This window comes from Medicago truncatula, chromosome 4, assembly GCF_003473485.1.
Source record: "Medicago truncatula cultivar Jemalong A17 chromosome 4, MtrunA17r5.0-ANR, whole genome shotgun sequence".
Classification (NCBI taxonomy): domain Eukaryota; kingdom Viridiplantae; phylum Streptophyta; class Magnoliopsida; order Fabales; family Fabaceae; genus Medicago; species Medicago truncatula.
In genome coordinates this window covers 7670294-7742382 of record NC_053045.1, presented here as the reverse complement: position 1 = coordinate 7742382, position 72089 = coordinate 7670294, and the positions used below count along the sequence as shown (strand labels likewise).

Here is a 72089-nt window from a genome sequence, read left to right as displayed (position 1 = left end):
GAGCTACCAAAACCTTGATCAAGACTACATTAACAGATTCCTACTATTGCTTAACCTATCAAGCTAAAAGGGAAACATTCCACCGCAGGTTAACAACAAAAACAAAATGTCACTTTTTTCTAAGCTTCTATAACAAGAAACTCCAACTTCCAAAAACTCACCACATAACAAATCACACATAAATAATCAATAAAAACTAAAATAAAAAACAAAAAAAAATTCATAACCAAAAAACAATGAAATTAGTTCATGAGGTGTCAGCTAAGTGGTAAGTAGAAAAACAAAAAGTGACTTTTAACTAAAACACGTCGGAATTATTGAATATCGGTCAATCAATCATAACCAATGGATCATTAAAGTATTATCATTAATCATATCTTCTTTAAAAGTTAAGTTATGCAACAGATAATTTGTTGACAATGTAAAATTTTACACGGACAGTGCATCAAACTTATTGTAAAAAAGAGTTTAATTTACATTATTACATAATAATGTCAGTGTAACAATGTTTTACACGTGCATCTCATGACGTGTTGCCACCTATGAAGCACGGATACGGACACCGGACACAACACAGAAACGCCGACACAGCTAATAATTTGAAAAAAATGAGTAGTGTAATTACAAGTGTCCGTGCTTGCTTCATGGAAAGCCACATAACACATGATTTGTCATCCCTCATTAATTGATATGGTCACACATTATGCTTGTATAAATTAAACTAATTTTCTAAACCCCAATTTAAATAAGAAAAATCCAAATTAAAACAAAAAAGACAATAAGAAGACAAAATAACAAAATTGTCAAAAACCCAATATTTATAACAAATGCAAAATTTTCAATTTTTATAACAGAATTGTATCATTGTTATTACCTTGCGTTTGATTTCATGAATAGGTATTGTATTATCTTCAACATCAGGTGTATATGTAGAAGGAACCCGACCCGGATCGGTGAAAATAGCTAAACGGTAACAAAAAACACACATGAAAGCGATGACGGTGAAAACGACGGCGTTTATGATCCCAGGAGAAGAGAAAAGACCAAACCATCTATCAATGAAGACGAAGACGGTGGAGATGTAAATGTAAGCGATTGATGAAATGACGACGGTTACCGGAAACGAGAACGCGAAGCCACCGCCGCCGCCGCGTTGCTGCTTCGCTTTCTCGGTCATGGTGGCGTCGCCGGTGACGACGGTGGTTTGGGAAATGGATGGAAAGGGAAGGTTGTTGGGTTTGGTGTGACTTATGTTTTTTAACAAATGATGAATTAAATTTAAGACGAAAGTTTTCTTTGATTTTACTCTTATTCAAATTCTTGATTATTGATTGATTCTTAGATTGATACAATGTAAGAGGAAGGTGATTATTTTATTTTATGTTTGGGTTTATCTTTTGAATTCTTTTTTGTTGTTGTTTATATATTTATAGTAAGTAATAAATAAATCCTTCAAAAAAAAAAAAAAAACTAAGTCACACACAAAAAAAGTAAATTAAAATAAGGAAATAAATAAATACTCTTTTAATAAAGTTTGACTATTTTTATTTTTTTGGATAGAAAGTAGGGATGGCAATGGGTAGGGTACTACAATGCTCATCCACATACCCGCATTTGTAAAAATTACTCATATCCATGTCCGTACCCTCATTGACAACAACTTTAGTGCCCTTCCCCATATTCTATGGGTACCTAAGTGCCCATACCTGCACTTTAACTATGAAAAGACAATAAAAACATCACAATTGAAAACATCCAAAATATCTCTAAAAAATTGTACACCAGCATGATGGAGTTATTATTGTATTAAACATATTTTTGGTTTAAGTTTTAGTTTAGGCTTAAATAGCTAAATAAATTATTTAATCATACAATAAAAAAAAATTACTTATAATATTAAATAAATATATATATGCGGGGTTGCGAGGCTGGGCAGTATAGTACCTTTACCCGTGCCCATACCCATTTAAATTTGTGGATATTACCCGGACCCTTCCCCAGACCCATTATAGCGGGATTTTACCCTACCCATTGTAGATATTTTATGTAAGTATCCATTAGGCCTGGGTCCAATTGTCATCACTAATAGAAAGTGAATTTTGACTTTAAATAAGAATGATTTGGATTATTTGCGGTTGACTTTTTAGTAATAAAAAGAAAAAAATATATTCTCTTAGAAGGGTGTATTGGATCATGATTCTAAGGAATTTTAAAAGACTTTTTTATCATGAAAAAATCTTGTGGTATTCAATCAAGACTCTTTTCAATTTAAAAAAAAGTCTTGTGTTATTCAATCAAGATTCTTAGTCATTTAAAAAATATCTTGTGGTATTCGATCAAGACTCTTGATAACTTAAAAAAAAAAAAAAGTCTAGTGGTATTCAAAATCATTCAAATTTCGAAGAATTGTTTAATAAATCAGATTTTGATGGATTTTGTGGGATTTTCTAGTGAAATTTTAGCATGAAAAACTCTCTCTCTCTCTCTCTCTCTCTCTCTCTCTCTCTCTCTCTCTCTCTCTCTCTCTCTCTCTCTCTCTCTCTCTCTCTCTCTCTCTCTCTCTCTCTCTCTCTCTCAAAATAAAGTAAAATAAATAAACGAGTCTTTATTGAGATTTTGTGAAAGAGAATGTGTAATGATTTTTTTTTCAATTATTTCTTAAAATTCATAAAATCCGTTGAAATCCATAAAATCATTTCAAATCCTTTAAAATCTTATGAATTAAATCCATTGAAATCCATAATAATCTTTTAAAGTCATCATAAAATCATCCTTCCAAGGACGTACCCGGGGAATACTGGGTTCGATTCCTAGTGGGAACAACGCTTGGCCAGTGCGCATGCCTCTACGCATGAGCCGGATTAGTCGCCCACCTTTGGTGGGTCGGAAACCGGTGCGAAAGGAAAAAAATAAAGTCATCAAAATTCTCCAAAGTCTTTTAAAATCCTCAAGACTTTTTTAAACAAAAATTATCCTTTAAAATCATAATCCAATACACCCTCCTTAAACTCGTTTTATTGGATAAAATAAAAGTAAACAAAATTTAAATTTAGCAGTTTAAAATATAAAATAATAAGAAAAAGAGTTTGATTTCTATTTGTTATGTTCATTTTTATTTGTTATGATTTTTTAAACTTTTTTAAAAGTTAAATAATCTTATTTTAAAGGTTAAATTACATTTGAGATCCTTTAAGTTTGAGGTTTGTAACATATTGGTCTTTTAAGTTATTTTGGTCATACATAAGTCCTTTAAGTTTGAGATTTGGAATAGATTGGTTCTTTAGTTTATTTTTATCACACATAAGTACTTTAAGTTTGTAAAAGTTTTCAATTTAGTCCTTATACGACATCATCATTTTGGTTAACATAAAGATTAAATTGAAAAACCAAAATTACTTAAAGGATCAATCTGTTACAAATATAAAACTTAAAGGACTTATGTGTAACCAAAATAACTTAAACGACCAATTTGTTACAAATATCAAACTTAAAGGACTTATGTCTGACCAAAATAACTTAAAGGATCAACCTGTTACAAACGTCAAACTTAAAGGACCCCAGGTGTAATTTATCCTATTTTAAAATATCTAAAAAAGTTAAATAATCTTATTTGGTATATCTAGTTAACATTTTTAAAAGTTAAATTTTTTCAAATATCTAAAAAATATAAATTTTTTGAATCTAAAAAATATATCTTTTTTGACGAAAAGTAAAATAATTAAAATATGAAGAAATATAGTAATGTTCATTTTTATTTGTTATGATTTTCTTAATACATTTTAATATATTTTAAATATATTTTAAAACCGTAAAAACCGGTCATCATTAAACGATAGTAAGAGAAAAGGCAACTCAACACTTGTCTAATATTGAAGTCCGTCATGAACCCAACTCACTTAAACTATTTATAAGAAAAAAGGGCAAATTGGGAGCCATGTAAACTTCCCCTTTGATCAAGCATCAACACCTATAATCCTCTGTCAATTTTAAGAATATACAAAAATGAAATAATATTGGTACTTACATCTACTTTCGCAGTTTCGAATGAAATTATTCTCCTCGCCAGTCCACACTCCTACTCAGCACTTACTACTCCCAAACAATTAATCTCAAGAATTTCTGACAAACCAATGCTCCTTTCTTAAGCCCGATATAGTCTAAATATTTCTGCAAAGTGATAACTTTACTTAATTGAGTGCAACAAAGGAAGTGATTTCCCCAGACGGTTTTCGTAAGAATCACATTAATGAATATTTTCAAAATCTATTGGACTGTGTGATGTGGTATTGTTAGGCTATGGGGTGATAAAAAATTGTTATTAAATCATCATTAATTAATTAGGCTTGTCTGCATAAAAAAGTCACCACTTTAATATTGATATATAACAACGTTTTCTGTAATATCTTTATGAAATCTGATGAACAGAATCACTCAACCATCAATTAAGTACACTATGTAGAATGGAAAAAATCATTATAGAATTGCAACCAAAATAAAGTTTTCATTGATTCACCAACAAGAGTACATTAAGGCAAGGTAAAACTAATCATAAAAATAAAAAACTAAGAATTCTTTAATTAAACGGCATCTAGGCCATAAGATTGTGAAGGTAGGATCCCGCCCCACAGTCAATCCATTTAGCTAGAAAGTCATCGTTCCGATTTTGATCAATCCATTCAGCTTGAGAGCTATCACTCCACTTTGTTTTTTTCTTCCCAGGTTTTGTTTCATCAGCTGATCTCTTCAAATGAATCCTATATTTCTGCAAACGACATTGCAATCACAATTTTATCAATAGTAAGTTTCAATTTAAAATCAATCAAAATACATGCAGTATATTATTAATAATTTAATTAGAATCTTTCGGAAAACAAACCTGTAAATGACTAGCAACATGTCCTACACTCAAACCAGGAACATCCATAATTTTGAGAATCATTTTGGGTCTTGATTCTGAAAAATAAGTGAGATAAAAATGCACATAAGTTGAGTTGCTAAATAATACAAACAAAGCAAAGAAAAGAATTAGGAAAGAATCATACTATCAAGGCCTAGTTGATTGACAGCCCATAGAAATCGTTGATGCAGTTCTGGCGACCAAGACAAACGGGCCTTCTTTGCGTTTGTTTCTTTTGAGACTTTATCATCTTCTCTACCCCGTTTTCTACATTCTTGAACCACCAAGCTTTCAACAATTTCACATTCTTTATTTTCAGTCACACCTTTTCTTACAACATGTTGCCACATTATCTTGACCTCTTCTTCAACTAGAGGCTTAGTCAAATATGTAGAAGCCCCACATTGAATAGACTTCATAATAGAACTTGTTGTGAAATCAACAGCCATCACTACAAAAAAGAAATAATAATGTCAGTCCACACTTCTGAGTAACAATATATATATGAATGAATCATATGAAATGTGTAACTAATGAATTTTAGTGTAAAGTTGAATAAATTCTTACTAATGACAGGAATGTTGAGTTGTAGGGTAACATGTTGGACAAAGTCATAAGCATCCATGTTTGGCATATGAGGATCAATCAACATTACATCGAAACAGTCCTTTCTTTCCAACAAGTTCAAGGCATCAGAAGCTGTGTTACATTTGGTAACTGAAATAAAGAAACATATAAAAATATGCATAAGAATGAAGAAATAAACAAACATAAAAATACATAAAAGTAAGAACATATATAGAATCTTCAGAATTGAATAAGGTGCAATTAACAAAGTGACTAACCTTGATAATGGAATCGATTACACATATCCTCAATAGTGTTAAGAACAGTGATGTCATGATCAATAGCAATAACCTTGAGACCAGCAGGGAATGATGGGTTGTCAATGAAAAAAGCCATTGCAATTTGCAGTCAGAAGAGAGGAAACGTACAAACGAAAACCAGTTCTTGAGAGTGTGTTGTTGATCGAAGAAGCAACCAACAAAGCTAAGAGTAGTTCTTCGACAAGAAAGTGAGAAACACATATATGTAGGGTTAGGGTTTCTAGGGTTTTGACTGCAATTCTTGGACAGTGAGTGAGTGAATAGATAAATTTATAGGTTTAGGGTTTTGTGATTCCAACGGTCATAAAAGAAACCGACCTTGTGAGTGAATGAATGAGACAGCGGGAACATTAATTGTCTCATTGCTTCCTTAATTTCTACAGCTGTACTATGTTTAGGAACTTAACATTATTGGGTGTCAATTTTTTTTTCACACTTCATTTTATTTTACTTTTTACACAAAAAATTTGATAATTTAATTCCATTATTAATTTTTAGAGTTATTAATTAATAATTTTTTTTGGTGCTGAGTTATTAATGATTTAATTAGATAGTTCAATCACTAATTTTATGTATAAATTTAATCAGCTTATTTATATGTTATCAGTTATCAACTAGTTTATCTATTGTCCGTTATAAGTTCATTCACACTATGTTATTCACTACTTTTTTTTTTCAAAGAAGTCTAAGTTGTTACTACATTCGTTTCTTTTTAATTGTTAACATTTTGACATTTTACACAAACCAAAACAATCAATATATGCCAAAAAATCAAGTAGGGGCAATGAGACCAACTTCTTTTTTCTTTTCCCTTTCTCTCTCTTGTGAGCCATCACCAAAACCCTAGTTTCTTCTTTATCCACCAAAAAGGGGCGATTTAGGGTCAATTTTTGACCCAAAATCACCTTTCTAACTTGTTTTTCTCTTTTTATTTTATTGAAATAAGCGATTTTCACATCTATTTCATTTTTTATTCTGTGATATTGTCGTCTTAGTGCGACGTCGATTTGTTCGTCGTCTTTGTGCGAAGTTGTTTGTCTTTCTTATTTCGTTCAAGTATTTGTTCGGTTCAGATTGTCAGACCAACTTTGATCTAGGCCAGATCCAATAAATGACTTTGGCGTCGTCCACGTTGCAGATCCGGAGACTTGAATATAGTCAGATGTGTAGGCTTTTGTATTTTGTCGTTTTATACTATTAACATGGATGTTGTAAGTTTATTCACAGATTCATCTTTTTTGTTTTTAGCGAATTTGCATTGTATCGATGTACTCTATCAATTTAAATAAATGAATATCATTTATTTTTGTCAAAAAAGACAATCAATATATGTTGTTACTTTTGATAACAATTTACACTTTTACTATGATAGCCTTATTAATTTAATATCTCATTTCACATATATTTCTCTCATTAATAAATAACTAAAGATAATATTGATAAAACAATATTTAATGTTGTATTAAACTTTGAAAGCGACAGTTACATAGAAGAAACATTTCTCCAAAAGAGACAGTTAAAAAAGAACAGAAGGAGTACTAGCCACACACAAAAGTATGGAAATTAACTAGCCCAAAACATGTTAAACAAAAATCACATAACTTTACTCAACACTTGATCAGCTGACAATTCTTAACTCACTGAAAGATCCAGATCAACTGTGCTCGCATAATGTAATATCTCAATTTTTAACATTGTATGTGTATTTTAAAAGTTATATACTTTTCATAAATAAATTAGAGTTAAGTGTGCAACTTTTCTCTCTTTTATTTGGTGGCGACCGGAGTTTGAACTTTGGAACTTGCATATATTATGCATTTGTTCCTAACAACTGAGCTAAACTCACGAATACTTTTAAGTGTCATTGTGTTCCAAGACATAAAGTACGGTTAATAATATAACTTTTAAGTGTTAATAAGGAAAAAGAACTCATGTTTCAAGTGGAAATAAATTTGTTTTCTTGGAGGTCAATCTGAATTCCGAATCCTTGTGAATTAGCACTCACTCAAATTTGAAATCAATGTTGATTAATTTTTTTTTTTGTCTATAATAAACATCAACTAAAACTCACACAAGATCACAAGTTCAATCCAATTTTCTCCATTTCAAATTGAATATAAGAAAATTTTAATTTATATTCGATGATCTAAATTATAATCAAATTTGAACTAACTTCAATTTTAACTAATTTTAATATCATTCTCAAAATATAATCTCTTGTGATATTATCCACATGCAGTGTGTAAAGTGTGCTTAGTTTAGAGGGAAAACAATTTTGGTGCCTTCATAATTTGTTGACGATTATGGATACTAATTAAAAAAGGTAGAAAGCATCATGAATTATGTAGATCATAAATTATGATCTATAACAAGTTTCATAAAATTGAAGTTTTTCATCAAGAATTTATAAGTTTCTTGAAGAGAAGTTTTGAGAACAATATTCATTTTTACATGAGATTAAGAAAATTACGAGTTTGGCCAACATTTTTAATCAGAGAATATTTTATTTTTCGTTTAGACAATATAAATAATGAATTAGGTTGCACTTTTTAAATCGTAAAGTATTTTCTTATCCCTCTCTTGTACCAAAAGAAAAAAATATTTACTTATAAAAAAATGTCATAAAACAATTATTACAAGTCTTGGACAAATAGATAACAATGTCTGTAGAAAAATGTTTTTGTGTCTCCATGAGCTTATCTTATTTGATAGGGACATTGCATAATAGTAGTAGGCACAATTCTAGTGCTCCGCGTTAGCACAACCTTTATTTCCAATATGGAAGAAGTAACTAAGCTTTCAGATGGATTCTTGCAACACAAGGAATGATGCAAAGAAGTAAAGAAAAAGCAAGACTCATGCTGCAAGAGAGAAAAAATTTGCACTAAAGTGAGCAACATGATTGTTATGTATTTACCTCAGCCATTGACGAACCATTTCGCTCTATCATCTTCAAATCTCTATTTACAACAAGATTCCAATCAACTATACTAGGAATGTTATGGCTGCTTAATAACAATGTTGGAGGAGCTTGCTTTGGAAACTTCACAATGGAAGAAGAAACCTGCAGAAAAAATATGCATGGTTAATGCCTCAACTAATTCTATTAACAATGTTTTATCATCCATTTAAAACACTCTTTTTCCTAATTAATTCCTAAATTGGTCATTCAAAGAATATTAAGTAAAGAAGGCATAAGGCCACTAGAGGTTGAATTATTAAAATTCTGGATTTGGTCATGCAGGAATCTTAATCCTAATTATCATACATCTCTATCAATTTTTTAGAACAACAAATGTGGTTCAAAAGTAAACAGATATGACTAATACAAAGAGAAAACATACCATATTTGATTACGGGGTTCACCTAATCCTGTCTCTGTCTTCAACTGCAGAGCGACCGCGGTTCCTTTTGTAATAATCAAGCTTATGGTATAGTTTACAAGATTACCCCTAAGAGCGACTTGCCCACTTATTAGTAAACTATGAGTGTCGTTTGTCGCTTATTAATTGATTAAAGAAATGTGATAATTTATAAAACTTGAATAGAGAAATAGTAAAGAGCCTCCCATTATTTCAACAAATCTTCCACCTGATAATCGAAAAGATAAAATCTATTCAAACTTAAGTGTTTCTTGAAATGCCATGTTCTTTAAAAAAATGTGTTTGGTTCATATTTATCATATTTCTGAAAATATTTGTAAAATTAATATATATGCAAAGTTATTAGAGCATCTCCAATGGGAGGTGTTTTGTCTAATATCATGTAGAGCTTATTAGCTCTACCCTCATTGAAGAAGAAATAAGAAGCAATGCTATTTAGAAGCAAGGATTGTGCAAGCATTGCCTCTCTCTCCCTCTTGCATAAATATGATCCCTTTGCATACTCTAATTACATGCTTTCCTCATATTTAATAAAAAATGTTGCGCAAACATATTAACAGTTTTTGAAATGTACTAATGTAAAATTATAAGTGAGACCCACTTAATAAATTTTTTGGAGTTGTTGGATTGGAGTGAATGAATGTTTATTAGACATTATTTTTAAAAATTGATTGAATAGTGATATGTACACATGAGACTATTTAACTTTAGCTAAATAATAGAAGCATTGGAGATTCTCTTAGGTGATTGATTACTTAGATTTCCTTCCCACCTTTATGAGAATGTTTTATCCCCACTCATTTTCTTTGGAATAAATGTATAGAAAAATGAAAGTTATTTTATTCCTTGAAATGTTATACACCTAAGAATTAATTTAAGTTATTTTCTTGTTTTTTATAATCTCCATGTCTTTAAAACCAACTCTACTACTATGAAACCATTCAAACAAAAAACCCATAGATGTTTGAAAATTGCTCTTTTCTCTTTTAAAATTGCTCTTTTCTTCAACTACCACAGACTCAACGAACGTTAGTAAAATAAGAAATTTCAAAAGTGAAAAGTGCAATTGTCTAAGAGCTCGTTTGTTATAGTTTTTTATAAGAAAAAAAACATTTTTTTTAAAATAATCATTTTTAAGAGTATTGCATCCAGAATCTAAAAAAATAAATAAAAACAGCTTCAAATTAGAAGCAGTTAAGAGGAGTTTTTCAAAAAATAGATTTTTTTAGTGAAGAGAGAAAATATATTAAAAGAATCAACTAAGGGCCCGTTTGTTACGGATTAAAATAAAAGTGATTTTGACATAAAATAATTTAGAGATTATATTTTAGAGATTTTATGAAAAATCATAATCTATTTTGCATTTGTTTACCGTAATAAAAATCATTTTTTTTAAACAAATAATCTAGTTTGTTTGGATACAACTATATAAAAGGGAATTTTTGTTACAAAATTAGTTCAATCTTTTAAACAATATTTTCTCTCTCCTCTAAAAAAATTTATTTTTTGAGAAGCTGCTCTTAGCAGTTTCTCATTTGAAGCTGTTTTTAGATTTTTTTTAGATTCTGATTTTTTTAAAAAGCTGTAACAAACGGATTCAAACTCTTAAAAGTGATTACTTTTTTAAAATAAGTGATTTTTTTCTTGAAAAAACTATACCAAACGGGCTCTAATTTTGTAACAAAAAATCACTTTTATATAGTTTTTTTTTTTTTTTGTGGTGGCATCCAAACAAACTAAATTATTTAAAAATAAAAAGTGATTTTTATTAGGTAAACAACCACATAATCAATTTTATTTTAATCTGTAACAAAGGGGGCTAAAATCTTGTTAACCCTTCTATAATCTATAATATAACAAACCTAAAATCTCTCTCTAACCTTGTATCCCCTGAGCAACACAACGCTGTGTAGCTATTCTTCTTTACCCTTTAGAGTGTTCTCACCCTCTCTGTTCTTAATCTTCTTTCTGCTCAATTATTTTTTCCAGTTGGTTTGATGGGTTTTTCTGGTTCAGTCTTTTCTGGTTTAATGACATTATCACTGGTTTTTTAAATTAGGGTTTGCTTGAATAAGAAGGTTGTAAAATTAGGGTTTGATCAAAGTAGAGTGAAGAAGAAGAAGAAGAAGGTAGTAAAGCATGGAGACAAAGACACTGTTGTATCTGCCTCATGAACTAATCATCCAAATTCTGATGAGGTTGCCAGTGAAGTCTCTTATCTGTTTCAAATGTGTTTGTAAGTCTTGGTTTTCTCTTATCTCTGACCCTCACTTTGCAAATTCACATTTCCAACATACCTCTGCAACGCATACTCGTAGGTTTTTATGCATATCACCTTTATCTCATGAAATTCGATCAATCGATCCTGAAGCATTTCTTAACGATGATCCTGGTTCACAGAACCGTAATTTTTTGTTTTCGGAATCTTATTTTCCTGTTGAAATCAGAGGTTCATGTAGAGGGTTTATACTTTTGTACCAACCTCCAAACATCTACGTATGGAATCCATCCACTGGATTTAAAAAACAAATACCCGTGTCTCCTTTTGATTCCAAATTATTAGCAAGTTGTCATGGTTTTGGTTATGACCAGTCAAGAGATGATTACTTGGTGGTTGTATTTTCCCATGTTTCATCACATTTGGAGGTTTTCTCTTTTAGAGATAATATGTGGAAAGAAATTGATTGTATTCATTTCCCTTACGTTCTCATTGTCGTTCCTTCCCAGGGAAAAGGGTTTCTATTTAATGGGGTTATTCATTGGCTTGCTTATCGCCGTGATTTAGATTTGGATGTCATAGTTGCGCTTGATTTAATGGAAAAGAAAACGTTTGAGATGCCTGTTCCAAGTGATTTTGACCATAGATTTCTTTATAATATGTGGGTATTTGGAGAATTTCTCAGTCTATGGGCTCAGGATTATGATAATGATACAATTGTAATATGGGTGATGAAAGAATACAAAATGCATTCGTTTTGGACTAAAACTCTTGTGCTTCCTCTTCATCGCATTCCTGGTCACTACTTTCACCCTATACACTCTACAAAAAATGGTGATATTATTGGAAGAAGTCATGATACTAGATTGGTGAAGTATAATGATAAAGGACAACTATTAGCGGACCGCCCCTTCTGTTCCAGTCAATCTGAAGTTGTCATGTATACAGAGTCTCTGCTTTCACTCCTTGGTGACAATGAGCATGCTTAAAAGATGACACAAACAAGAACAATGATGTTGTGAAATATTCTCCTTCATTGTTTTCTTTATATTTATAATTATATTGTTTTATGTACTCTTGGTTGGTTGCATTTGTAACAAGAGCTGAACCCATATGTCTGTTTTCTTTGCTTGCAATTGATTTATATGGTTAGTTAATCCTATAAGTTTATGCAAGTTGAAGGAAAAACAAGGTTTTGCCCTTGCCATTTCTGTTTCACACCCGGAAAGAAAGCTAATTTCAAATTAACGAGCTTGTAACTGAATTTATATGAATCATTTTTTGTAGGCCTAATTTTATTTCTTCTGTTCATATTATCCTTCCGATGATAAATTATTCATCCATTGTTTGTAAATAGTGAAATGGAATAGACACAGATAAGGATAACTTACAATTTTAGCTTTTTTGTGTTATCATCATATCATTAAAATGTAAAAGCTAATGATAATCACTTAACAGAAAAACAAAGCTAATGCATATTAATAAACCACATCCAAGTATATGATGAATAAGAAATGAGTACAAGTACATTCAGCCACAATAACAAAACTAACCTAGAAGAAGATACATCTAAGCAAGAGACAACTAGCTTCACTATGTATCCTGCAAAATGTATCACGTAGTTCGATCAGTTGTGTCTATCTCTCTGACCGCACATTTACATAGTCAAAGACCAAAATCAAATAAAGGAAAAAATACATCTAAGCAACAGATACCAAAAAGACAGATAAAGAAAAACACAAGATTTGATCACGCAAGGGTGATTATCATATACCATATTTGATCATGGGGTTCACCCAATCCTCTCTTTGTTTTCAACTGCAAAGCAGCCGCAGTACCTTTTTAATAATCAAGCTTATGGTATAGTTTAAAAGATTACCCTAAGAGCGATCTGCACACTTATTGGTAAACTATTAGTGTCGTTTGTCGCTTATTAATTGTTTAAAGAAATGTGATAATTTATAAAACTTGAATAGAGATATAGTGAAGAGCCTCCCATTATTTCAATAAATCTTCCACCTAATAACCTTAAAAGACAAAATCTATTCACGCACACATAAGTGTTTCTTGAAGTGCCATGATGACCTTTTACCACGACGAAGAAAAATTATGCCATACAATAGTAGGGATAAGCACTGATTCTCCTTCCTGCCAGTGCTATAAATATAATAACACAATAACACATGAATATAGAAAATTACTTTTTTGGAAAGAACACAATGTGATCACATGAGGAATTATATGAAGTAGAAACAAACAAAAGCCAGCAATTTTGATTACTCATTTGCTTTTGCATAAGAACAGATAGCTCCATATATGCACAAATCAAAGGGCATCTCTCAGAAAGAAACACTCGAAGTGCAGAAAATTTTAACAGTTTAGTATGATTTTCAACAAAAAAATTTCAAATAGTAGTTGTGGCATATAAGGCGGTGTGGATATTATTTTAACAATATAGTGTAATTTTCAACAAAAGATTTTAAATAGTAGTTGTGGCATATTAGACAGGATACATAGCCTTTTCTGGTGTTGCGTTTCTATGGCTCAACTGGTTCTCTTGTTCTTATGTTTTTTTCCTCTTTCCCTACAACCATTCATTGAAAGATAGCATCCCTAACATATTGGTATTGTGAGCAAACCAAAACATACCAAAATTGAATAGAGTAATAGACTTTAAGTAGAAACAAGTGTAATGATTGAACTGGAAAAATGCAAGTACAACATGCTTAGATGTTGTTATAAAATCAAAGGGATTCGATTAAAGTTATTACAATAAGCAAGCTCGAAATTCGCATGTTATATAGAAGTAATTGAAAAGACTACATAATGGTTGATGTGGAAACTAAAATACTAAGAAAGAGTATTTATCACCTTGAACTTCCACACTGACAAAATAAGGTTGATGTGGTCCCTGTTCAACAATAGGAAGAACACGAGCAATTGGCAGTACAATGCTTAATTGAGGATTAGGATGATTATGTTGACTGGTGTAAGTGAAATATTCGATGGTCCAATCATCCGACCAATGAAATTTCTTTTTCGCTTGACAATCTAAATGTGTACATTTGTAATATCCCCTTTTATGTTCATTCTTAATTTTTTTCTCGCCATATTTTTTCCACTTATAGCCATCTTTTTTTAACCTTTTTCATGTATGAAAGAGTGAGTGTACTCACTAGAATGCATCCGAGATAATTAATGTGAAGGAGTATTAGGGATCTGCAAGTGTTTCCTGAGTGGTGAAGAGTGTGACGATACATATCATCGGTCTCTCATGACAATTTGATCTTCCTCTGAGGACTCACTCGATGTTGTACTTTAGAAGGAGAATCATTGTGATCAACATTTTCTCATAACGAAACCATGTTAACTTCTATGTTATCTTATATTTAAAAAGGAAACATTTATTTTATTGACAACTTTTTAAATATAAGATAGAAGTTTACATGGTTTTGTCACAAGAAAATGTTGATCACAATGATTATCTTTCTGAACTACAAAATCGAGTGAGCCATCAAAGGAAGATCACATTGTCACAAGAGACTGGCGGTGTATCGTCACACTCCACCACTCAAGCAATACTTGCAGAGCCCTAATACTCCTTCACATAAATTATCTCTGATGCAATCTAGTAAGTACGCTCTCTCTATCCTACGTGAAAAGGTAAGAAAAGATGGCTATAAGTGGAAAAAATATGGCGAGGAAAAAGTTAAGAATGAACATAAAAGGGGCTATTACAAATGTACACATTCAGATTGTCAAACAAAAAAGAAGTTTTATTGGTCCGATGATGGGACCAACGAATATTTCAATTACACCAATCAACATAATCATCCTAATCCTCAATTAAGATTTGTACCGTTAGTTGCTCATGTTTTTCCCATTGTTGAACAAGGGCCACATCAACCCTATTTGGCCGGTGTCGAAGTTCAAGGAGATAAGTACTGTTTGTTAGCATTTTAGCTTCCATGTTTCATGAAAACTCACTAAGTGTTTTAGAATTTATCTTAACCAAAGTTCAAGTTTTTCATATGTTATAACTTCTAGTTAACTTCTTGCCTAAACTTATTCAATTTGATTATCTCAACAATATTCAAGCTATTGTGTAAAATTGAAAAGACTACAAGTTGTTGAACAATAAATGTATTTACTAAGATAGAAAGGTTAATATATATGCAAATATCACAAACAACAATTGGTATCTGATATAAACATCATAGACTCATGTAATTAGATTTGCTTTTGAAATTTTGATTCCCAAAATGAACTTTTGGTACTTCATTGATTCAATTTTAAGATTTATGATTCACGAACAATAATTTCATCATCACCGTCGTCATTATCTTCTTTTTTTGTCAAATTTTAAAAAAATAATAAAAAAAGTAAAATATTGGTCTGTCAGATTCGGTAGACCAACAATTAAATATATAGTAGATCTGATCAACTTACTAAAATATTAGATTGTTTAAAATAAAGTTTTGATACCGTAAATTGACTTTTAATTAATGGGATCTAACTAGTAGAATTTACTAAGTTCTAATAACTTGATCAGATCTATTATGTATTCGATTTTCATCTAACTAATATAGCATGCCAATACCGTAACTTGAAGAAGATGTGATGATGATGATTTAGATTATACCTCTCATATACTAGAAATCTGTTCCCTTTGTTGATCGTTGAGTATGACGCCAAACCAATGAAACTCCTCTTGTAACTTCAAACTATGCAATTTATATGTCGCTACCATCAATAACTTGTTGCAACAAGTTGAGATGGTGAGAGGCTGAAAATTATGGCACTCCCTTAGAAAGTGAGCCTTAGTAGACAATGTGAAGTTTATCGCTTCCATGATCACTATTAGTGGCATCACACAACAAAAAAATTATTAATGCTAATTCTAAAGGCACATAATAATAAACAACATTATACATGACTATTATTCATATTTATAAAATGGAAGATACATAGCTCAAACCCAACCATTGTACTTATAGATAGAAGAAAGATAATTTAATGGAAATCGTTTCCATAGATTATAAAATGGTTTGATTTCTATTTTACAATTAAATTGAATAAAAATAATATTTTTAATATTAACGTTATCATACAGTGGTCAAAGATGATTTAATGTATTCATACGGTGGTCAAAGATGATTTAATGTATTTCTAAACTCTAATATATTAAAAAAAAAAATATATTACAATTGCTAAAAAGCTATATAACATTTGCTTTAAAAAATATTTTTGAATAATTATTAATACAGTCGTACTAAAAAAAGCATTAATGTTATTTTTGACCACTGTATGAATACATTAAATCATCTTTGACCACTGTATGAATATACTTTCTTTTCAATGACACAAACAATATAGAAAATATAATATATTTTTTTCGAAAGGATAAGATAAATTATTATCTTTTTGAGTGACATCAACAATATAACATTCTTATATATATATATATATATATATATATATATATATATATATATATATAAAGATGTGTGTTCGTTTCTCTGCTTTTTTATTGCGGTAATGCGTATAAATTATGAACGGTAGTTTTTGTGAAATTTAGATTTAGATTAAAATTATTTTAATTTTGAATAAAATATAAGTATATATATTTTGCACTTTCATATTGTAACAAAATATACTTTCTTTTCAATGACACAAACAATATAGAAAATATAATATAATTTTTTTCGAAAGGATAAGATATATATTTAAAGAAAACGAGCACTCATCTATACTTTTTTGTTTATTTATAAATTGGTGTGCCTATAAGGATCACATCATAATCATAATATCATTAAAAGAAAAGTGGAGTACAAAAAAAAGGGGGAGAGGGACAAAACCAACCCCTCAATATGTAAGGAAAACTATAATATGGAAGACCTAGCCTATTCTTAACTAAATCATCTCTAATCTGCATAGCTGGAAAGGACCATCATTGAAAGGCATTTGCAACTAACATATATGTACAGTGATTGCCCTCTCTGAAGATGTGAGATAACAAAAAGTTCATAGATTTCACTAAAGTAAGACAATTAAAGCCATCTGTTTTTGATATGCCAATGAACAATTTGTGGAGACTTGACTGCCAAGGTAACTAGTTTAGAGTCACTTTTTATCCATAAGTTCAGCCAATTTGTTTGATATGCACATTCCACTGCTAGAAATTACTGCCATAAACTCAGCAAACAAGGCATTACAAACACCAAGCTCCTAAACCAGGATTTTCCAAAGTTGTGCCATCAGTACATTTCACCAAGTTATGGATTGGAGGCTTCCAAAATACTTCAACAATTATAGGTGCTCTTGGATGATGAGTTTCCATTTTGAAAGGTTTCAAAACAAGAAGGTCAAAAATAGCAGGTTCAGTAGCAAGTTTGGTTTGGTTACATGATAAAGAAACTTGAGCTGTTTTCATAGCTATGACTACATTTCTGGTGATTCTTAAGTTCTTAAGCCTATAGGCATCTACTGTTTTCATAGTTAGGATTTATAATAACATTAAAAGCCTTCAGAAGCACAAAATCAGAAATAGAGGGAGATGAAACTCTACTAGTGTAATTGGCAGAAAGATTAACATCAGCAATAATTCTAGCAATTGTAGACCTCCAATGGATCTCACTGTTGTTGAATCTGATTTGGTTTCTTGCAAACCAAATAGCATTCACTGAGTGAATAACTGCTGAGATCAGGACCACCTTGCATTGGGGAGAGTATTGCTTGTTCAACAAGGTAATCAAGTCCTCAATTGTTTCAATGATTGAAACCAAGATAAGTAACAAATAAAATTATTGATCCAAGCTTAAGAAAGTGAATTCTTATAGCAACGTTGATAAAATTATTGATTCAAACGACACTATAAATGACCATTTAAAATTCACTGTTATACCTCGACATAAACTAAACCAATTCTAGGCAGTAACCTGTAAAACACTTTCCTCCCTAGATTCTACCAAGTTTTCTTTAAGAACTGTTGGAGATTGATATTTTTCTGTCAGAATAATTACTATCATAATTAGATTGTTTTTCTGTCATAATTAGATTGTTGCTTGTTTAAGTTAGTGTCATAATTAGATTGCTGCTTATTTAGTAAGTAAAGTAGTCCGTAGGTAATGATGTCTATGGTTCCTAGGTAATGATGACTAGTGTTTAGAGCAGATTTAGTGCAGATTTTATGTTCAATCTTCCAAGAAAGTTTATGGCTTGGCTCTATATTTTGTTATGTATGCTTTAACTTAATGTGTCAAAGTATCTTAGCTTTTTTACGTTGTTCTCAAAACTTTATTGTCTTCTCTAGTTTTCTTGATTTTCTTCTTTCTTCTCCACCATTTCCACCTTTAGGTCCTTTTTTCTACAATAACATCTTTAATTGTTACATTCGACGAGGTCTACAAGTAAATGTATTTCTCGTATGAAATTTAAAAATAGCCATAACCAGAAAATTCCTAGTTGCTACCTCTAATCAGAAAGTAGTTTTAAATCTCACACTCTTCAGCTAAAATGCTATCACCTACAAAGACTAGATTGCATGAATAAGATGATACCAATAAAAGAGTAGCATAGTTCTCTTTGAACATTTTATCAGTCAATACTAGGGCGATGTTATACATCGCGAATTGTAAGCTCATGAATTTTCATGAAGGATGTTATTATGAGTTGACTGTGCATTATGTTCTGGAAATAGTAGAAAACATGCTCGGTAGTGGTATCAAACAGCCAATCACTTTATGTCGCAATGCATTCATGAGTAATTCTATCGTTATGTTTAGCATTTCTCTTATCATTTTTTTTGTGGTGGCCGAGGTTTGAACCCCGGACCTTGCATATATTATGCATTGTCCTTACCAACTGAGCTAAGCTCACGAGGACAACATTTCTCTGATCATTATATACACTATAAAGGTAATAAATAAATAATCAATGAGCACTAAATTACCTACCACTGGAAAAATCATATTGTACTGCTCCTCACTTGAAACCTTCACCTATCACTGTGTCAGATGTTTAGAAAATTGGAGTCTTCTTTTAGCTCTGATATGGCCATTTCGAGACGATACATTGCCATTGCAGTGGATGCTACTGGTGAAAAATCTTCTTCTTTCGTTATTTCGTCCTTCTCTGCAACCATCACTAGTATAAATTCTCGATTTTCATGTGGAATTACCTACAATTTTGGTGAAACTTATGTAGGTTATCCATTTCCTGCGGATGTTCCTGCAGTTCAAGTATCGGCAAGAAATGTCATCTGAGAAACGAAAAGTGCAGCAAAATGTGGTAATGCATCATATTATTGTAAGACATCCATTGTTCATTACATACATGGTGGTAATTCTTACTGATATCTTAACAAGTTTGTTCTGTTATAAGTAGCTAAACATAAGAAACATGAGTGCACTCCTGATGGTCATTAGCTTTTGCATGGATACTCCATCCATTTCTGATTTGATGATCTAATCTTTCTGCAATTCAGTCATAGATTGAAGTGTGAACCTGTATGTATTTTGTCCTGAAAACATTCAAAGGTGGAACTCGTCAACAATTTCTGCAACCAAAAGTTTCTTTCATCTTCTTAGGCAATAATGGCAAGGCATATGCTTGAAGCAGCTAAGCTAGAACTTCAACAAACACATGAAATTATCAATTTGAAGAGTTGAGACAGAGTGGCTTTGATTTATAAACACATTCATGAAGAGAAAATAATGTGTTATGAATGGGAATTTTTGAGAAGGGGTTGAAGCACATAGAAAAAGATCATTCTTAGATTCTCCTTATCACCAATCACCTGAAATGCATTCAAAATTAGAAAGAAATAAAAAACAACATTCAACAATAGAATGAGATTAAAACATTATAAATATGGATTGAAATGATGCACCGCTTTAATTTGAAAAAAAATTATTTATGATACCTTCGTCGTAAAAAAAAAGACCTGATACGCTGTAGGGGCCCTCAAGTGGGTTCGTAAACGCAATCATGATATGATGATTATGATCACATCATGACCTGTTAACAGTTGTCCCTGAAGGTATGCATATGCACAATTAGGGGATTCCCTCCATATTTATGATGGAAAAGATGTGTCTGCCTTTTCCTCTGTTAGCATTTTTTCTCTCTATTGAAGTGCTTAAAGAGCCACTTCGGAAGCCAATTCATTATGGTCTATGCAGGCTTGCCCTATCAATTTCTCCTTCAAATGAGGGTGCATACCACTTATAGTGGTGGAGAACAAGATAGAGATGTTTCTTCCACTTTTTCCTTCGAGAACAAATATACTTTAGGAAAGTAACCTTGTGGCATTTCCTGAGAACAAGATTGCATTTTCACGTGATTGTGAGCATGGTTGGAAGAGTCAAGCATGAAAATAGAGTTAGGTAGTTGAGAGTTTCTGCCATTATGGTTTAGTGACAGCATCATTTCATTTTTCCTCTCAACACTGTCACGGTGATGATAACGATAGCATACACACATGCAAATGATGTGAAGACTGTCATATTGCACCTTGTACCAATGAGCATTGAGCCAAATTTCACCAACAACTGAGAGTGTAAGGTCTCTCTCCACTCACACACGGGAAAATCTTCCATGCTCCATCTTTAATGTATTGTCATCGACTCTCATTATGGTAAACCAGGAAATCAAATCCAATCGACTGTACATTTCACGTTTGCTTACGGTTAGGTACATTTCACGTTTGCTTCCGGTTTGGTTAAAAATCCTCATAATTAACTTTCTATTTATCAACCATTTGACCAAAGTTAACCATGTAGAATCATTATCATTATCTATGATATCAAATCTTCCTTTTTGTTTTCAAACTTTCGTTAGACGATCCTTTTATTATGTTGTATCCTTGATTTCTCCCCAAAAGTTTACCACTAAAGAATCTTTCCATGAGGTGCACATACCTTAAAAAACATTCGTTTCAAGATTTTTTTTTGCCAAGATTACCGTTTTCATGTTCAATTCGAACATTATTATTGGCAATCAATTAAGGACATGGTTTCTTTGCAGTAGTTGTTGATTGTCGTCTTGCGCAAAGAAGACAAAATCAGAGCTCATGGTGATACCATGATATTTTTCAACGCTTTGAAAGTATGATAAATCCCTTTCCTTTGTTAATCAGACCGGTGGCCAACTAGAAAACTGAAGTTGAACACAAAAGCTTACATACATATAGCTTATCCAACATCATTTCCTATTAAAGTTTGAAAAAAATTTCAACCAAAAAAAAAATTGAAGAATTCAAACACAATTTTGGCCCGATGGAAACAACATTATTCATCCTAGAACTTTTTATATGTGGCGCACTATGGGAAAAATCATTTAATTTCATTAATTTTGTTTGACGAAAGTTGTATTACCCTATTTTTAACACAAGCGGTTGTTTCCTGAATTTGAACTCATGACTTTTCAGTCACATGACAACAACTTTATTTTGCGCTTAACGGTCCCCTCTCTTTGTAACTAGACACTAACTCCTAATAACCTTAAGGGCCCCCTCTCTTTGTAACAAGAGATTTAAAAAAGATAAGGTTAGCCAAGCATTATTGAAACTAGACATTATAAAGGGTAGAAACTAGAAAGTTTATTTCAAAACAAAAGTGAACTAAAATAAACTTTATTTCCTTCTTCTATTTAACTTCTTATACATTGTTAACAGTATTGCTCTCGAATAGATAATAAATCCAAACATAATGTATCTCAATGTGCATTCATGACTTATATTGTTGATAGTTGAGATCGGTAAGAGGAAATTGCAGAATAAAGGGGGGAAAATAACACAAATAAGGCTTTTGAATTAAAATGGATAGCTCAGTATGAGCGAATCATAGCGCATCTCTCAAAAAGAAACTGTCAAAGTAATCATTGGACAAACTAATCAATAAATTTAAAAACTAACCAAACACATAATGGTAATCCAAGATTAATCAGATCTAAAAACTTATTGATTCAAATGTATGTGAATTAGTATGTTCCCCCTAAACATAGAGCTTTCTCATAAATTTTAGTAAGCTCCACGAGTTTTCCTGAACTCTCGAGTTTGACAACCTTGATAATAATGAAATGAAACTTTCAGTCACAAATCTTGTATCCCAACTGCAGCCTTCCTCTCTGCAAACCCTGACAAAGATGACAACATCAATTACCGACATGTAACAATATCAATTACCAATTTTTACATATGTTTGGATTCATTAGCTCTATGCAAATCTAAATAAATAATCACTTCCTACTTGAGTCCTATAGAGATGATAATGAGAAATCTTCAAAAACTAAAAGTGAATGATAAAAAGAGGAATAATTGGTATTACTATGCAAGAACTTGCAACACAGCTAACCCAGTGATTTGACCAAATACAGAGAGATTTTTAGAGTAAAGGAACAATTCTTTAGCATAAATTATATTCTTTTTTTAATCAAGAATCAAGTCTCCACAAGAAGAATCAACAAGCAACAACAAAGAATAACAAAAATAATGAAACAAAGAACATCTAATCACTCCAACCACCAAATTTCCAAACAAATATCCATAACATTAACAACATCAGGAATGCGTTTTCCATCCTTTACTACCAAACACAGCTGCTAAATCCTGATGAAAACTGGACACAAAACCTCACAACTCCAAGCACAGCCCGTTTAGTTATTAATACACCAATAAGGACAGAAAACCAACACCATGAGTCGAGCTTGATTAGACTCAAAATAGCTAAAAAAACATGCTTAACAACATTACACAGAAAAAATTTCATCTGGTTTATAAGAGACCCTTCACCAGCTCTGGATTAGACCAAATTAAAATTAATTATGACACAAGAATCTTATCCATGTAGTATATTTCAAGTCAAGGCAATAAAAATCAATACAATGTAAAACTGCATATAACACCCTATTGCTAGCATTGCACAATACCTTAAGGCTTAAGCAATAATCATGCATAAACTGAAATATTCCCACTTTTTGTCAGTGAACGAATAGCAAGGAGGAGCAATTATCTTTCTCAATGATGGCCTTGAAGAAACCATTGAGGCAACAATATCACCTTGCACTCCACGGCAGTTCTTCAAATTGATCTCTCTCAGTTGCTTGCAGTTTTCTACCACGTGCTTCAATCCCTTCTCGGTGACCTCAAAACAACTTTCCAGTAATAGTTGCAAAAGTCCACAACAACTCTTTGATATCACACGAAGTCCTTTGTCATCAACTCTTGTATGTGACAAGTTCAAGACCTCCAATTCGAGAACTTCAAAGTTCATGTTGCGTAGCTTCACTCTTGGACAGTAGGATAAGTTCAAATGTCTAATCTTACAACATCTCCGTAAAACTTGACAAACCCCTTCTTCATACATGTTATGGGAAGAGCTCAAATCAAGCAGCTCCAAATTGGGGAATGAGGATGCAAATGCTTCCATGTTTTCATTTGTTAACCAACGATTGGAAACCAAACTCAGAGACTTTAATTGAGGGTTTAATACAAAATTCACACGATTAGGATTCCGTACAATTTGTACCCTCCCACATTGGTATTCCACTTTGATCGCATTAAGGGAAGGACAATTCCTAATGAATTCAAACAACACTGCATGTTCATACACTTCATAGTATCTGGTAAAGGATAAAGACCTCAATGTTGGTCTCTCAATTAAAGCAGAAGACATGCCTGCTTGGGTTAATTGAGGACATCTAAACACGATGGCATCTTCGAGAAGCTTGCAATTCTTAAACAAATGGAAAAGCAATTCATCATTGATGTATTCATGACCAGAGAGATTAACCCTACGGAGTTTGAAAAGTGCTGATGAAAGAGCCTCTACTCCACCAACAATGTTTGTCAACCTTCCACGTTGACTAAGGTCGAGTTCTTCGAGCAAAGGGAAACAATCCGCGATGAGGAACATGTCAGTGCTAGTGACAGAATAAATGTGGAACATGTGAGAGAGGTCAAAGTTGTAATATTTTGAGAAAGAGCTTGCAACCCACGTGCTGGAATGATGGATTTATTCGAGATATTAAGTGATGTGAGTTTCAATGGAAAACGAGAGATTTCGAGGAGAAGCGCGTGGAGTTCAAATTGGAAGCTAGGGATATCAGTAGTGTAGCAACGGAAGAGGTTTAGGGAGGTGAGATTGGGAAACCTTTGAAATAGGCGAGCGTAAGGGAGTGTTGCAGGATAGATAGTGAGAGAGAATTGGAAATTGTTGGTAATGGAGAGGAGCTGTTTCGATATGCAGGATAGAGATTTCAAATAGCGGTTGTATTCTCTGTCGTCGCAGCCGTCGGTGACCAGTTTGAAGATAAGTATCCAGCAATCATCAGGTAAATATAATGATTCTTCTGAAGAAGCCATTGTTGTTTTGTGGAAGAAATAACAACGATTGGTTTGAAAAATTGAGATATATAAAGCGTTTTCTGAAAATTGGAGATTTTAGGGTTTTGTCAAAGAAGGAAGACGCAAACAAACTCGTCTCATTCTTTTCAGACTTATTTATTCAATTAAAAAAACACTAATTCAAAGTTGGACTTGATTAAAAAGAAATAAATAAAATTGCTCTTTTCACTTCCAAAATGTCTCCTTAACACCCCTGAAATTCTCAAAATGCTCCATCGCTAAATATCTCCAACGGTAGTTAACTGGGCAGCACACTTCATTTACCAACTTTCGAGTTGAAGTTGCTTATGGTTGAAGATTCCTTTGATGTCAAACCAAATATTGTTGGCTCTTCCATTGATGTGAAATCTTTTATTGAAGCTTTCGTTTATGAGAAATATTTCGGTGTTTTCAAGTTTCATGACAATGAAGTAAACACTGCATCATTATGTTGAACTAAGATGGGTTTTAGAACAATATCTCTAAGGTTTTGATCATAACAAAATTTAGAAGAAAAATTGGATGCTTTAAAATTTGTTGAAGTGTGCAGTACCATAAAATTAAAATTTGGCTCTAAGGTCAACATTCTTGCTTTGAAACACATTGCTCTGAAGGAAGAAGAACAAAGCTGATCTTCAAGAGAAGCTCTGATGACAAAACTCTGATTTGAAGATGGTCAACAAAAAGTCAAAGCTTTGAAAGAGAACTCATCGAGCTATGAAGACGAAGCTCTGATCTAAATGATCAAGTCAATGGTCAATCATCTAACGAACATTTGACTAGTTTTGTAATCTTCTGAAGAAACATCATTGTCCATGTCAATTAGTACGTTTTGTCATTGCTGAATTAAAAGAAGACATGTTGCAGAAACAGACAAACCTATATGAAAGACAAATCGGATGCAACATATATCATTTCCAAAGAAGCAAATAAATTATTAAGTATTATTCAACAAAATTATCTTTAAGGCAAAGATTTGAAATCTGAAGAAAACTTCTCATGGAAGCTTGATGCGCTTGACTCTCTTAAAACAACGACTCTATTCAAATCATCTATAAAAGGACCCTCATCGTTAATTTGAAGAAATATAGAGAACGACAAGCTCTCAACTGTGCCAAAACTCTGATCACATTCTAGCGCAAAAACACTGTGAAAAATTCTTACAAACTCTCATATTATAGAATATTATCTTAAGTTTTAGAAAAATTATGTGCTTAATTTATTTTACCACTCTTTGAGAATGAAGTGTAAACAAATATCAAATTATTATAGACTCTTAATCCTATTGGATTGTCGAAGTCATCGAGGAGAGACAAAAAAATCTTAGGCTTATGTGTCTAAATGCTTTATAATCAAGTTTAATTATAGTGAAAAAATCTCTAAGTTCTTTCTAAAAAACAAAATGATTTATAGCATCATAGCAACTGTTATTGACATGTTGAGCTTAGAAAAGGATCAACGCTTACCACAACTATTGCTTGGGATAATTTTCTTTATTGGTCATTGTAAAATGCTACCTGTGATCCTCAAAAAACTCTTTGAAAATTTAGTGTAGATTTGGGTCTAACGGTGGCCAAATTTGATTTTATTTGAATTAATTTTTTAAAATTAATTTTATTGAAAGTGAGTTTAAGATAAAATGATTTATGTTTAGATACATTCATTTAAAAAATAAATTTGAGTTTAAAAATCAAGTTTTATGGTAAAAATTAAAAATCATAGGTTCAAGTTAAATTGGTTCTTAAGATAAATCAATTTGAATCAACAACCCCTAAATATATCAATTTTAAGTCTTTAAAATCAATTTTGACTCTCCCTCCAAACATGCACTATGTCTTTTAAATCAATTTCTAAGCTAATCTAGTCGCAAGAAGGTTCCCTTCTAACCTTAATTTCATCTTATGGTTGTGAACTCCATTAAGAATAATCAACCACCACTCATTTCTTTTCTTGCTAAATAACTGCGCAACCTAAATTCACACTTACATTAATTTTCTTGAGTTTGTGTCTTCAAAATTTAATTTTGTCTTTCTTTTAGCTGGTTTGTATTTGCTACTCCTTTCACAACGCAATATTAAAATTGTAAATGTTTTTTGCTCTAAAAAAAAATCATAAAACTAACATCCGAGTGAAGTAGCATCTATGAAGGATAATTGACTTTGCAAATGAAGCCAATCAATTGTTTCAACTTGCTCCTCGAGAGGAACCTCCACTCTCAAAATTAGTTCAAAATGGAGAGTCTTCTTTAAGCTCTGAAATGGCCTTTTTGCTCCTTATGTTATTTTCTCTGCAACTATTCATTTAAAGGTAGATCCGATACACATTGGTCTTTGAACAAACTAAAACATACCAAAGTTATTCCCTCCTAGGATATTAACCAAATCAAGAACAAATCATTGGCGATTGATCAAGCTTCTACAACAACTCTCTGATGTGCTGACAATTCTACAACGTCTCTTTCATATATACCTCCAGACTTGAAGATTTCCAGAGACTCAACAACATTTTAAATTGTATCAAAACTCTGTTGAAATTGTTGTGCATCAAATCCTTTGAATTTCTTAACAACTTTCATATCTTAGAAATTCTAGAGTCTTAAGAGTCCAATTTGTTTTGTATTATGAACACCAGTGATTGCATATCAAGTGTTCAAATAAAACTTATTTCTGTGTAATTTGTTTGTTTAGAAATCTCTTGCTTTTGTGCTTGAGCATAGGAAATCTCTTGCTTGTGTGCTTGAGTGTTTGAAGTCTCTTGCTTATGTGCTTGAGCATTTGTAATCAAATTTGGATTATAGTGAAATCTCATTGAAAGTGCAAGGCGGACTGGACTACTTCCAGATTGTGGAAGCAGCCATGATAATTCTCTTCTCTCTCTCTCTCTCTCTCTCTCTCTCTCTCTCTCTCTCTCTCTCTCTCTCTCACTCACACACACACACTTTTAATCTATCTACATTGTATGATTTTTCTGCCATATTTTCATATTCTGACATCTTAGTCGTAACGACAATTAACTATCGATAGGTGCCAACAGTGATTAACTACCATTGGGACAACGGTTAATAACTTTCATTGGTGCCCAATTTTGATTTTTGGTGCCTTTTTTCTTCGGTTTTTTTTTTTTTTTTGCATTGATTCATTGAAATAATTATTGATAATTTTATTTTGCAATGTTTTATTCTTTTTTTATTGTTATGGTTGAATATGTGATTGGTGATGTTGTTAAGTCAAAACCAAGTAATGTCGAGTCTCTCATCGAGTTGGAATCACTTGTGGTTAAAGCTTCCTTTGAGTTCAAACCAAATATTGTTGACTTTTCCATTGATGTGAATTCTTCTATTGAAGCTTCCGTTTATGTGAAACATTTCGGTGTTTCCAAGCTTCGTGGCAATGAAGTAAACATTGTGGTATTATGTTGAACCAAGATGGGTTTTAAAATAATATTTCTAAGGTTTTGATGATAAAAATTATAAAATAACAATTGGATACTCTAAAGTTTGTTCAAGTGTGCATGACCAAGAAATTAAAAACTAACTTTTAAGTCAATATTCTGGTTCTAAAACACACTGCTCTAAAGAAAGAAGATCAACGTTGATCTTTAAGAGAAGCTCTGATGACAAAACATTGATTTGAAGATGGTCAACAAAAAGTCAAAGCTTGAAAAGAGAATTCATCAAATTGTGAAGAGGAAGCTATGATATGAATGATCAAGTCAACGATCAACCCTTTGAAGAACATCAGACTAGTTTTGTCATCTTCTGAAGAAACATTATTGTCCAAGTTCAGTAGTATGTTTTATCCTTAATGAATTAAAAGAAGACACATTGTAGAAACAGACAAACCTCTATGAACGACAAAGTTGGTGCAACGGATCAAATCCAAAGAAGCAAAGAAATTATGAAGTATTATTGAACATAATTATCTTTAAGAGGCAACGATTTGAAATCTAAAGAAAACTTCTCAAGGAAGCATGATGCACTTGACTCTCTTCAAACAATGACTCTATTCAAATCTCCTATAAAAGGGCCCCGACCGTTAATTTGAAGAAATATAGAGAATGACATACCTTGAACGGTGTCAAAACTCTAATCACATTACAAACTCTTATATTAGAATTTCTTAAGTCTTTAGAAAAATTATGTACTTGATTTAGTTTAACACTCTTTGAGTTTGAAGTGTAAACAAACATCAAATTATTATAGACTCTTAATCTTGTTGGATTGTTGAAGTCCTCAGGGAGAGGAAGAAAATCTTAGATTTGTGTATCTAAATGTTTTGTATTCAAGTTTGATTATACAGGATAAATATCTAAGTGGATTTTAAAAAACAAAATGATTTATAGCATAGCAACTACTGTTGACATGTTGAGTTTAATGAGCTTGAAAGAGGATCAATGCTTACCACTACTATTGCTTGGGATAATTTTCTATATTGGTCATTGGAAATGCTACATTTGCACTTTTAAGACGCATAACAAAATATAGAATCAAGATTCGGCCTTTTACAGTAAGCATTTCACTTTCAAAGGTGTTAATCTAATTCAACTGTTCATGTTACATGTTATATGCAACATGTAGAATAACTTATAGATATGTTCAAATTATTGACAAATGATTTTTTCGGCGTCTCTTTATCATTAACCTATAGGCTCAAAGAGAATATATACCTACCCAATTAACACTTCATCATTTTGATAAAATTAGTTTAAAATTAGAATTAACTATAAAAAGAAACTGAAATCAAACAAATATCGATATTCTTTGAATAATAAATCTAAAAGTAGTCTCTTCAATGTTAATGTGGGAAACAACTGAAAAAGCAAATGCTTGAAAAGCTAGTATCTGATAGTAATGATCCTTCAATCAGCAAGTTTTATGCAAATAGTGGAATAATTGAATAATAGCTGCAACTACTTATAAGTAAATGTAAAGAATCATCTTGGGAGTCTTGATGATCTTCTCTGCCTTCATCATCTTCTTCCAGCAGAAATAATCAAATTAACAAAGTAATCACCACACTAGTGATGATAAATCATCATCAACATATGGAAACAAGTTGGGCAAGTCTGAAAAAATGTTGCTAGTAATGTTGGATTCACCAATTTCCACCCAATGTTGTTGTGCATCGCAATTGTCGCGACATTGTGTGGCTGAATTCAGGAGAAAACTCTGGTCCTGCTCCGGCAGTGAGTGAGTAGCTTCTAAGCTAAATTTTGTCTCAAAAGGACTCTTCTTTAATTTTTTCATCCTACCTTTTGTATCTTCAGTTGAGCTCTTTAAATAATTTCTATACTTCTGCAAAACAATATTGCAGTTACAATGTTAATAATAATACTAGCTCCATAAATTTCAGTTTAAAATCACACAAAATTGAACACAAGTAGTATATTATCAACAAGAGGATATATAGAAGCTAATGAAGAAATACTTATATTCTATTCTAAAACTCAGACTTCAGCATCTGCCAAGACTGCAGAATTCACTACTTTACAACCTCAATAGTTTTAATAACATGCAAGACTAAGGTTTAAACAACATACATGATTTACAACAACAGAATTAGGTAAAAGATAACTGACAAACTTAGGCAACTATAGACTTAGGTAAAATATATCAAATTAATACAAAAACGAACCTGTAAATGGCTGGCAACCTGTTCTTTTGTCATATTGGGAACATCCATGATTTTCAGAATCTTTTTTGGCATTGCCCCTGAAAAATAAGAGAAAAACATGCACATAAGTTGAGTTGTAAAGAATACAACAAAGAAATTAACGAAATTAATTAAGAAAGAAGCATACTATCAAGGCCTAGTTGATTGACAGCCCATAGAAATCGTTGATGCAATTCTGGCGACCAAGACAAACGGGCCTTCTTTGCCTGTGTTTCTTTTGAGGCATTATCATCTTCTCTACCCCGTTTTCTAATTTCTTGAACCACCGAGCTTCCAACAATTTCATATTCTTTGTTTGCAGTCAAACCTTTTCTTATAACATGTTGCCACATGGTCTTGAACTGTTTTTCAACCAAAGGCTTAGTCCAACATTCGCAAGCCCCACATTGAATAGACTTCATAATAGAACTTTCTGCGGAATCAACGGCCATCACTACAAAAAAGAAATAATAATGTAAGTTCACACTTATTAAGTACATATATGAATGAATCATGTGAATTGTGTAAAGTTGAATAAATTCTTACTAATGACAGGAATGTTGAGTTGTAGGACAACACTTTGGACAAAGTCATAAGCATCCATGTTTGGCATATGAGGATCAATCAACATTACATCGAAACAGTCCTTTCTTTCCAACATGTTGAAGGCATCAGAAGCCATGCTACATTTGGTAACTGAAATAAACAATATCAGAATAAAGAAACATGAAAACATATAAAAGTAAGAATTTTTACCAAAAAAGATGAAAACATTGAATAAGGTGTGATTCAGTAACTAACCCTTATAATTGCATCGATTACACATCTCCTCGATGGAATTCAGGAGAGTGATGTCATGATCAATTGCAAGAACCTTGAGACCTTCTGGGAATGATGCAGGTTTGTCGGTGAAAAGGGCCATTGCAATTTTGTCAAGAAAGTAACGGAATGAGTTTCTTAGGGTAGAAGAATCTTCAACACAGTGTAATGTTGAGGGAAGAAAAAGAATGAGTAAATCTTGTTCTTCTTGGAGAATGAATGTGCTCTGAACAAGAAAGTGATCAATGAAACTTAGGGTTTCCTTCAAGAATAGTATGAGCGAGTCCTTTGAAGAGAACTAAACACATATATTTATAGTATCTAAAATTTAGGGTTTTGATTTAAGGAAAAAGATAGGTAAACACCCTTTTTCATACACCTCTTATGTACACCCTCATGTGTTATAGGTATTTTAGTAATTTTACATCATATCATCACCCTTTTTTATCTCTTATTTTAATGTTTTTGCCACGTGTCACAAATGTGTGTAGGTGTTAAAGGGTGTATGCCACCTAAGGTGGTTTATGTATAAGAGCTCTTGATTTAAAGGGTAATATGATAAATCTTGTGGGCCAAGTTATTGATATACACGCGCTCGCTAGCGGGAAGCGAGAAATTGAAGAGGCGCGATTAGTATTTAGAGAGGTGTGTGACTTAAGGGAACATACGGAATACTACGTGTCAAGATTTTAATCACATTTATTTAACATAAATCAGACATTCATCATTCAATCTAATTATTAATTTTATTTGCTATTTTTTTTTTTTTTGAAAACAAAGAGGGTCAAAACCCAGAAAGAAAGAAAAAAATTACCACTTAACAAGACGCGGAGTTGAAATACCCATATAGTAAACTAGATAAACTAGACTAATCTGAGTATGACATTGCCCATATACAATCAAAGAAAAACCTTCATCACAAGGAAAATTAGCTAATTCTTATGCACAACAATTTTCATTTTTGAAAGAATGATGAATTCTATATCCTAATCCCACGACAATTGTCGTCTGATGTTTTGAATTAAACTTCCACCTGCCATGGTCCTTCCTTTACAAGTTGAAAACGTAGTAACCACCACTTGCAAATCTTCCGGAAACCAAGCAATCGAGCCAAATTCAAACCATCAAACACTCCAAAAAACCCGGCCACATATGCAATACATACCCCTAAACTCTTTGAAAAGCCATAAATCAATTCATAATTTTCTCCACGAAGCATCACTTCACAACCCGCGATACTCCTTCATTTTGACGCGCGGTCTAAGTTTAAAAAGAAGCCATCCACTATCAGGGGGTTGCCACTTGATATCTTTCAATTTTGTCTTACCGAACTGAAGAAATGCAGGTGTTTTGGCCTGTGCAACTATCTTTGAGAAGCAACCCATCCACACATCGCGCCTAAGCCTCTCAAACATATTCGTTACAAAGCTTATACTTAGCCTCAAACAAACGTTTCACCGCAAACTTCAAATGCTTTCCCCACTGAGCAATATACACCTATATGCTCTGCACATCATTGAACTTAAACACTGAGATCTCAAAGTAATCCAAATTCAACGCCTGCAAACTCGCCCTCACTTTTGGTGAGTAGAAGTGAGGGAGAGGAGCTCTATTTGTAGGTGAAGAGGCAAAGATGAGTTACAAATTCAATGGCTAAGATTAGTTGACCTCTACAAAATCAATGACATGATTTCTCCTCATAAATGAGCACTCAGTGGGATAGTTGATATGAGAATTTGTTTAATTCACAAATTAACACTCAGAGTGTTCCAACACATATTAACAATTATAATTTCATGGCTACTTTCCATCAAACAGAGTTTTAATTGTTGCATAACTTCTTTTTGAAAGGAGTTGTTGCATCACTTGTCTATATAGTTTTGATTCCTTGTCATCTACTTAGATTGTGTTTTGAACGGGTAAAGCTCAATCCATTGAGGGAATGATCTCTATGAACATGTCATGGAGAACTCTATAGAGGCGCACTCAAGCGAGTTTAGATATTCAATTAGGAGCACATGCTTATTATCACACAGTGAGCTGAGGTGTCAACAATTGTCGTGGAGGCATTTGTCCAAATAAGGTGTCTATATGAGAAATATTCACTACAAATTTTACATCAAAGGACGAATTGTTGGGGTGGGTTCGAGAAGAAACAAGGAAGCTAAAATTAATTGTTGTTATTAGAAGATGAGATAATAGATGTAATGGCAGAAAAACAATTGTTGCAATGATATGTGAAAGTTGAGGGTTCCTATCAAGTATAAGAAGTTATCCAAGCGTAAAATTATCTGGTTCGATGAAATGTAAGTTGTCCAATAACCATGAGATGACCGAAGTGTTGCATAGACATAAAATTGTTGTAAGACTAAAACAGAAAGAGAATTGGCTTCTTCGTGAGTTGACAAACTCAATTGTCATTATAAAAAATATTCTAAATCACTTTAAAGAATAAAAATGGTTGACATGCAATTACTATTAAGGATATTTTCAATGCATGTCACAACTATAGACAATTTATTGGGGGTCTATTATTAGAAATGCAACATCTTGTGAAATTCTTGGTTGATAATAAGTATATGTTTCAAGATAAGAAGTATCTTCAGATGATGTTTATGGGCTCATCTAGATTTCATAAAAAAAAAAAAAATACAACATCCGATCACTATTATAAATAATTTTTTTTTTGAACAAGTATAAACAAAAATTTATATTTTAAATTCGTTCAATTAATGATGCATATGATCTTTATTATCTACAACATACATTATTTAACGAATGAATATAAAATATTGTTTTTTTTTTTTTGTTTATAATAGTGACCTCAATGTTTTAATTCAAAACCTTTGCAAGTACTTACCTTGATCTGGTGGAGTAATTTCTTTGAACAAGGCAACTATGATGACCGATCTATATTCAATTTTATTTAATATAAATTTTTAGTCATCAAAATTAAAATTTTATAGTAGCACGGTTTCGTACACAAGTAATTAAATAATAACAAATATATTTAAAATTAAATTGTAATAAAAAATTAGTGTCCCAACGGTGCAAGTAAAGTTGTTGGTAATCTAAAATCCCAACTTCTTTTGACTCCTTCATCTTCTTCCCTTTTCAATTCCCACACTCAAAACCAAATTCAACACAATAATCACACCCCCATTTTCTCTATTCCCACCCCCACCCCTTCCATGGCACAAGAACAACCACCATTACAGATCCACTCTACCACCAATAACAACAACAATATGGTTCACCCTGTTTCACTACCAGTTCATCATAACCATGCTAGAGAAGTGAAGCATTACAAAAAATGGTTTCCTTGGTTGTTACCGTTTTTTGTTGTTGCTAACATCGTGGTTTTTGTTATCACTATGTATGTTAATAATTGTCCCAAGAATTCTGTTTCTTGTATTGCGAGGTTTCTCAAGCGTTTCGCTTTTCAGCCTCTTAAGGAAAATCCTCTTCTTGGTCCTTCTTCTTTGACGTAAGTTTTTTTTCTTTGCCTATTTTTCTTTTTTGTTTCTTTTGTGTTTTTATTATTGCTTGTATTGAAATTCATTGAAATTAAGTTTTTTTTTTATTAATTAATATTGAATTGGGTTGGGTTTAGTAAAAGGGGTTAGTGTTTGTTCGTTCAATTCGCAATGCCGATATCGATAGGTTGAAAACATTCGTTTGGAACGAGTTTCAGACTATGAAGCACGGGCACGGACACTCAACACCACTAATAATTTGAGAAAATCACATAATTTAATGTAATTATATGCGTCGGTGTCACGACACATGTCCGACACCGGGAAATGCCTAATCCGATGATTGTTTGTGCTTCATAGGTTTCAGGTAATGTCTGTCACTTGATCTTCAGACAATAAATAAGGGGGTTAGTCTTTGAAACGTGGTTGACTATGTTTGAATTCACACTTTTTTCAAATTGTTGTAAATTTGCTGAATAATGATGATGAATAGATGGAGAGAGAAAGAGAATTAGAAAGGTGTCTTGGTGAAGTAGATGAAAGGTGACGGTGGAGAACGTCGAGGGCACCTGCAAGGATTCTGACACTTAAGAGACCAATTAGTGGAAAGAGTAGTTCTAGAATGAAATTTGAAAAGTATACATGAACTTTGAGTACACATCATTTTGTATTGTAGTTTTGGTCGAATACTTTTGGCTGGATTGTAAGTGACTGTTGATCATGATCAACGGGCTTTGTTGGTGATTTGTATGCTTCATATAGGTTATCACGGAAGTAGCTCATCGTTTGAGCCGCACTCTTGTGTTTGGTCTCTAGGTCCAGTCCAAAATAGGTTTGAATTCCCACTGTCATGAGAATCAAAGTCCAACCCAGTCTCCCAATCCGAGTCAGGTTTGAGTTTGACCATGTTCCATAGTGAGTCAATCTCAAGTTTGACCAGGTCCCACAGTAAAATAGGGATAAATTGTCTCATTTCATGACCTGACCTGATACACTATTTATTACAAATTATTGTTAAATATAGGCTATAGTGGCTATACAGCACTGTAATGTAGTGGAAATTGAACAAACCAATATTTCTTGCGATCCACTATGGACAACACTAGTTTTACTGCATGTAATTTACTACTGGTCCATGTTATGATGTAAGAATTATTTCCTTAGTTCCTGTTCTGTAGACTAAAATATTAGGAGGACTAATTAGAGCATAGACCAACAAGCGACGAAAGCTAATTTTTCTATATTTTGAGGACTAAGAGCCGCAAGATTATTTTTTTCAAGGATTATAAGTGGAAAAGATGCATATTTGCGGATGAAAAAATATTTTAAATTTATGGATTTTTTTTTTATTAATACATTTTAATATCTGATAGAAATTTCAAATTGATTGTTAATAACTGGTGATTTGCTATGTTGCTTAGGCTACAGAAGATGGGGGCTCTTGATGTGGACAAAGTGGTTCACGGGCACCAAGGTTGGCGTCTCATCACTTGTATGTGGCTACATGGTGGAGTTTTTCATCTATTAGCAAATATGTTGGGCATTCTTTTCATTGGAATTCGGCTTGAGCAAGAATTTGGGTTTGGTATGTGTTATTCTGCATTAGTCTTTAGTAGTAGGATTAAATATATTTTTATGATTCTAAGTATGTTTTTTAGTCCCTATTAGTATACCAAATTTTGGTCTTAGTCTATAAATTTGAGTTTTGCTTTTTGGTCCTTGTTTGTGGAAAGTGAGCAATTCTGGTTCCTACCATTATGATAGATCCATTAAGTGCTGACCTTTCAAATGGATTCCTGACTCAAAGTTGGGTGATGCGTCAGCGTTTAAGAAATCTATGATGATAACAGGACCAAAATTGCTTGGAATATTATTAGGGATTAAAAACAAATTTAAGTCCTATTATGGATAACATGTTATATTGGCATGTTAGTTTTTAGTATTTCTACCATTCTTTTATTCTGTATTGCTCAAATCTTTGTGCTTTTAATATGAATGAGTTGTAAAATATAGATAAATAAAACTAACAAGGCGACAAGTAATTAGTCCTGTATTCTGAAAAATTGTCCCAACATTAGAGACCTGGTGAAAGGTTAAGAGATGGTATTGCTGATCTCCAAAGTATTGACATGCAACAACCTCCAAATTAACAATAAAACAGACCTGGTAATTCGAAGTATAATGTGAGTTGTACTGTTTATTAGTGGTAACTAGATCAACATGATGCGAAAATTTATTCCTTTTGGTTTCTTTTTGACAGAGGTATGATTTTCTTAAGTTTCTCATCACTAACTTGTATATAGTTTTGCTTCAGTGCTTATTGGACTGCTATTTGTCATATCTGGATTTGGAGGCAGTTTGCTTTCTGCTCTTTTCATTCAGTCAAACATTTCTGTCGGTGCTTCTGGTGCGCTCTTTGGGTTGCTAGGAGCAATGCTATCAGAACTCATCACTAATTGGTCTATGTATGATAACAAGGTGCATATTAAATTTCTTAATTTCTACTCTTGAGGCTCTTAAAAGTCAAGATTATGCACTTAAAAAAAAACCACTGATAAACAAAAATTTGTTTTCGTGTTCAGATTGCAGCACTTTTCACACTTGTTATCATCATTGTTGTCAATCTCGCAATCGGGATTCTTCCACATGTGGACAACTTTGCTCATATTGGAGGCTTTCTTGCAGGATTTCTTCTTGGATTTGTGTTTTTGATACGACCTCAGTTTGGATGGGTAAACCAACGATATGCTCGTGTAGAGTATTCTCCAACACGCGCTACGCCTAAATTCAAGAAATATCAGTGCATATTATGGGTTCTCTCCTTGATCATTCTAATTGTTGGGTAAGATCTAAACTGAAGTATCTTCTTTTATTTTTTTAGATCAAGTGCATGTAAGGGGAGACTTGAGCATGTTTAACCCTGTTCAAAAATAGCATAAGACCTGAGCTTTCCATTTTTGTCGAGTAGTTGGGGGTAGATTGTAGTATTAGTTTACTTCAAACAGTTGCAAGTTTTAGGATTCGGCTTTTACTAAATTAAAAGAAAAACACATTGTAGCATGAGAAACAAATTATTTGCTAAGAAGAATATCAAATCCATCAAAATCTTCTGTTACATTTATTGGATACTAAAACTGTGTTTCATGATCTTAATTACGTAGTAATGGTTTTACAGTTATTTTTGAAATAATTACTTTTGATATTGTTAATATGATAAATGTTTATATAGAAGAGGTGAAGTGATAAAACAAAGAGGAACTTATAAGTAATAATTGTTCACATAGTTTTTTCTTTATCTTGTAGAGCTTAGTCGCTTTCTTAATTTTTTTCCATGTATATAATGTGAGTCGGTGTATATGATGCGAGTCAGTGTAGATGATGATTCCAGACATTACTATCGCCGCTTTCTATATTTTCACTGAATGTCACGAGAGAAAACAGAACACCTGTCATAAATATTAAAAAATGAAAAATCTTGATCAAACACTTGAAGTTGCTAGCAGATTATTGTAGCGTTGTTTTTAGTAAATACACGGGAATTTCTCTACTAAATCAAAATTTGATACAGTAATCTGGAAACCAATGTAGCATCAACACTTCAGAATGAAGACAATTCCGGTGTCTAACACTGTCACGACACCGACACATGTGGTTACATTGAATCAGTTCCTTTTTTTTTTTTTTTAATTATTACGTGTCTACATGTTAGTGTTCGATTGGTGTCCACTGTGCAGTGTATGTGCTTTATAGCTTAATGATATCATATGTTTATACCTGTTAACTTATCTAAATATCGCAGGCTTTCTGGTGGACTTGTTGCACTCCTCAGTGGTATTGATGCAAATGATCACTGCTCTTGGTGCCATTATCTGTCTTGCGTTCCAACTTCAAAATGGAACTGCCATACAGAGGCAGCATATTGTTTGGTAAGCGTTTTAGCTGAAAGCTTCCTTGTCTGAAAAATATTATCAGATCCTATGAACGAACTTATTTATCAGCTCTTTTCAAGTATTGTTACTTTGTATAGTTTGAAAAATATTCCCCATTTAACACTTAGGGAGCATTGTTTCAAGGCTTATGATTATGTTTCTGCAAATGATATTCCTAAAAATATAATTACCAGGAAAACTACCCAACAAATATATTCGATAGAGACTTATTATTCCCAGGATTAGGAATGTTCTTACAGATTTTAGTCTAAAGAAAGAGGTAGAATTAGGTGAAAGTGAGAAGTTATGGTTAGGACTTAGAAGAATTAAACACAACTTCTCTTTCCCTGGGAATGTAAGATTCCAACTCCTTGACACGGGAATCAAAAGTGAAAAAAAGAGTGTAATCTAGATTCTTTGGAATAAATAATACCAATGAGTATTTTTTATAACTTGTAAGAAGATGAGAATTTTACATTCCCAATATCAAATTCTTGAGAATAATTTTTTGTCCAGAGAAAAACACTCTTATTATGTTTGTAATGCTTCTGAGAGTAAAAAGGCAATCTTCAAACTGCTTTATTCTTGTATCATAAACTCTCGAATCCTATTTTGCACTGAGACTATTGGGGAGAGCTTATAGAAACAACTAATAACAATATCATAAACAGTTTTTAACTTACTTCCATAGGCACTTCGTGATAACTTATGAAAACAACTTATAATAATTCCATAAACTGTTTTTTAACTTATTTCCGTAAGCACTTCATGATAACTCTTACACATTTTTTTGACTATTTATCTTTTGATAAAGAAATAGTTTATACACACTTATATGATAAACATGTATATAAGCGGTCATTCAAGCAGCTTATAAGCTCTCGATGTAGTTTTTTTGCATTTTTGTTTTGGTCTGAATATTCATTTTGTTGAATTCCCATAAAATGCAGTCAAACCAGCTTGGCAGCCAGCTGAATGTAACATGCTCAAGCAATGGTAAATCCAGTACATACTTGATGCAAGATCCAACTAGTTCCCAGATCCAGCAATTGTGTACTCAACTTTGTAATTGAGTTTTGACCAAAACGTATGACCAAAGACGATGATCAGTTGTTTATATTAGGGTTTCAGGCTCTCATGAAGCACTATAGTTCTATATAATGGAGTTTATATTTTTTGCTTTATTCAGGAATCAGATTCTTTTTAAAAGGATTATTTTTGGCTTAGCAGATTTGGTTTATTGTGTATATAATACTTGGGCTGATACATATTTTGTGCCTGGAACAAATATATACTTACAAATGATTTGTATCATAAAAGAAGATAAAAGCTATATTCTAATTGCTTTGATGTGAATATAGGCTTAATTGGCTTGTTATTCCAGTGTCAACAACGCATAAATTCAAAATTAACAAATGCCTATTTTTTTCAAGATGAATGTTATTTGAATAACCATGGGACAACTTGTGGAACAACCAAAATATACAAAGAAATGTAAGTTTTGCCACAAAAACCAAAGCACTAGAGAGAAAAAAATGATAGGGTCATGTTAACTTAAGGAATTTAAAATAGAAATAAAAAATTAATTTTATATTGAAAGTATAACTTTTGCAACTTTTAAGACATTGAATGCACAAGTTTCAAGCAAAACTTTCTACATTTGGTTTATTCACTTACTATGCCCCAATGACACAAGTATTTTCCAAAATGATGATATGATGTGAGTATGGGAGAAAAAGTTGTCACAAAATGATTATTCAAATACTCCCTCCGTCCCTATATGTAAGCACTCTTTGTCTCTAATAAAAAAGTGCTTAGATATAGGGACTGAGGGAGTATCATTTATCTTTTTTCACCGATATCTTGAATTTGTAAAACACCCTTTTTCCTAAATGATATAATGTGGTTACCTTGAGCCTAATGATATGACAATATTGAAATGTCTTATAGTCAGGACAAACCGGACGTGCTTCTAACTACTTGTGTCATCATAGAAAACGCTGAAAAATTATGTTATAATTCTCATCCTTAATAGAATATCGTTCTTGTTCTAAATAAGACCTACCTACAAGATTTCTTCATCTGGCTAGCGGAGACCTATGAAGCCAGATACTCCAAAACGGAGACGTACACGTATCGGATATCGATACTTCACAGATACTCTCAGATATATATCCACGAAGTATTGTAATTAATTATTTTATTGGATACTTATATGATATTTCACATATACACAATAATACTTATAAGATACTTCACAGATACATATCCTAGAAAAAGATGAAAGATAAACAAGTGAGACAACCCTGCAAGATTCAATTTCAGACGTGCATCAATAGAATTGTTTTTCGATAAACCACTTGAAATTATACTTCTTGTGGATGAAGTCAACAAGAGAGAAGTAATTTAGTTAATCAACTTTAGATAAAAATTTTGTTGAGTCCTTTTAATGATGTTTCTCTCGATATCCCTACGTATAAAATATAATATGGTTTATAAGAAACTTTACATTTTTTATATTTTGATCACATGTATCATTTTTAAAAAATTGATAGTTTTATAATAATATGATAATGAAGAGTAATCAATGTTTATTTTCTTCAAATATTTTACATACATATAAGTTTTAGGATAATTTTTTTTGTTAATGTATCCTAACCGTATCGTATCCTAATTTTTTTTTAAAAATCGTGTATCTGCGTACCCATTTTGTATCGTACTCGCACTCGTATCTGTATTCAAGCTTCATAGGCGGAGATACTTCCTAAAGTGTAACACTTAGCATCAACTTACGGTCTAACCAATCCTAATTCCATTACGTAAAACATCAAACATAGGGTAAGATCTTCTCCATTAGGTAAAATAAATGGAGTTTGCAATTTGAGAAATAGACACAAAAAAATCCTCATACAAATTTTTTACTCGGCATTAGTTCGATAAAATATGTAGAAAAGTGTTATTCTACATAAAGTGGTATAAGTTTCATTTAAAATGAGAGCGATTTTTAGAGATCGAATTAGAAATTGAGTGTTCATAACATTTCTCAAATATTTACATTTACTAATGTTCATATCGTCTGTTAGTGATAGTTGAATGGGGACAAATTGAAAGAATAGATTTTTTGATATTCGAATCGTGGTGATAGGTAAACATTCATCTGGCTGACCGAATCTTCATATTTAACTCCAAAAGAGGGACATAAACACTCGAACGCTCAAGTTAGTATGTGTTTGAGATGATGGCTAGGTATTGAATGAATCATACATTGAAAGGTGATGAATTAAAACTTACTTAGTCAGATATTGTAGATAAAATAAAATTATATTAAGCTGGAATATATAACTAACTTGATTGAAATAAAAATTTAACCAAGGTAAAAAGTAAATATCCATGATTCAAATCATGACAAGGAGAACATACTAACACAACAACAAACGTATTAACATTTTTCATTAAAAAAATAAATTTATACTCTAAACATTAATAATTATTTAAAACATTTTCTTTGTACAATATTTATTTAAAATTAAAACATTATGCAAGCTCAAAGGAGGAAAATGATATATGCCAACACCATATTTTGACAAAAAAATATTATAATAGTATATACTTTTTTTTTTGAAAGATAGTATAATAGTATATACTATATATAGACGATTATTCATTAATTAATCCTATCATATCAATTTATCCGAGTCTTGTATTATCGATCTATCTATCGTAACGAAGGTTTATCCTACCTTCACTCACTCATATAGCTCCAATGAACCTCTGAAACCTTCTTCAATGGCCGTTCGAGCAGTTAACACCTACTCGCTCCTCCGCCCTTCTTCCCCATCTCTCTCCACCGTCCCCCGCTTCTTCTCCCCACACCACCCTCTCCCCTCCGCTCTCCGCTTCCATCCTCCCTCCTCCTCCCATGTCTGCCATACTCAAACTCGCTCCATCAAAAGCCTCTTCGAAACCGTTATGGAAGAACTTCAAGCCAAACGTAAACTCCGCAAGAAAATCGTTTCCGTTAACGCTTCTTCTTCAAAGTACGCTTCTCTTTCCATTTCCTTTGCAAAAAGATACTGATGCATGACAAGTGCTTGTGTATAACTTATAAGCTATTTCTTTAGCAAAAGCTTATTTGAATTGACTTATTTTAGCTTATTTACCAGCATAAGTTTTGTGAGACTGTGGACCCGTTTGGATTGAGCTTATTTTGAGCTTATGCAGAACAGCTTATGCAAATGAATAAGCTTTTATTTATTATTCACGAGCCTGTTAAGGTAGTTTATGAAAAAACAACTTATGAAGATAAAGTTTTCGTTAGTGAGAACTTATAAACTTATAAATTAATATAAAAACTGATTTATTTGCATAAGCTATTTTTCATAAGCTAAAAATAACCTCAATCCAAACGGGGCGTATGTGAAAATAGCTTGTGAAATTTTTTATAAGCTCTGTTTTTGTTCTCCAGTGAGCTGAATTGATTTTTAGTGATGAGATGAATGTAAAGTGATTTATATTTGGATGTATTTATGTAAAACTAGATTTAACAATAAATTTAAGGCTAAAATCAATTGTAGAAGCCAAAAGCTACAAATTCTAAGTGGATTTATCGAAACAGGGCTTAAGTAAAGCATTCTTCATATTCAATTCAAATTTGTTAGAAGCAACGCGTGGTTTAGGATTTGAGAGTTTTATATCTTTTGCTTAATTATAGTTCAGAGCTTGTAAATTTTAACTGTGCAATGCAGTTTCTAGAACATGCTTTGTGGAATTGTGGTTTGTTTGTGTTTTGCAAGTCTTAAGAACTTGACTGGACAATTCACATATAGGACGTTTGGATAAATAGTTTAATTAATGACTTTTTTGAGAGTCCTTACATTGGATAATGATTATGGACATGGTCTGATAAAGAACTTAATTGAGTGCTTATAGTATAAGCACTTATCATATAACTGTTTATGCATAAGCTATATCTATAACAAGATAAGGTAAAGTAATTTTGTTTTCATATAAGTTGTATTCAGAAGCTATTATCTACAAACTTGTGAAAATAAGCTGAAAATAGTTTGTGGACATGTCATAAGCTGTTATCTTAAGTACTCATAAATAGTCTAACATGTGTTTACGCTTGTGGATATGCTCAAATAAGGCAATCTGAACAGGCTCTTTAAGTGGGTAGCTTTCTTTTAAAGAGAGAATGAGGTTATGTTTTTTATAAGTCATGTAAAAGTACACACTGCACGTATAAGCTATAAGGCACTCACTATCACAAAGGCACTGGCCCTGTAGACACCATTGATAATCTGAAGAAGAAAAAAAATAGTATCGATTGAATGTAACTACATGTGTCAGTGTTGTTTTGGTGTTGGACACTGGACGCACTTTCAATCTGTAGTGTTGGTGGTGCATAATCTATGCGGAATTTTGCAGAACTTAAATAAAGTGAGAACATATTTACAACCCCTGCCCCTAAATATTTGGCCCTTTTGAGAATTTCACAAGAATTAAGAAAACTAATTGTTGTATTAATTTTGTTGACAATTTCTATTGTTTTACAAGTTTACCCTTTAGGAGAGATAATAAGTTAATATTTTCATAGAGTATTTATCACATATTGTAGAAAAATATGTAATATAAATAGGGGTATATTGGTAAAGAAATAATTAATGTACTTGAAATTTGAAAGGGGTCTTATAAAAAGGGATAGAGAAAAACTCAAAAGGGTATTATATTTAGAGACGGAGGTAGTATAGTTATATTTATTAGTTGTTCAAAACAACGAGCTCATGTCATAGATTTAACTGCAGCAAAGGTTTTGAAGGCATTCGTTACAGCATTGTGACTGTAATTGGGGATGTACTTGTCTGCAATTTTGCACTATACACAAATACACGAATACTATTTTCTATGTGATCTTAAAGCTAGAATACATAAATACAGAACCACTGTCAAAATCTGGAGGAAAAAGTCATGATATAAATTTTTTTTGAAATGTGCTTTTTTTATTTTATTTTATCCTCCTCCTTTTGGTTTTGCTGTTTTAACAACCATATAAACTATTTTCTGCAATAATGTTTTGGATACCCGCTATGAAAAGAAAGACAAGTAAATTTTTCATACAAGCCTAGATTTGATGTTACGGCTTTCCCATTGCTTTGGTTACTATCTTAATTTTATTTGCTGGTTTGACAGCACGGAACTATTGAATGAAGAGCATGTTGAAGATAGACTTGTGAAGCGTTCCTTGCAAAAAGGTTTGCTTTTGGAATTCAAGAAAGATTCTGATAAAATATTGCTAGCAGTAGCTCAGAGACCTGATGGCAAGAAGAACTGGATGGTTTCAGATCAGGTTTTTGTTGAAACAGCATAATGCGGCATGTTTAATAGGTTGCTAGGTGTTTGGGACCTATTGCACTGTTATTAAATGCTAAAAGCTTTTAGATTTTATGTAGTCTGACTGTGCCTTGATTTTTTGTGCTGAAGAATGGTGTCACTAGTTCCATCAAGCCACAACAAGTGACATATATTGTTCCCGGCATATCCAATTTTGACCAAGCAGATATCACACATTTTGTTCAGAAAGCTCAGTACAACATGGTAAATTTCACAATTCTAATGTAATAGAGATCACAAATTATACCTTTCTCTTTTATTACTGTAACTAAGTACTGGATGATATGATGCAGGACCCATCACTACTTGAATTTGCTTGGTTTGAGCTACATGAAAAGAATAAGTCCGTGACAGTTGAAGAGATGGCTGAGGTAGTACCAATATGATCTCTGGACTGTATGTCAAAGTATGTTTCTATATCCTTACTTGAAATGCCTGTTCTGCAGATAATTTTTGGTCGTGTTGAGCCTCTTGAGAGTTATTCTGCTCATCTCTTGCTATCAAAAGACGAAATATACTTCACTATACTTGAATCTAAAGGATTGCGTTGCGTTTATGGACCTCGACCAAGTGAGCAGGTAGATGTATTACTCTCAGATGTAGAGTACCTTGAAAAAATCAATGTTTTCATGACACATCGTAAGATAACTTGTATATGCTCTCTGAGGATATTTGCAATCATAACAAAAAAAATATACATATATTTTTCTCTTATCCATATAAAAAATGTATTTTTTTCTTTGTAAATAAATATTACACTTGTATTTTTTCCCTAACCAACGTCAAATAGATACAAAATAACAATAGTCCTATTTAAGATAAGTCTTAGATTCTGTTTGATTGCTCACTATTTACCGTGTACTACTAACTGTTTTATTTTCATCTCCCCATTCTAACAATTCAAAAAGCAAGCTCAGAAGTCCAATTAACCACGAGACAGCTATAGCAGTTAAGAAATCGGTCACCACCATCATCAAATGGGTCTTTTACATCTCCCCTACTATCTCATAACCATGTTTCTCTTAGTTTTATATCGTCAAAATGAATAAAAGAGTTTGTACATTAATTTCACTCACAACCTGAAGAACAAAGTTGCCAAAAAAAATTTAAGACAAGTTTTTGGAGTTTTTCCCGTAGTACTGGAGAAATGTCCCAAGCATATATGTCAATATTTTGTTTTAATCCATAACAGTAGATAAAGGAGATTGTGGATACCCCTTTTTAGGTTGGTTTTTTTATTCCAAATTTACCCTTTATTTGAACTATTTTATTTAGTATTTTCTCCTTTTTATAATATTATTTCAATTATTAATTAATGAAATTTAGATCTCGTGAAAATAAGAACAATGGCACTATGATAGGAATTTAAATTATTAGTAAAATAAATAGTTAAATCCCATTAAAATATGAACAACACCACTACTATACGAAGAATATTGAACATGGACCGTCATAATATTCCTAAAAGCTTAGAAGCCCTCGGGAAGGACTTAAACGCCCTTCGTAAGGACCTAAAGGCCATCCAGAAGGGTTTAAGGGTTTAGGCGTGCCCTCCTAAAGGAAGCCTCCCTCCTGAACCTCCAGAAGCTTCTAGAAACTGCCCAAAATACTAAAATATCCCTGTTGCTTGGAAGCTAAGCAACAGTAACCCAAGCCCAAAGCAGGCTATAAATACCACTCTAGAGATCATTCTCAGATATCCAATAGTCAGTCTAAAACCCTAATATACGATTCTTAACCCTAGAATCCCTTATTGTGCTTTTTGCAAGTACAGAACACTATTAAAATAGCTTATTTTTTAATCTTATTTGTGAAATTTTTTTGATTATAGTATCTGTCAAAACTGATATGTTTTTCTATATACAATTAAGCACAGTAGAAAAGCGGACAGATTGGCGCATAAGTGCTCGTCTGAACGCTAGTAGTTATAAAAAGTTCGAAGATATTGTGTGGATATGTATTGAGGAGTATCATACACATATCAGTATGGATACACCTTACCAGTATGACACATTGACACCTTAATTTAGCAATTTTAGAGTATCTGGCCTTCGTTGATAGCATTGCATTATTTTTGTTATTTTAACCTGTTTTGAATTTTTTGTAAATTGGGATGCCAAATCTGTTATTTGAAGCCAATGCTTATGACAAGTTGTTCCTCAAGTTGTGAGGTGCCACTCTTTTTGTAATAAAACATTGTTATTGTGGGATTTTGTCATATGAGTCATAGGCTTCTTTCGCAAGCAGCTAATTTGGGTTTAAAATAGACTTTGGCTTCTATTTGTTGCAAAGTATGTGGTCTTTTAAGGTGGGTTTCCTATAAATATGTTGAAGTGGGCAGCCTAGCTACATTGGTGTTTTGTTAAGGAGGATTTTTTATGCTCCAAAGTTTATTTACAATTCTTTGTTATTGTATTAGAAGTTAGATAGAAATAGAGAAAATTGCTTTCAATAGTTAACGAGGCGCATTGAAAGGTATATTCATTGCTAGTGCTTTGCTCGTTATTTAAAGTTCCTATCCATGAATCTTTGAATTACATAAGTGATAAGTGTGGTATTTTCATGTATGAGGTTGTTGTTTGTTTTGTCTTGCATTGATTTTAAGAAGTCTAAGCAGAAATGTATTTCCCTTTTGTTTTATTTTTAAAAAGGAAGGTTGAGGAGCTTATTCGTAGAAAGGTTGCAAAGGAAGCTGCTGAGAAAGAATTTCAGAACTTCATTAAACTGTTAGGCTCTGCAAAATCAATGCCTTCACATGATAAACCTTCCAAATCTTCATGGCAGGATGATGAGAAAATTTGGAGCAGAATTGAGTCACTTGAAGCATATGCTATTGATGCTTGTATAAGTGATAAACAAAGGGAAACAGCCGGGATAGTAATATTTTGTCTCATAGTTTGTTTTGATTTTTTGTTCTATTTGGCAATTGACATGTCTCTTTGTGTGTGTAAATTCTAAGAAGCAATAGCAACAAAGTCACTGGGTCTTATTCCATTAGGGGAGAATCCACAAATTAAATTATGTAACTTATTTTAATTGGACTAGTAGTTCTCTTCTTACAAAAAACACTGCTTTCTAAAATGAGAGAGGCTGATATTTATGGATTCAGTTGTCTTTTTGCTCGGAAGTTTAGTAGAAATATCATGGAGTATGAGGGTCGAATCCCTAAGAGTATGAGGGTCTTACGTTGTTGATTGACCCCTGTAGTTGATATCATATAGTTAAAGTTTGGTTGTTGTTGTCATTATCCATCTCTAGATAGTAGGCCGTTATATATGTCGCCAAAGATTACTTTCTTGTTCTTATAATAAGTATACCCTCCATGCTTCTTGCAGATACTAAAGGAAATGGGTCTGGCAAAAACATCATCTTCAGCTGTAAATCTCTTGATAGATATTGGGTATTTTCCTGTACATGTCAATCTTGATTTGTTGAAATTGAGAATTCCCACTGATCACTTGGAAAAGATCACATCAGCTGCCCAAAGTCTTCTATCAGACTCATCTGATCCAGACGAGGTGATTTTTATTTGCTTGATTGTCTCACAATATTGCTCAAAATCTTCTAATAGTTCCTATGTCTGGATTCTTTATCACTTAGAATTATTTAATACGCTTGGACTCCTATGTATGCATTCCTGTCTGCATGATATTTTGATACACTTGGATTTTAAATTATTTAATTTGTTGACAGTTTTAATACACCTGTGCACTTTCATCCTTGAAAACCTAATATCACTTAGAATATTAGCAGTTGATGCATGCTAACTGAGTATTTTATCCTTGACAAGGTTATGATGTCATATATTGCTAAGATAAAGGGTAACAAGAAAATTTGTTTGATGAATAACTTTTACAAATACTATTGTTAACAATCAACTGCTCACTGTTGATTGTCAATATGCTTTTAAACTTTATAAGTTGCATGGTATCTATATTTTAACCTGTTAAATATGACTTATGACAAGGAAATAAGAGATATATTCAAGCAGGGATGATGGAATAAATGAGTGTTTTGGGTGTCATTTACAATACAAAGGTAGCACTAAGCTTAGGAGATAATTTTACTGTATGACTATATCGCCTAGGATGTGATGTTAATCCCGGTTGAATACAAAGCAGCAAAGAGTTAAAACTAAACTAGGCTCAATGTTGTATATATGGGAATGTTACAATGTATGAGGGGGCACAAGACAAAATAGGAAAAAGTTGGCGTAGCACCCTATTATGGATAAGATGGTAGAATCCTCCCTTAGGAAGTTTGATCGTGTTTCGAGAAGACCTATTGATGGCCTATCAATGATAGTAGATCAGATGGAGTGTAGTCCAATAGTTAAAAGTTGATCTAAAACTATAAAAGTTATAGGGCAGACCATTAAAAGAAATTCTTATTTAAATGGTTTGTCACTAGACGTTGTTTGTAATTGGAGACTATGTTGTTTGATCCATATCTCCAACTCCATATTTGTTGTTTATTCGTTACTGTTCAAAGTTGGAAGAGGATATTGCAGGAAATTTAAAGTTGAATGTTAAAAACTGGTAGGTGTGGTCAATCAAGGGCATGTTTTTACCAAGCATGAAAATTTTGAAATATCCAGATATCTTATCTTACATCCTAATATCCTACTGAGCGATAAGGTGGTCTGGGAGGAGAAACATGTGGGTTGTTGAGATCTCTGTTGTCAAAGCGGAAATGCGGCGCGGCGCGGCCACCCAAAAAATTGACGCGGCGCGGGGTGCGGGCGCGTAGCGGGCGCTATTTTGGTGACGCGGACACTAATATATTTAATATTAAAATACTATACTGTTAAAAAAATTACTAAATACCTTAAACATTACTCAAAATTCATGAAGTATTCCTAATTTGAAATAAAAGTCACAAGTCTTAAGCAAAAACATAAAACATATTTGCAAAAAGTACTAATAAAATTCAAGGAAACCGACACTTTAAGCCTCTAAAGCTTAAAGTAACAAAACTGCAAAACATTAACAATTAACAAGTTCATCCTCCCAATTAACAAATTGACAAATTAACAATTAACAACTAACAAATTGACAAATTCTGAAATCAAGAGATGAAGAGAGGAGAACAAAGATGGATTCTGAGATGATGAGACGAGGAGATGGATTTTTTTTGTTGGTACGATGAAGAAGTTGAGTTTGTGGCTGTGTATTTGGTTCTGGGGGAGAAGAGTAATAGTTAGGGTTTTGAAAATTACAAAAATGACCCTTAAAACGGTTTTAAATGAAGGGAAATCTAGTATTTTACACAGGGTTGTCAAAAGCACCCGCTTTGACCCGCATCGCGCCCGCTTTTGCCCGCAATTGCGCCCGCTTCATCCGCTTTCTCCAAACGCTCCGCGTTGGAGCACTGTGTCGCGCTTTGTTGTTTTTGGCCGCTCCGCGCCGCGATCGCGCCGAGTTCGGCCGCTATTGACAACAGAGGTTGAGATAAGGAGTAGTGCGTTCAACTCCCTCTCCCACTAAAATTCCAACAATTAATTTCCAACATTTGTCATTTGAAAACATTCTGATATCCTACCACTTTATAATGTATATGTACCAAACTTCTCGTAGAAAGCTGGATTAATCAGATTCTTTGACTAAATACATGGACCGTATGACTTTTGATTGTTTTGATTTGTTATATACATGTACTGAAATTTTACATACATTTTGATATTCTCATTTTCTTCTGTAATTGCTTTGAATCCTCCGATTGTTACCTGGAAATATCTTATATTTATGTAGTTTGATAATTATTTTGTTTTTCACATGTTTAGATTAACAGGAAGAACCTTACTAACCTGAAGGTCTATGCCATTGATGTTGATGAAGCTGATGAGGTGATCAATCAATCATTTTCTATTAGTTGTAATGAGTTTCTTGTGAGTGTTGCTCCATTGATTTTAAGGACCCTAACATTTTATTAACAAATAATATGTAGCTTGATGATGCTCTGAGTGCAACAAAGTTACAAGATGGTCGGATTAACATTTGGATACATGTTGCAGACGCAACTAGATATGTTCAACCTGGAAGTATTGTGGATAGGTATGTGGTTGATGTTCAAAGAGAGATTTTATTATATGTGTGATGTCATCTTCTTCCTTAATGTTCTTAATGGCACACAGGGAGGCTATGAGAAGGGGAACTTCTGTTTTCTTGCCCACTGCTACATATTCTATGTTTCCAGAAAATCTTGCCATGGGAGCTATGAGTTTGAGACAAGGGGAGGTTTGTAATGCTGTTACTGTATCAGTTGTGCTGCATGACGATGGCAGGTAAACTTAGATTTGTTGAGTGCATGTTCTGCTAAAATTCATCCATTAGCACATTAGAAATATAACATCAAAATCCACTCAACTGTGCTATGTTGCATTAAATTTATTTTAACTTGAAAACTCACAAGAAAACTACTAAGTCCCACATTGGATAGATAAGACTCTTGATAAGAGTTTATAAAGAGGATGCATGATGGGATAAAACCGCAAGTGCACAGTTCTATCGAATTAGTAAAAAGAGAGTATCGTTCTGACAGGGAGTTGTTTAATTCAATTAACTTTACTTGATGATTAGAGAGAGTTCAATTGCAAAGTTGGGGTTTTTAACGGTTGAGAATAATAATAAAAGAGAGCCTTGGGATCATTGGTCCGTCATGGTGACAAACCCTTTACAAACCAAACTATTAAACCTAGAACCTTATACCTAACTTCTAAAGACAAACTTCTCTTATGTTCCTCTAGCAATCAAGCCTATTTTGCTGACTTGATTACTATTAGATTTTGGTTCCTTTAGCAACCAAGCCTATTTCGCTGACTTGATTACTATTAGAATCCTTGAAGTTCGAAACCTATATGTCTCAAGGATTGCAAAGACTATTTCGCTGTCTTTACGAACCTTGTCTAAATTCACTTGTTCGAATATCAAAACTCCACTTTCGTTTTATGAATTGATATTTGAGATGATGGATTAACAATTATCAAACCCTCCACTTTCGCTTCTACAGTTTGATAATGGTTAATTCATGTTCAAACGGTGAATTTAGATTAGAAATTAGGGTTACATAAAATTAGGGTTTAAAGCTTGGTTTGATTAGGATTACGTCATTAGACTTATCCAACAATCCCAAGACAAGAAGAGTCTACTCACTCATGTTCATCGTAGACATGGACAAGAAGAAGAAAAGCATAAAGTAAAATAACAAGAAAGTAAAGGAAAAGAAAATAACTTTTATTAAGAAAGACAATTGTCACTTATTGAATTCCAAGAATAAAAGATGAATGTTATTGATAGCTAGCTACTCTATTTATAGTCTTATATCGACTTAAAACCTAAGCAACTATTCAATAGAATGTTCTACAAGAAACCACGGGCTTTTTGGTCAAAACAGGTAGCTTGTTTCCGAAGCAAAAGCAGCAAAAGAGAACCCTGAAGCTTGGCATGGCCGTGCCAGTGGGAGCACGGGCCGTGCCACCTCTCTGACTTGGGGAGTGACATATTTTTGTCCCATATTTCGTATTTTCATCCCGAATCAGCTCCTAATCCTCTTTCTTTTGCTCCTAGACTCAATCTATCAAACATTCGTTCCTGAAATATAATAATATGCAATTGAAGTAAAATAGTTCTAAAAGGAAACAATATTTAAATAAAATAAACTTAAATCTAAATAAAACGAAATCAAATATTATACTAAAATAGCTAATTAATGACTCATCAATGCACTCCTCACCTTATGATCCAGTTTTGTTAGGATGAGTTAGACCCCAATTTCAACAAATCGTAATAATAGCTATTCTAGAATTAAGGGAAATCTGAAAACAATAAAGTAAATCCTATTATAAAAGGGAATACCTTTCCTGTTTCATCCATAAAAAACCACAGGAAATATTGAAACATTGAAAGTCTCAACAATAATAACATCTATGATTATATTTTTATAGGTGGCCTTTCTATTAATAATATTCTCTGTGCATTTAACAGCATTGCAGAATGTTCAGTGTTCAACTCAGTGATTAAACCAACTTACATGTTAACATATGAGAGCGCATCAGAGCTACTCAATTTGAACCTTGAAGAGGAGGTTGAACTTAGAATTTTGTCTGAGGCTGCAAATCTTCGGTTAAATTGGCGCCGCCAGCAGGTAGGTTTCTTCTTTTGATTTGTGATTATAATATTTTAGGTTTTTAATGTTCTTATGGTTTTTCTGTATCCCTTTTGGTAAAAGAGGTGATTCTTATGTCAGATCATATAATATGGAACAATGATAAACTATAAACTATTTAATTAATCACATTTGAGAAGATCTTCCAGTTGACATCATTCACTGATTCATAATTCATAGCTTTACAGGTTTCATAACTGTCTAAATAAAGCATGACGTGAAACCTGTTACTTAAATCATCCAACAAGAATATTATGTAATTTGTCTGGGATTCGAGGAGCTTTGGTCTATCCCTTGGATCTTAAAATTTTATTATTCTCGGATAAGTGATGAAAAATTGTATTTGTATTTTATATTTTTGTATGCTGTTAATAAACAAAGCAATGACACTATTGTAAACTGGCAGCATGCTTTAATGGACACAGTTTTTACCTATTTGTTTGTATTCCTTCAAATCACTTTATAGCTTTATAGCTAGTTCAAAGTATCAAAAGTATATTGTCTGAGAGGCCGCTAGTTTTTTGGATTTAGAAACTTGTACCCAATACGTGGAGTCAAATATGGCACGAATTTATGGAGCTTTCTATTCTATAATAGTTTTAGCTGAATGCTTGGGTATAAATATGACTTAGTAATTGAAATCCACGCTTGTTGATCCGTAATGACATTCTGATTTAAAAAGCCTTTAGTTAGCTGAAGCTATTTATTTATTTTTATTAGTCTCTGACATTTTAGGATTTGCTTTCTCTTCCTTTGTTAAGGGTGCAGTCGAGACAGCAACATTAGAAGCTCGCATCAAAGTGTCTAATCCAGAGGATCCAGAGCCATCAATAAACCTTTATGTAGAAAATCAGGCAGACCCTGCAATGCGATTAGTCTCTGAGATGATGATCCTCTGTGGCGAAGCTATAGCTACATTTGGATCTCGGAATAACATTCCTTTACCCTACAGGGGACAACCTCAATCAGATATAAATCTTTCTGAATTTTCCCATCTTCCAGAAGGGCCTGTTAGGAGCTTTGCCCTAGTCAAGATAATGCGTGCAGCTGAAATTGATTTCAGGAAGCCAGCACGCCACGGGGTTTTGGGAATTCCTGGTTATGTTCAATTTACCTCTCCCATCCGTAGATATTTGGACCTTCTTGCTCATTATCAGGTATGTTTCTTTTGATTTTATAATTGCAAAGTAGAATATATTACATGACTTGATGCTTCTAGATGCATGCTATGAAATTGTTTGCGAAATCAGCAAGAGTCAGGATACTGAAGGAAACTAGATTGAAAAACATGAAACTTTTAGTTCCCTTCACAAGGGACAGTTTGGGATACCTGAACTATCTATATGTTTTTGGAGAAATACTTACAAAAGTTAGTATCTATATTTATATAATTTTACAAATTCCTCCTAAGGATCTAATTAGATAATGACTTTATATTATATACAACTACTTGTGGTTATTAAAAGGATGGTAAATATTGTTGGTGAAAAAGTATATCCAATGGTCCCTATTTACATGCATATGTATTTCAATTAATATTTAAGACTTTACTGGGTGCTTTTTGTTTATAGCTGTTTCGATACTGTTTACATTTCTGATTCTGATATTCAGAGATTGCAAAGCTTTGTTGCATTTCTTTTAATTTTTTTTATCTTCCTACTCTCGTTTTTATTGATTTATCTTGTCTCCATGCTATATTTTGATTATTTGCTCTCCACCAATGTAAGTCCATATTTGATTTCCTTCATTCTACATATTCATCATATAGCCTGAAAATATATACCCCATATCATATTGACAGTTATGTTCGTGTAGAAGTGTTATTTGGGTTTATATTCATGCAGTGATTATAACCTAGAAGACATGATTTTATAGCTCCAAATATATTTTATTTTATTTTTAATATATTGGTCCTCATACTCATACCAATACATATTTTGCTATGTGATTAACTTCATCTAAGGTATTTTCTTCTAAGATGTTTTTCTGTCTGTTTTGGATGTGTCTGGAATGATTTTGTTTTTCCTGCAGATAAAGGCATTTCTTAGAGGCGAGCCTCCACCCTTTACATCTGGTAATCTCGAAGGTCTAGCATCAGGTGTAAATGAGAAAGTTAGAGCAGTGAGGAAGCTCTCCAACAGTAGTCTCCGTTACTGGATACTAGAATATTTACGAAAACAACCAAAAGAGAGAAGATACCGTGCTTTAGTCCTTAAATTTTTGAAAGATCGCATTGCAGCTCTGTTGTTGGTTGAGGTAAGCAGATAATTGTTCCCTATTATATAATATTTTTCATAGGCCGTGCCATTCGATAATTGTCCTACTGAGAAATGTAGCAGCATATAAAACATCTAGACAGGATAGTGATATACACTGGTTCAGAATCTTGACAGAAAAGATGATTTAGTGAGATCACTACTCAATAGTTGCACTTGTACCAGTGGGGTACAGGACCGGTGAATAAGAAAAAGAGAATACAAACAAATACAGAAACCCCCATCCGTGTATTCCAGAGATCCTGAACATTCTTTCCTTAGCCTCCTTTCCAATAATACTCAAGATTGCCTCCTTTTAAGTTATGCTTACAAAACCGACTTGTAAGGTGAGGAGTGCCTCCTTTTTATATACTCCGATCAAGCTTCCTATCTAACCGATGTGGGACTAAATCCACCCCCTCAAAGACAAGCCAACATAAGGCCACTAGGGGCAGATCGCATCGCAATTTTAAGGTGGAATTACCAACCCCCCTCTCACATTCGGGGCGGGATTTCCAACACACCTGAGGTGGAATTACCAACCCACCCCCTCACGTTCGGGGCGGGATTTCCAACACTAATCTTCCACTCTCATTATTTGTAACCTATCATCTTCCATTTTGACTAATTCCTTAACTAATTAATTACTCCATTTGACTAAACTAATTCCTTAACTAATTAATTACTCCATTTGACTAATAGAGTTATATAACATGTATCTGCTAAATATTAGTTTTGTCGATGGCATATTGGTCAGTGAACCAGTCATACAAGTAGCTGTATTGAGTTGAATACTGTTTTCAAATACCAATTGACAAAAAAAGTTATAGTTGAATATGATCGAAATTCAATTGTGATAGAAGATGAGGTTGGTTTTTGAATAAGACTGGGAGAACTGATGGAAAATAAGCTTTATAACAGCATAACAGTGATAAAAATTACAGTTACAGAACAATTGTAATTGATGACTACATAATAACATAATATTTGGTTATGGTTTGATCCCTATCTTATTCCAGACATTATGTATATAATTGTCCCATGCCAGTGATTTCCACTTAATTGATGGTCAGATTCTCAGTTATAGCTAAACCTTAATAACTCGATGATTTAGTCCTATATCTCAATTTAGCTTTCCCTAATTCCTTAGCTGAACTCAATCCAGCCCTGTAGTATTTGCAGGAATCACAAGATCACACAATTTACATTTGTTATTACTAGGCATGTTTTTATTTGTGCTTTTTACTTGACATCTTAAGGCATATTACATGAGGATGTTCGGATAACCTCGGGTATTACTCATACGTGTTTTGACACCATGCAATTGTGTTATTCTATTGTTTTGAATCCTAAGATGATTCTCGTTTGCAGGTTGGATTTCAAGCTACTGCTTGGGTCTCAGTTGGATCACAGATAGGGGATGAAGTAGTGGTTAAGGTTGAACAGTCACATCCACGTGATGATATTATTTATGTGAAGGAGGTTGCAAGAGGTTGACTTGAGATATGTTCTTGAAAAGACCTTTACAATTTCAACAAGTCGTTCAAAAGGCTAAGCTCCTAAAAGTTCTGTACTTAATATCAACTAACACATGAACCACACTCTTTCATTTGAGAGGATAGCCTTGTTAACTCCCACTCAGCTTGGCTAGTTTGGTACAACCTCGTCTTTTGCATGGAAGTGCGATCACGCTTCACTGGCCAAAATTCATCATTTAAAGCTGTTCAAATCTTTAAGAGCATCTCTTGCACAGAAGTTCATGAATGTTTCGGCCTTCAATCATGCTGCAACTGTACATCATTTTCTCTAAGCATGCAGTGGCAAAAAGTTAGCAGGTTTTCGCGCCCGCTGATAGTTTGCCCATTATTAATTTTTTAAGATGTCTCTAATAGAGGTTGTTGTAGTAATGCATCGCCAAACTGAGATTTTTCTCATATTTTACTGAATTCATGGCCGAGGGCATTTTGTTTTTGGAACGGTAAATGATAGTTGTTTTTGTTAGATTCATTAGATCTTAGAGAGTGGGTTTCAAATCTTATCCTCTCATAATTCCCAATTTTTATCTCAAGAATGTATATTGTAATGTGAGTTTCTATTCATCCCCGAATATTAACGTTCATGAATGTTAAAGAAGGAAAATACTTTGCTTTGATTTGTCTCAGTCATAGTGGATATGGAGATTGGAGACATTTTCATTAAATGGTTATAACGATGATTCTATAGCAACCAAGGACAAAAATACAAGAACGAAGATTTGCTTGCGATTCTTAAAGTAGTTACTATATTGGAGACTTAGATAGATGAATTCAACAACTGATTGTATTAGCACTGACTATGTTAGGAATAGACTTGGTCTCCCTAACTATAGGTTCATTTTTTGATGAAAAGGTGTTGACCTAGTTCCCCTTTTCTTTTTGTATCTTCTTTCTCTTTTTGGTTAATGAATCTCAGTAATGCTCTCTGCATTACTTTTGTCAGATTATATGCTCATCAGAGGAGGCAGAGACCTCTCAAATGCTTTTATCTATTTTTTTCTTCTTCTTCATACACTGTAATCATCCAAAGCTCTCCCTCTCCCTACTCCCAAACAGACCCCCTTAGCAACACTGAAAAATTGACTATTAAAGTCACTTAATTAATATTTTTTTTCCTTTTTTTAATAAAATTATTTTCCTTTCATAAAAATATTAATATTAATATTTTGTATAACCAATTTTTTGACCAAAATTATATAAAGACATTAAAACTTTATAAATGATGAATTCCGTTTAAAATTATTTCTTTGACTCAAAATCCATTTATGATTGTAGATAAAGAAAGCTGACCATTGACTAAAAAAAAGTTTCACATAATTAAAATTATTTCTTTGGCTCAAAATCCTTTTATGATTAGTAAATAAAGAAGATATACTTATATGGTTTGGGCTAGGAGTTTTTTTCCTGTTCTTTTTACGTTTTTTTTTTCGAAACATGTTTTAATAAAGTTTTGTTTTCCAAAAAAAAAAAAAGGAAAATTTGTTTATGTCTTTCCAAAATATATAAAATCAAAATCAATATATAAGAAAAGGAAAATCAGTACATGTCTTTCCAAAAAAAAAAAAAGTAAAATTAGTATATATGTCTCCAAAAAAATTAAGGAAAATTAGTATATGTCCTTCAAAAAAAAAAGGAAAATCAGTATATGTCTTTCCCAAAAAAAAAAAAAAAAGGAAAATTAGTATATATGTTTCCAAAAAAAAATAAGGAAAATTAGTATATGCTATAAAAAAAAAAAGGAAAATCAGTATATGTCTTTCCAAAAAAAAAAAAAAGGAAAATATGCAATTTGTTTTAATGTGTTGAATGCATTACTGTGAACAATCTTGCAAGATTTATACAATTTTTTTTCCGCTGAAATTGATAAAATGCTAAAAGTATTTCCTTTTATCATATTTTCCTTTATTTTGATTATTGACCAAAATTTGTTTAAATTGACCTATTATTTATTGCAATAGAATAAGCAAGAAAATACTCGTTCGAGACAATCCATTTGTTGGTATCACGCGTATTGCTAACATATATCATTTGTAAGTCTCTGCGTGCTTAGCTCAGTTGGTAAGAACAATGCATAATATATGTAACGTCCGGAGTTCGAACCTTGTAAAACAATCAGTATTTGATAAGCATGAAGTATTTAATAATGTTATTATATATCCTCCCTCAAAGAAAAAAAAATGTTATCATAACAATTTAAATTGCACGTTTTTTCTTAAAAAAATTGAATGCACCTTTTGGTCAAAATAATAAAAACAATTTAGATGCACTTTTGAAGAGAACTCAAACATTGTATTCAATGATGATTTTGAAGATCTTTTGGCGGCTTCATATATTCTCCAAATTCAATCTATATTGTTTGTTATCGTACTTTTTTTTTTTTGATAAGCAAGGAACGTAGACAGACATCAAGAGGCATCATCGACATCCCAACTAGGTTGGCACCTCGAGAGACCTCAATCCTATGCCAAAACCCTCAAAAAACAAAAGGAGAAAATAAACAGAAGAAACGATAAAAAGCAACCAAAAAACAGATCATGGGAATCTGTAATTTGGAAGTCCACATCTATCCCTATAGAAATCAAGTCTTAAATCAAAAGGAAGAGTGTCTAGCCAGACCACACCAACACTGGAGTGACCCATAGAAGCCAACCTATCTATGCAGCTGTTTCCTTCATGGAAAATGTGGGAAGAAATAACCTGAACCTGTAAGTGTTGGGCATATACATAAATTTTTAAAAGCAATCAAAGTTACCGATACCTCTAATATTCCAATAGAGACAATTCATTGATCAGTGGATTTATTGTCACTCCGTGCACGGGATTTAGAAGGCTTCTTTGAAATGTTGGACCTTCAGTTTCTGCTTCTGATTTCTTGTAAGAACCGGCATAAAGCCTGCAAATGCGTCAGCTGCAGCTTCAACTGCTGATCGAGCATCATACTCTCAGACTCTTTCCCACAAATCTAAACCATGCTGAATGTTCTTGCTAGGATGTACCTCTTGTCTTTGTAATGTACCAACCTCTTGTGTTTTGTCCGTAGACATACCTTGTGGACCAGCAAGAGCATCATAATTACCAATTCGAGCCTCATCAGAATTTTCAGTAGTAACAATGTCCAAATTCACGTGATGGCCCTGTAGATCAGCCTCTAACTCATGCATGTCAACATGCTCATCAATGAATGATCTTGAAACATTCTCACAAGCACCCGTGGGACTCTCCACCAGCTCCTGTGGGCTCACATGATCATGCTCCACATCATCCTGAAGCGGATCAGAAACATCATCGGCCGTGGGTATCTCCAACTCCTCCAACGATGTCGGAGTTGTCTGTTCCACTTAGTCGGGTCGTACGTCGTCACGCCCAAGAGGGGATGGGTGTGTGACACGCTCAATGGAACCGTTGGACTTTGCACCAACTCCCTCGAGTTCACAAGATTGTGTCTCACACCATCCAGAGGCGAGTTGGTAACAACGGACACCATGGGGTTCTCCACCACCTCTCGTGATGTCTGTTGAGACCTTCCCGCTTCTACAGGTTGGACATCATTGTGTCCTATATGGGAAACAACCTTCTCCAACACAGGTGTAGGCCTATCTGACTCATCAGTTGAAATACGATCAATTCTGTCAAAAACATTATGAAGCGGAAAACTGAACGAGTTTGATGATATGTATGATATCGGTACTGCAGGTAAAGAAACCAGAATTGATTGAGTATGTATGTTGACCAGAATTGGTGTAGCTTGTGTTGTCTGAGTAACTGAGACCGTCATCTTGGTAGTGGTAGTAACTGTAGAACTAACAGACGGAACCCATGTCCCTTTACCTCCAATGACCGAGGTAGAAGGACCCATATCCTTGCTTTGTGGTGCCTTAGGGGACGTAACCACATTATCTTTAACCTGTTGTTTCCCTCGATTCTCTTTATCCTTGGCAGCTTGCGGATTTAACCATTTGCAAGTATTGATATTATGACCAATGGAGTAACAATGATGGCAAAACAAAGGTTTCCGCTCATATTGGATTTCCACCAGGAACGCAAAACCATCGCGTTCAACAAGAATCTCATCATATGCTTTCTTCGATAAATCAATGTCCACCAAAATGCGAGCATAATGACCAAAAGTACGATTTCTAGTTGGTCCATAAATATCAATAGGTGTTCCAACCGCACTTGCAATTTCCTTCAAGGTCCTCTCCCGCCAATATTCTTGCAGTAGTTCTACCAAACGTATCCAAAGTGATACACGAGTCTGCTTCTGTGCCTGATATTTAAAGTCCTTGGTCCATTGTGAAAATCTCAACAAACCAGGCTTAAGATTTACCGTCCTTACTGTAACACCCTATTTCTATTACAGCGGTAAAACACGCGAATAATACATGTATTCAAGAAATAGACGTTACGTCATCGAACAAAATCCAAAATCAACATGCATGCATAAAAATCTCATCAGTCACAGCGGATATAAAGCATATACTTCAAAGCATACATTCCATGATATTCAAAAGATACATCAACATAAAGTTCTCCAAGTCCCAACAAAAGGGTAAATATCCAACATGAATAAAACCAAATAGATGATCTAGAGTAATCATAAATAGACACCTAGATCAGAGCCTATCCTAGACCCTAAAGACACGATAACGGAGATAGCTGCCGCTATCCAAGCAATCACCAGCAACTCACCCAATCAACTAATCCTGCACAACGTCTACCCATCCATACAGACAGGTAGGCGGTCAAAACCACTAGGGGTAAGCATTACATCAAACATAATCATTGAAATAGATTTGAGCATATAGGAATTAAATCAATTTCAGGTACTTCACATAGACAATTAATTCAATATACACATTCACATAACAATCCCAAATAGCACGATCAAGTATTCACCAATCACACTTATCATTCACAAAATCTTCGAGAATTATCATTCACATGTAGCAATTATGACTCATGTCAATATGCAATACGCCTAATTCCAACACCTACATGCATGTGGTACCAAGCACAACAATGTCTAGGCCGTTACCCATGATGTCAACCACACATCATATGTAAGAGTACACCTCCTCTTACGCGCAACTATGTAAAAGTACATCTCCTTTTCCATTTCACATATGACTCGATATGACGAATATGCATGGACATAAGCAAAGAACGAATAATGCAACTACTCAATTCATACACACCAACACAATGTAAAAGTACACCTCCAGTTACATTGCTCAACTCCACCAACAATTGCACTATCAAGTATTTACATCCACACAGTCAATTAAGTCATAATTCAAATAAGAGTCATTATCAAATACCATAAATATCAATATCATTCAACATCAACTATATCATATAGTTTTCACCATTTCAAATATTTCTCATGTTACAAATAACGAGAAAACACAACATCTTATGATCAATATCATATCCAACATCTAACAATTCATCACACACCTTCATCTAGTCATATAAGGCTAGTCACGAAAGATTATAAGATAATAGGCTAAAAAGATCCATTTCCAAAAAAGTCCATATCAAGTGGCAAACGGCCAACATTGACAATTCTTAAAGTAAAGTAGCTTATTCAAGTTTGAAAACTCACAAAATAATCTTAATCAATCATGTAGTCATGAACTTAGTCATGAGCTTAAGCCACTTACGAACTATTAGATATTAGTTTAAGGAATAACTTAAATTCGTATGAGAAAACCCAAGTGCATATTTTCCACATTCCCACCCGAAATTCAAGCTTGACATGATTAAGACATTTAACCAACATTACAAGTCTTGCCTAAGTTTATATGAACTGTAGACCCAACTTGTAATCCTATTTAGTTTACAAAAGTTCATTTCGACAAAATCAACAAAATTACCAAGTTACGACAAGTTCATATCATTTCTTCCATATTGCAAAACCAATTCATTTTCAAAACAAAACCATGTTAGGATAAAGCTATGATACTCTTAGATTGAATAACAGTACACAAAAACATGAAAAAAGGAGGTTTCGGGATTCTGCAGAACTGACACGGTCGTGTCATCCCTTACAGGAGAATCTGACACGATCACGTCATCTAGACACACGGCCGTGTCACCTCACTAGTACAGCAAAATGCATTTTTACGTTTTCGCGCATAAAATCTTGTTTTTGAATCCGATTTCAGTTCCGTTTTCGCCAATGCATTCCTAACACTTAGACCATACAAACCACACTTGAAAACTTGACATTTAAACATTAAAACAACTTAATCAAACTTGAAAGCTTAAAAACCACTTTTACTCAAAAACCCGTTTTCTTCCCAAAACGATTTCTCTCCAAAACCAAGTGATTAAAACAGAAAATCATATCATCCTAATTCATTCTAACAACTTCCTTAATTCATTCAACATCATCAAAATCAAACTTCTTCATTATCAACCCATTTTCACAAAAACAACAACAACTCATATCTCATCATCAAATCATGATTTATAAACACCCAAGCCATGAATCATCAACAATAATATCTCTTAGCAACAACAACATCAATTAAACATGAATCTCATCACAATTCAACAACAACATAGCACAATTCATCATTTAGTGCACAATTCAACATATATCATTTTCACATACTATGAACATACAATTTCACCAACAACAATTCAATTATCACTAATTTCATGCATTCAAACATATCATCATAATTAGAGCACAAATTTTAACAACTATGAACAATTAATCACTTATTCAATTAAGCACTTAATCATACAACAAATGAAAAATTACACTAAATGATTATGATGAATTCTAACCTCCTTACCTTAATTAGCACAAATTCCTAGCCCAAACTTCACTTTAGCTCATAGGATCCTCACCACTTCTTGAATCTTCAAGCTTCTTCGCTCTAACTCTTTTCTCCTATTCTCTTGCACTTTCTCTCTTTACCTCTCTCAAAATATCTATGTAAGGAAAAATGAATGAGGTTTTCTCTTAAGACAAGGCTTATATAGGCTAATCCTCTAATGGGATTAACCTAATACATTAGTGAACTTAACCCACTCAAACACAATTGTAAAATGTTTCTATTCCCTCAACGGTAAAATACTAACGTTCACAACTAATTACCACACTAGTAACTTAGTAAAATAATGGTTCTCACTAAAACAATAAAAATAATCATCATCAAAAATTACTAATTTACCCTTACTCACAAAATGACTAAAATACCCTTATGTCCAAATGACTAAATTACCCTTCCAACACGAAAACCCACTAAAATACACCCAATGATAAATAATCACACACAAGCACATATAAACACATATTAAAACAATTAAAAATAAATCTAGCGAAAATCAGGCTGTTACACCTACTGCCAATATTCTTTTAAGTCATCCGCCGAGTCAAAGTGAAAGTCATAATAACCCTTACCAAGAGGCACCATTTTCCAGCTTGCCGTTGTCTTCCAAATTTTTCCAATTTTAATACTGAGTTCACGTGCAGAGTAAGGTTTGTCCCCTTTGTTGAGAGTCAATTGAGCCCTTAACACTTTCCGACAATCTTCCAGTCCCTTATGGTATTCATCTTGATAGATTTTGATGCAAGGAGAAGGGAAAGGCCTGTCATCCGTAACATTAGTCCCCGCAAGAGCTGTTGCGAAAGACGATGGTGTTGTAGTAGGTTGCACCATTTTTGCAGAAGTTACCAAAGTTGTAGAGGGTGTAGTCTCCGACACACCCGGCCATTGGCACACGTATGCCATCTGTAAACTGAAACCGATTCACCAAGACCAATCCTAGTATTGATACACGCGTGGTTCAATACTCCATAAATGAGTAAAAATATATTAATCACAAGTATTCATTAATCATTCTCTATATAATCACTCTTTCAATTTTTTTTTTATAGATTTTTAATTTTTTTTCAATACACGTGAATCATCCAAAGCTCCCCCTCTCCATACTCCCAAATAGACCCTTAGCAACATTGGTAAAATGACTATTAAAGCCACTTAATTAATATTTATTTATTTTTTTGAATAAAATTATTTTCCTTTCACAAAAATATTAATATTCTGTATAAACAAACTTTTTGACCAAAATTATATAAAGACATTAAGACTTCATAAATGAGAAAACTTTTTTGACCAAACTTTTTTCCTATCCCAACACAACCTTCATAGTTTATTTATTTTTTCTTTTTTTAAATTATTTTACTTTCACAAAAATATTAATATTCTGTTTTTGATCAAAATTATATAAAGACATTAAGACTTCATAAATGAGGAAACTTTTTGACCAAACGTTTTTCCTATCTATCCCAACACAACCTTCATAGTTTTGGTACCTGTTCCGTCATTGATTCATTTCCCGATAACTCAATTTCATAGATTTATGTTTTCCGTTTTAATACTTAGGGTGTCTCCTTCATAGCAAATGCATCTTCAGATTTTGCAAAGCTCGTTATCATTTCCATTTAGGTTCGTTTATTTCTTAATTTCCTTACTTTTTACTTGTGATTAATTTTTCTAAGCTTCCTTTGTGGATCTGATTCCTAAAATTTTTAGTTTTAAATTTTCTGTATTTAATTTCCTCTAAATTATTTTATTTTGCTCATTTGGTGCGATTGATTCTTTTGGTTTTGGGACACCTGACCCACAAACCTGGATGGGTCTCGCACCCTAAGGTTGTGTGTTTATTGTTATCAAAGCTTTGCTTAATGTTTTGATGGTCCACTATTCAGATCTATTCATATCGGTGGTTGTTCATTTCCATGACCAGTTTCTCACTATTCAGATCTATTCATATCGGTGGTTGTTCACACAAACATTTAGAAAATGGCCATGACAATGAATTGACAACCACTTATATGAATAGATCTGAATAGTCTACAGTCAAAACGTTAAGCAAAGCTTTCATAACAATAAACACACAACCTCAGGGTGCGAGACCCATTCAGGTTTGTGGGTGGTGTGCCGAAACCAACAGATTCAATCACACCAAATGAGCAAGATAAAATAATTTATAGGAAATTAATTACATAAAATCCAAATCTAAAAATTTTAGGAATCAGATCCACAAAGGAAGCTTAGACAAATTAATCAAGAGTCAAACGTGAGGAAATGAAGAAATAAACGAACCTAAATGGAATTGATAACGAGCTCTGTAAAATTCGAAAATGCGATCGCTATTATGGAGATACCCTGAGTATTAAAACGAAAATGATAAATCTATGAAAATGAGTTTACGGGAAATGAATCAATGACGGCGCATGTACCAAAACTATGAAGGTTGTGTTGGACGGGTTTTCCGAGATCTAACTTAATATATAATGAATAAGAAGGAGACAATTGTCAATTCCTTTTGGTATGTGTCATTTTTAAATTCTATAATTTGGTTTAATTGTAGTAGTATTTTTTAAATATTACCTATTCTAATTTTCTTTAGTGTGTGATTGGATGGCAAAATTTTAAGAGTTAAATATAATTGAGTGCATTGGATATGAAAAGTCGGTGTAAAATGAGGTTTACACTGAAAACCAATTAAATCCCACTATTTTTCAATATCATATCATATTTTTCAAAAAAATTAAATTTATGAAACAATAACCAAACCTATTTTCATGGTTGATTATTATTGAATTTGTGATAATAAGGAATGAATTTGTATGTTAATATTTCTAATAATTTTTTGACTATGTTTTTCCTTGATGTTTTACTATGTTCAGCCTTGATATGCACATTACGCCATTTTTTTTTTCTGGTGTGGTTTTATTGTTAGTCATGGTCTAATTGCCTTGGTTTGTTGGGTCTGTTTTGGTTAGGAGTTTTTGTTCGGCTACTGCCTTTTCAGTTGGTGCTGATTGCGGGTCCTGTGGTGCTGCAGACAACAACTATTATGATGTGACAACAACTGTGTTGCTATTTTTCTGATGTGACAACATCTGGTCCATCAACTGTTTTGCGGTTCTAGCACAGGTTGGGGTGGTTTTTTTTGGTGTTCGGGAGTGAGGCAGGGGTATGCGTGTAGTCTGTACGGAGCCACCTCTTAGTGAGGGTGTGCACCTGCACCCCCTGTGATTGTAAAATTTCAACCAACTATATAAGTTTATTTGCATTTGCACACCCTGGGAAATTTATTTTGCACCACATGTTGTTTCACTTAGGCTTTGTTTGGGAGTTTGGAGGGGAGGGGAGGGGAGGGTTTTGGAAAAAAGGAAGGAGCAAGTGGAAGAAATAGAAGACATTGAGAGGAGAGAGCTTTGGAGGTTAATCTTTTACTCATAATAAAAAATCCCCCTCATTTGGGGGAACTCAAAAATTGTATTGGGGGAGGGTTTTGGGGGGTTATGGAGGGTTTATATGAATTTTTCAAATTCAATCTATGTTGTTATAATATTCTTAAAATTAAAAGTATATTAATCATAAGTATTAGTTTATCATTCTCTAAAAAACCATTCTTTCAAAAAATGTGAATTTTTTGTCCATTTTTCTATATATTTTTAACCCCCCATATATAACCCTCCCCTCCCTTCCCCTCCAAACTCCCAAACAAAACCTTAGGGATTTTGCAGTTATCCAATTATTCTTCTCTCACCTTCTGATGCATAAAGAGGTGGTCTGATAAATATTTCCACTTGTCTTCCATCAACACAAGCTTCTACTTTCTTAAAAATGTGTAGAGTAGTTTTCCTAGCACATGGCCAAGTTCACAGTTTGCATATTTAATACGGAAAATACTTATGTTACTTATATTTTACACAGTTTTTCTCAAATATGTGAGTGTACCCTTGTATTGTGTTCATCCAAAACTAGTTCAAATAATACTCAACAAATCATTTTTGTTTATTTCATTCATTCTCTTTTTTTTACTATATCCATTCTAAAATTATTGTGGATCATCAATTTGTCAAATAAAAATGTCTAAAATAAATATCATTTTCCTTTTTTAATTTTATATTAATTATTTATCTAATTACACTTCTAAATTAATATTTTCTACATACTTTTGAATCATGAAAAACATGAAAATTTATGTGCTTACTTTTATTTATATTTGGAAAAAATAGTTTTTGGTTAAGTAAAAAAATTATGAAATTATAAATTTTGTCGTTCAAATTATTTACGCCAAGACTCTGCACCCCCTGAACCAAGGTCTTGGATACGCCACTGACTCCGGCCTCACTACTTGATATCTAGTTTTTTCGTGGGTTTAGGGCATTTTATGGTGTTCTGTATATTTGCAGAACCACCAAGTATCTTTTTCCCCTTTGTCCACAAGTTTTTTTACTTCTTGCATATGCTCGTCGTGAATAAATTTGTGATTTTAAAAAAAAGTTATTGAGGAAGTTAATCAAATTGTTGTTTTAGATGTCTGGAAGTGGTACTAACAGAGGTGGAAGGACTTTATCCTCTCGAGGCCGATACTCAACTGGTAGAGGGAGAATTGTTGTTCAAGTTACACCTACTATATCATCTCCATAGGTATCTCTAAATAAATCATTATCACGTGCACAATCTACGCCATCACCACACATAAACACTATACCATCAGCATCATCGTCACCAACTCAAACCCCAACACTGACTCCATCTCCATCAGTTAATATACCAATACCGTCCGAAAACCGTAGGAAATTAAACTTAATTTCATCCGAAAACCGTAGGAAATTAATTTCGTCTGAAAACTATAGGAAATTAATTTAATTTCGTCCGAAATCCGTAGGAAATTGAATTTAATTCCGTCCGAAATTCATAGGAAATGATACTTAATTCCGTCCGAAATGCATCTGAAATCTATTCCAATCCACAAACTTAAACTTCCGAGTTTGTGTGAAAATCGTGCGAAATTCATCTGAAATATTTTTGGGACGGAATTTGGGACAAGATTATGATGACGCGGCTTTTTCGGACAACGCCCAATCCGTCCGAAAACACATTTCTGTCCGAACTCCGTGGGAATTTTCCGTAAATTCCATCTCAAAACCGTCCGAAATTTTGTCTGAAAATGACTTTTTTTTTAGTAGTGCCATTTGAGTGCAAGCTTATTGTCACAAAGACTCTCACAAAACTATTCTCATATTTTGATTATCCTGTCTAATCTCATTTGATCTAATATCAAACTTCACCTCTTGCTTCTTCATTTGATATAAAATTTAATAACGATGAGATTAAATTAGAACAAAACTTCGTATAAATTAGAGTATACAAAACTTAAGAGAATTGTAAGAACTTTTATTTTTACTTTAGAACAAGATTACAAGTGTTTAAACATCCTTTGCCACTGAGGTGGAGTATTTATTTCCTAGAATCTATATATGACAATACATTAAAAACATTACTAGAAGAACATTATTGGAACAAAATGGCACCACAGCTACTTCAGACCAGTTGAAGAGGGCGTTTCTCAGTCGTTTCTTCCCAAGAACAAAATACTTGGGATAAGATACACAGAATTTATAGTTTTCAACTAGAAGACAGAGAAACTTTGTACAATACATGGGAAAGATATAAGCTGTTACGCAAGCGATGTCCAAGGCACAAATTTTCTAAGACAGAGATCCCTTCAACCTTCACCAATGGTCTGAAGCTACAGAGAAGAATGTTAAAATTTTAAGGTAATATGTTAACAAGTTCATGCTTTTCAAATAGATATCGTTGTACAAATTACATAATCTGGCAATACGTGTGATGCCAATAAAGAAAAAGTGCTTTTGTTGATACTTTATTACAAAAAATGGTAAGGGTATTTAAGTAATAAATCCATCCTTATTTGGAAAAATCTACTTTTTATTGTGTAGCACCATGTTTTAACATCATAAAGATGCTTGGAAATGATCATGAAAAAATCCAATCTCTAGACCACTTTTTTGGACCACACGTACATTATAAGGTCAAAAATAAAAAGAATTTTAAATTACAGTGTTAGAATATCTATTTTTTATTTTACAAGGTTATTTTTCAGACATAGGTCAATTTAAGCAAATAATCCTATTTAAAATCATATGCTGAAGAATAAAAACAGGTTTTACAAAAGATACGAATAATTCATTACAAATATCATGAAAAACATGTTTTTAATGTAAAAAAACAATTATGCAATTTCCAAAATAAATCATAGCTATTCATGCAAAATAACTTATAGGAAAATCATGGTGAGTATGTGATTTATTTTCATGGAAGTTTTAGGCATAGCTTTATTTGGGGACTTAGAAAAAAGAGAAAATTACATTAACCTCCCTTAACTTTTCTTTAAATGACACATACATAAAAATAAACAATAACTTCCCTTATATTTTTATTAAATAGATAAATGCCTCCCTTTCTCTCCTAACACCGGTTATCTTCCCGTTAAAAAACAAACTATGAATGAATTACTTAAGTGATTTCCTCGTCCAACTTAACAGATGAATTACTTAATCAACTCTCTTCAAGTAATAATTTCTCAAACTATGAATGAATGATAATTAAAAAGCTAAATGAAATCACCTTCATCAGGTTGATAGGTACTAAAACCAATCTATAGCTTTCAATAAATTCTAAATGAATAAATGTACCAACATTTTATTACACCAATTCAACTTTTCATAATGTTTCTCATTATCAATCTATTAAATCTATCACATATCTATGTCCATTTCAGCAATAAGGCGCAAATCTTTGTTCTCTTCATTGTCCTTGGTTGAGATAGAATTATCATTACAATTGTACTCGTTGCAAATGTCTTCCCATCGTAGCTTATCGATAACACTACAATGCATTTGCCATTCAATCAGCCCATATGAGATTGAGTCTTCTTGTAGAATAGGTGAAGGTTGGATTGAATTATTACCCATATTCTCTTCACCATTTTTCTTATCATCAGCACAAGAAGGAGGATCAAGCAAGGTATTCTTCATTTTTTCAGAATTTTCTTCTTTAACCTAGATATAAAAAACATTGTAAAAATATTTAGTCGAAATAATGGTTACAATATTTATCATTAACATAATTTGATCGCATCACCTTATTTTTTCTTTTTGTTCTTTTTCGCTTTGATGAGTTGGAAAGACGAGCCGCAAGCATACTAGAAAACCTTGCTTCAAGAGTGTTGTTTTCACTCATATCCCCAATTTCCTAAAATTTATTTGAAGGAGTTTACGTAAAAGATTGAGTATAAATAAAATTAATTATTGCTAAACTATATAAAAATATTATACCAGAAACTTCATAACAAAAAATGCCACAAAATATTATAAATCATTGTAGCAACATTATCATTAAATATGATGCATCACCTTGTTTATTGTTTTTCTCTTCTTTGGTAAGGAGACACTATGAGAAAGTACACTTGTATCCCTCACTTCAAGACTGTTATCTTCCTCCTTGGCCTCAACGTCCTAAAAAAATATACGGATTACTCTTATAAGATACAACATAAACATTTATATATAAAGTTTTAATTCTTCACCTTTTCTATTTTATCCTTTGATTCTATCTTGGTGTAGCCTTCTGGAAGTAAGTGATTTACAACTTCTGTCACTGATCGTAATTTCTTACCAGTAGTGGTACCATGAGTATAGTACTTCATGAAAGAAAAACAAAACAAAAAAAATGAAGATAAATGAGTGTTGTTAACATTGACAAATATATACTATCTATCATATAATTATATGAAAATACACTAAAGAAATTATTTTTACCGTATCTAATGTTCCCGAACTTCTTTTTCTACATTCTACCTCCCATTGATGAAGATTTGATGATAAATTTTCTGTGTTTGGGAAAGTCGTTGCATCTATTGGAAAGTGAAATGATATAATCTCCTTTCTGATCAATATTGTTGTCAAAATTCGCCCTCTTCTATGTGGTTCCTATCAAACAAAAGCATCAATACAATATGTTAGAACAATAATTGAAATGTTATAACAAATAAATGAATTGTAGGTTTCTTAGTTACTCAATGTACATTGCATTAACAATGTACTTAACAATGTACCTGATTGTGTGGTTGGTCTTCACACGGATCGGATAAGGGATGTTCTTGTTCTGCCACATCTTCTGCACCAACTTGTTCTTGATTCTGAAGGTCTTGTGTGATGGCATTTTCATTTTTCACCTCCGAGATGCCTGAGGACTG

General features: G+C 32.9%; 7 protein-coding genes across 10 annotated transcripts in view; 3 read left to right on the top strand and 4 right to left on the bottom strand.

Moving 5' to 3' along the window:
* LOC25491588 (probable protein S-acyltransferase 16) overlaps nucleotides 1-1365 on the bottom strand; it is a 5354-nt gene extending 3989 nt beyond the window's left edge. Inside the window, exon 1 of one of the 2 annotated variants that reach the window (XM_024783129.2) lies at nucleotides 875-1365. In XM_024783129.2, the coding sequence (XP_024638897.1) occupies nucleotides 875-1177 (303 nt within the window). In that variant the 5' untranslated portion in view covers nucleotides 1178-1365. The remainder of the gene's footprint in view (nucleotides 1-874) is intronic. The other variant, XM_039833693.1, reaches the window with a different exon arrangement.
* A 9941-nt stretch (nucleotides 1366-11306) lies between these two features.
* Nucleotides 11307-12374, top strand: LOC25491586 (F-box/kelch-repeat protein At3g06240). Its single transcript, XM_013599556.1, has one exon. The coding sequence runs from the start codon at nucleotides 11307-11309 to the stop codon at nucleotides 12372-12374; it is 1068 nt and encodes a 355-aa protein (XP_013455010.1).
* Nucleotides 12375-23321: 10947 nt separating this feature from the next.
* On the bottom strand, nucleotides 23322-24299 carry LOC25491584 (F-box protein At3g58530). Its single transcript, XM_013599554.2, has one exon. It carries the CDS (start codon nucleotides 24297-24299, stop codon nucleotides 23322-23324), a length of 978 nt encoding a protein of 325 aa, XP_013455008.2.
* Nucleotides 24300-29777: 5478 nt separating this feature from the next.
* LOC25491583 (two-component response regulator ORR26) lies at nucleotides 29778-31342 on the bottom strand. The gene is made up of 5 exons (XM_013599553.2): nucleotides 31222-31342; nucleotides 30967-31116; nucleotides 30569-30874; nucleotides 30403-30479; nucleotides 29778-30062 (listed from the first exon to the last, which is right to left on the bottom strand). The coding sequence occupies exons 1-5, from the start codon at nucleotides 31340-31342 to the stop codon at nucleotides 29778-29780; spliced, it is 939 nt and encodes a 312-aa protein (XP_013455007.2).
* Nucleotides 31343-34333: 2991 nt separating this feature from the next.
* Nucleotides 34334-40022, top strand: LOC25491582 (RHOMBOID-like protein 1). Its single transcript, XM_024782953.2, has 6 exons — nucleotides 34334-34726; nucleotides 36137-36300; nucleotides 37030-37193; nucleotides 37298-37557; nucleotides 38515-38641; nucleotides 39595-40022. Exons 1-6 carry the CDS (start codon nucleotides 34431-34433, stop codon nucleotides 39715-39717), a joined length of 1134 nt encoding a protein of 377 aa, XP_024638721.1. The 5' UTR covers nucleotides 34334-34430; the 3' UTR covers nucleotides 39718-40022.
* Nucleotides 40023-42335: 2313 nt separating this feature from the next.
* LOC25491581 (ribonuclease II, chloroplastic/mitochondrial) lies at nucleotides 42336-57613 on the top strand. Of its 3 annotated transcripts, XM_013599551.3 has the most exons (14): nucleotides 42336-42681; nucleotides 44834-44990; nucleotides 45125-45238; nucleotides 45328-45405; nucleotides 45481-45612; nucleotides 47690-47911; nucleotides 48370-48552; nucleotides 50817-50879; nucleotides 50981-51087; nucleotides 51168-51317; nucleotides 53017-53176; nucleotides 53959-54354; nucleotides 55229-55453; nucleotides 56824-57613. In XM_013599551.3, the coding sequence occupies exons 1-14, from the start codon at nucleotides 42431-42433 to the stop codon at nucleotides 56947-56949; spliced, it is 2364 nt and encodes a 787-aa protein (XP_013455005.1). In that variant the 5' UTR covers nucleotides 42336-42430; the 3' UTR covers nucleotides 56950-57613. The 3 variants fall into 3 exon arrangements, with proteins under 3 accessions (XP_013455005.1, XP_039689943.1, XP_024637928.1); XM_039834009.1 differs by lacking the exon at nucleotides 47690-47911; XM_024782160.2 differs by lacking the exon at nucleotides 42336-42681 and having other exon boundaries at nucleotides 44887-45028.
* Nucleotides 57614-71229: 13616 nt separating this feature from the next.
* Nucleotides 71230-72089, bottom strand: part of LOC120579862 (uncharacterized) — a 1465-nt gene continuing 605 nt past the window's right edge. The window contains exons 3-6 of the mRNA XM_039832583.1: nucleotides 71949-72089; nucleotides 71653-71823; nucleotides 71421-71534; nucleotides 71230-71349 (exon numbers count right to left, since the gene is read on the bottom strand). The exon at nucleotides 71949-72089 is cut by the window's right edge and continues 21 nt beyond it. Coding sequence (XP_039688517.1) covers nucleotides 71230-71349; nucleotides 71421-71534; nucleotides 71653-71823; nucleotides 71949-72089 — 546 coding nt within the window. The remainder of the gene's footprint in view (nucleotides 71350-71420; nucleotides 71535-71652; nucleotides 71824-71948) is intronic.

Excerpts from the sequence above, each read along its gene's own strand:
- LOC25491582 (XM_024782953.2), top strand. The coding sequence starts at position 34,431 with ATGGCACAAGAACAACCACCATTACAGATCCACTCTACCACCAATAAC. Across the intron at positions 34,727-36,136 it reads CTTGGTCCTTCTTCTTTGAC|GCTACAGAAGATGGGGGCTC; the intron begins GTAAGTTTTTTT and ends TATGTTGCTTAG. Across the intron at positions 37,194-37,297 it reads GGTCTATGTATGATAACAAG|ATTGCAGCACTTTTCACACT; the intron begins GTGCATATTAAA and ends TTTCGTGTTCAG.
- LOC25491584 (XM_013599554.2), bottom strand. The coding sequence starts at position 24,299 with ATGTTCCTCATCGCGGATTGTTTCCCTTTGCTCGAAGAACTCGACCTT.
- LOC25491583 (XM_013599553.2), bottom strand. The coding sequence starts at position 31,342 with ATGGCCCTTTTCACCGACAAACCTGCATCATTCCCAGAAGGTCTCAAG. Across the intron at positions 30,875-30,966 it reads ACTCAACATTCCTGTCATTA|TGATGGCCGTTGATTCCGCA; the intron begins GTAAGAATTTAT and ends TCTTTTTTGTAG. Across the intron at positions 30,480-30,568 it reads CAATCAACTAGGCCTTGATA|GGGCAATGCCAAAAAAGATT; the intron begins GTATGCTTCTTT and ends CTTATTTTTCAG.
- LOC25491586 (XM_013599556.1), top strand. The coding sequence starts at position 11,307 with ATGGAGACAAAGACACTGTTGTATCTGCCTCATGAACTAATCATCCAA.
- LOC25491581 (XM_013599551.3), top strand. The coding sequence starts at position 42,431 with ATGGCCGTTCGAGCAGTTAACACCTACTCGCTCCTCCGCCCTTCTTCC. Across the intron at positions 50,880-50,980 it reads ATGTTGATGAAGCTGATGAG|CTTGATGATGCTCTGAGTGC; the intron begins GTGATCAATCAA and ends AATAATATGTAG. Across the intron at positions 51,318-53,016 it reads GTGCTGCATGACGATGGCAG|CATTGCAGAATGTTCAGTGT; the intron begins GTAAACTTAGAT and ends TGCATTTAACAG.